Here is a 71,800-nt window from a genome sequence, read left to right as displayed (position 1 = left end):
TGGACGTGCCTGGAAGTGAAAGGAAAGTCCGATGCTGCAAAGAAAAATACTGCATAGGAACCTGGAATGTAAGATCTATGAACCTTGGTGAGCTGGATGTGGGAATACGTGACCCAGCAGGCAGGCAGGGAGGCAGAAAGTGGAACAAACAGGCTTTCCCTCCAGATAATACTTAATCTTTTTTCTTTCTTTCTTTCTTTTCTTTTTTTCTTTCGTTTCCTTACATTTTTTTTAAAATATTGCCATCTTGAAAAATATGTTTAGCGTTTATTGTTGGCCGTTTATTGCAATGGTTTATAATATATTGGTTTGCTATATGTATTTTTAATCGTGTTTTATATGCTCGGAAGCCACCTAGAGTGCTCATTCTGAGCAGATAGGCGGGGTATAAATTAAATAAATAAATAAATAAATAAATAAATAAATAAATAAATAAATAAATAAATAAATAAATAAATAAATAAATAAATAAATAAATATGTAACTGAGCAGGCAGGCAGGCAGGTACAACTTGGTTGGAACTTGGCCCAAGGAGGTGACTGGAATGGGCAGCTGGACTTCTGACTGAGGGGCACATTTGCAGGCTGACAGGCAAGTAGGCAGTTTTTTTTTTCCAGGAGGACTGGAGGGTGGACAGGCAGGCAGGTGCAGGCAGGCAGGCGGTGTGTTAAGGGAGAGACTGTCATTGGAACTCTACCTCTTTGGGGCAGTCTCTCCACAGTAACGGGATCCAAACGTGAGTGGCTTGGTCCAGGTATGTCTCCGACATTGGAAAACATGCACTCAGTCTGGACGCTGGTGGGGGGGATGGAAAGGAGGTCCATGGCCACATTGGACAACTCTGGCCATATGACTAGTTTCCTAGCCCAGTAATGGAGGGGATCTGACTTGTGGGGTTGAGGGGACTCAGCCAGATATTCCTGCACCATAATCTCTGCCAAATCCTCCTCAGCCAGCTGTCTTTCCTCTGAGGCAAGTGCCAAGGTGCCAGAGCTCCAGTAATGTTGGTGAATGGAGTCCTCCCCTGTAGTTCGGGCAAACCACCCTGCCCCTTGTGGCCTGAAGTTCCCAGACCCCCACACAAGCGTTGTCCCCCCAATGCCCTGTGGACCTTAGTAGACAGCTCCATTCTCCACTCCTCGAGGTCTGAGGTGCGTGCTGCCAAGCTCCCCTTGATTCAAGGATCATGCAGGCAAGCCATGCGGTAAGCTCTGTCGCTGTAGACAGGATGGAGTCGCTTCTGCACGCCTGCCTGCAACCTCTTCACCAAAGCCCTGGTCCGTGGAAGGAGGGAGGATCCTGGTGCCATAGCAGTCTCCAGGGACCGATCGAGGGCATGAATCAGGGGGATGACCTGCCCCAGGGTTGCCGTATAACCGCACAAGATTTCTGTTGTTTCCAGGAAGGGCTTGAGCACCTCCACCATCTGGGAGAGGGCCAGCCAATCAGTGGCACTGATGCCCACCTCTCTCCCCCCAGACAGAGTGGGCATGGAGGACATGATGTCCTCCTAAGCTGCCTTCTGCTCCACCAGGTGGGACACCATGGTCTAGGTGGAGTTCCATCTGGTCGGGAGGTCTGTCTGGAGAACACGGGTCTCCTGACCCAATTCCTCCTGCCTCTCACGCAGCCGGTGAGTGGCTTTCAGGCTGCAGGAAAAGTGGCCCACCAGTTGGCGGCATTGCTCCAGGAGTGCTCGCGTCTCCTGGGTGCCTGCATCCCACTCGGCCTTGATGAGGGCATCGCACACCACAAGGTGTAATTTGTGTGCCATGTGTACGATGCTCTCAAAGCCCGCTGCGTTCAATGCCACCATGTTTTGCGCCTCCTCCTCCGGTGCCCACTCCTGCATTGCAGACAGGAAATCATTGGTGATGTTCCTCCCTGTCACCTGAGCTTCCAGGTGCTGTGCCTGCAGCAGAACAGACCTGTGGCCTGGGGGCAAGGCAAGGGCCTCCCCCTGCAGCCCTGTCACCGATGCCCTGCCACTGCTTAAGTCCTCCGGCTGCCACCAGTGTGCTGTGAGCCGTGCTGACCTCCGCTCCACAGGTCCGCTGTGAAGTGCACCTTGTGCCCCTGTAGCCGTGAAAAATAGTCACGGACCACCTCCCTCACAAAGTCATAGAACAAGGACAGCACTCTAGAACTGAGAGTTCTCCATGAGGGGAGGTCATATCAGGGGGCAAAAAATGCATCAACCAGCGGAAGGTTTGGGATTCCATGACGGACAGTGGAAGTCTGAGCAGGGCGATCATCTCGGCGACAAGTGGCCGCCTGCTGGGCCTTGCCCTTCAACCACTGGCTGAGGGTAATGGTGGACCCAATGGGTGTCACTTTGTGGCACGTGGCCTGCCTCATGCTCCTAGACCCAGAAACACCTGTGGCTGCCCTTTTGAAAGGAGGCACCTCCTCCTGCCTAGTAATGGAAGGGAATTGCCTCCCCTGGAGCTGCTCTTTTCCCTCTCCCAGACAGTGCGGATGAAGTGCCTTCCCTGGACAGTAGCCTTGGGTGGTGCCTCTCCAGATGTTGGCAGAGGGTGGTGGAGGACAGATGCCTGGGGTCTGGCCCCCTCTGGACTACCTCAAGGCAGGTATTGCAGCATGCCAGCCATGGGTCATCGCTGAGCACCATGAAATGATCCCACATGGCCCCTCTGCCATGTTTGCCCAAACAAAGACCCACTGCCTGCCCCTGACTGCTGGCCTGGGCAGACCTCTGTGTCCCTGGGGTGCTGCTCATCTGGGAGGAGGGAACAGGTGACTCTGGGGATGGGTGGGGGTGGGCTGTGAAGCCTGCCCTACAGTTACTGGTTCCAAATCAGACTGGGGATCTTCGGGAACCAGTATCTCCTCAGATTCCTCTGGGAAGAGGAGCGTCAGTTCTTTTGGCACCTCTGGAGGCTTTGCTTCCCTGCCTGCCTGCAAGGCCACTGGAGGAGGGATGGTGGCATCACTGGCTATCATAGACGTGGTTGTGCACATGGTGGTCGTGATGATGGTGCTGCAACTTAGCCTGCGTAGCTTCACAGCCTTCTTCCCCTTGGATTGCCCCTGAAGAAATCCCTTCATTTTCTACTGCCTGCCTAACAAAACCAACTAAACAAATAAAGCAATGGAGATTGAGGAAGGGAACTAATAGAGATTGTGCATAAATTTTATTTTTAGAATGATGGTGTAATTCTTTTACTAAAATGTGACCTGCCTGCCTAAACAAAGCCCCCCCCCCCAGTATAATGTAATTAGGAAAATTCCCCCCGACCCACTGTGGCAGAGAAGCCAAAAAAATCCCAAAAGTAAAGCCCTGCCAGCTAAGTCTCAGAGGAACCCCCCCCCAATAAATACTTTTGGAAGGAAAAGGAATGATAGATCCAGCCACCCACAAAATTCCCTGAGAGACACAAGCCTCCCTAAAATGAACTGTTGAAAAATGAATATAAAGGAAAAGAGATTCCACAGTCAGACAATGACAGTTTCCTCACCACCACTGGACCCCACCCCCCAAGCCGCCAGGAAGAAAAAAAGTTTGATTGATTTGATGTTGAAATAAAATCAAGCCCTTCCGAAGAAGTAGCCTAAGATACCCAAAATCCCTCCCCAAATTCCCAGTAAAGTTGACGATGATTGATGAATGATGATGATGAAAAAGAAAAATATAAGTCTGAAAGACTATTTTGTTCCACACGAGCCTGACTGGTTGACCAATGTTTTTGCTTTTACTTCATTTAAAAATGGGAGAAAAGTAGTGTCTAAAATTTTGGAATTATTTTAGCCTTGTGTACTGCCTTTAGTAGGTCTTCCTGGGAAGGACCTTTCTGGACCGGGGTGACTGTCAATCAAACCAGCAGTAACCAATTTTCCTTTCCCTTCCTTTTATAGAGAACCACACTTCTCTGCTTAAGTAACTTTCCCCCTCTCTTTTTAGTCTTCTGCCAGTTATGCAGTTAGTGTAGTTAGAATGCAGTCTTCAGGAGTTTGCGGGAAGTAGGTTGTGGGTCTTTTGAAACCTGTTGCTCTAAGCAAGCAGTAATGCTTGTTCAGTATGCTGTTTTTGATCTGTTCAGAACTATAAGAACATGGGACTTTTTTTTATTATTTCTCTTACCACTATCTCAGAGTGAGTTATTGAGACTATAAGTACCAGTTGATGAGACAATAAGTGGTGATCTACTCTGAGGAGACCTGAAGGTATTTCTGTTCTGTATGTCCCTGCACTCCTGCTGTGCAGCTAGAGGTTTTTAGCCAAAATTCAGAACTCTGCAATATAAATCACGTAGATACATAACAAGCCATAATGTTTGAAGGGTAAAGGCCTAACATGTGCCAAGGTAACATAGATCAATCTCATGGTTTTAATATTGCCATTGGGGTGGCAATTAATAAGAATTTCTTGTTAGCAATTATTGAACTCATTAATGATTTTCTATGACAGTCCTAAATTCTGCCTTAAATGATGCCAGAAGAGATATTCAATAATTTTTTTTTTAAATGAGATATATGAGGGGCTTTTTGTTATGCAAAAAAATGATCTCTGATTTTGAAGAGTGTGAAACATGGGACACGGAAACATTTCAACTAGAATTAAAGCAGTGGTTCTTAACGTGGGCGATAATGCCCCCCAGGGGGCGATTTCATTTTTCAGGGGGGCGGTAGAATGAAAAGGGGCGGCGTGGGGGCGCTGGAGCAGAAGGGGGGCGGTAGGGGGGCGCTGGAGCAAGCCAAACCTGTGAAGATGGCTGCAGCCTTTTTACAGTGTGCATGAATGTATATATTTTCCTCCAATTTTAATTTCGTTTCAGACTTTATGTCTTGAAATTTTTAGTTCCTGCATTTGTTTTTATGCTCTTTTTATATTTCTTTTTGCGTCTTAAAATTCACTTGCAACTAAATCATTAAATGTTACTTTTTGGGGGGCATTTCATTTTCTTGGAACTGAATTTTGTTTTCAGGGGTCATTGAATTTAAGTGTCATAAATAAATAAATAAATAAATAAATAAATAAATAAATAAATAAATAAATAAATAAATAAATAAATAAATAAATAAATAAATAAGATATCATCACCGCGGGGAGGGGGGCGATGATAACTTCCTCAATGGCTCAAGGGGGCGTTTCTTTCAAAAAGGTTAAGAACCACTGAATTAAAGGATGAGTAAACATTTTATGGAACGAATATTGCGAACAGTGAGATACAGGAAAACACGCCATTCATTGAAGGAGACAGTGTATGAGCCTATGACTGCTCCTCTCGATGAAGTGTTTCCTTTCAAGTGGTCGTTATAACAGCTTTTTGACTTAAGAATGTGGGCGTGAATATGCTTGTTTTCTTCGCCGATTCCTTTCTCTTCTTGTGACATGTTTTTACATGTAAGGGACTATTTTGCTTGTTATGAAATCCAAAAATCAAAGAGCAAATTAAAATATTTGAAATAGTAAATGAATGCATCAGTGCTGATAAAAGAGAAAGTGCCTCTGCTGCAGCTCCAGGACCAGGAAACCCAAGCTGACATGCATTGTAAGAGTGCTGTGTGCCTCGGGGCATTTCCCACACAGTCATCAAACATTTATCAGATTAATTTAGCAGCATGCAATACCATTTTCAGTCACTATGTGGCAGACTTTTCTAGCCACCACATTCAAAGCAATAGTTTCTGTTAAAAGCAGGCGTTTTATAAGAGACTAGCTTGCCGCAAAGGTACTTGGAAAGGTTGCAGTGAGAGCAGCTGAAACTGCTGAGCACAGAAAGCAAGATGAGCACCAGACAGAATAGGAAAAGCAGCATCCGGGGCTATGCTCTCCTTCCCCATGTAAGCCTTCCTACATAGTGGGGAGAGTATGATAGTCCACTTGTGGTGTGCCCTCTCTAGACTCAACCAGCTCCTACCATTGTTGTCAGGTGAAGGGCATTTTATATCAGTGCTAGACAGATTTTCCTAGGCTCCTGTCACATACAGCACTGATGGTACCTGTCTGTCATGGGTTTGGAGGGAAAGTTCCATCCTATGGGGAGTGGAAGGCGGGACATCAGGGGGGAGGAGCTGTACTGTATATATTTGGGGGAAGTCCTTCGTAAGGGAGCTGACGTGGAGAAGTGGAGTTGGAGTCTGTGGGTCAGACTGGGTCCAACTGTTCATCAGACAGTACATACCTGATAGGTTCAGGTTTCTATCTAGGTAGCCAGAACTGATAGGTTCAGGGTCTGTGCGTTACCTTAAAGTGTTCTGTGGGAACCAATCTGTTGTATGTGTATGATTGGGACTATCCCAAGTTCCAGTATCCTATTTACCTGATCCTTTTATTTACCCTGTTTGTTGTTTCAATAAACCTTGTTCTCTTGTTTATTAAAATCCATTCCTGGTCTGGGTGACTTGGTAGAGCGAATGGTTGGTGGCAGCATAACTACAGGGTGGGATACTCCAGTAGGTCTGGGGTCGCTACATTTATTGGTGTCCAGCGGGTGGGATCCGACTGGTCCAGTTGCCCAGTGGTCCAGCAAAGCCTTGGCTAGTGTGCCCAGAGCAAGGGGGGGTCTTGTCAGGGAAAATCTGAGGGCGCGTAGGTAATCTTCTAGGCTTACCTCACGGGGAGGTAGGCTAGTGGAAGAACGTGCAAACTCAGATTGGGGGACTAGATTAGGGAGCTCTGAGGCAACCCGTTTTGGCGGGAAAGGGCTGAGGCAAAGCTGCGTGAAGTAACAGTGATCTAGCCTGTCTGCTGAGAGGCCTAGCAGAGGGGGTGAATTCTGTCTGGCAACAGTTGCAAGTTGGTGCTGGAGGGACAGCAGCAGTCTATAGAAGGCTGTTTCTGAGGCAAAAGGAAAAAAGTCGTCGTTTTATTTTGAGGCGTGACTTTTGAAGGCAGCCTGTTCTGGGGGGATTATGCCCTTGACTCGAAGCCAAATGGCAGAAATGGGGGAAGTGAGAGAACCACAGGGAGAATAAGGTTCTGAGGAGGAATTTGGCTCAGTGCAGGATGAGAGCACGGGAGAACTGACCTCAGAACTCAGAAAAATGCTCCTAGCCCAACAGCATGAACTGAGGGTGAGGGAAATGGAGGAAAGGGAAAGGGAGAAACAAAGACAATTTGAAATGAAAAGGGAAGAGAAACAAAGACAATTTGAGTTAGAAAGAATGGCATTTGAGCTGAAGAAGCTGGAAATAATGAGTAGAAATAGGAATAACAATAATAATGAGGGGAACCCAGGGAATGGGGAAGGCAGCTTGTCTAAAACTGACTTGAAGAAATTCCCTGTGTACAACAAGGGAGATTGCCCTGAGGTGTTCTTTTCCCTCGTGGAAAGAGCGTTTGTGGACTTCTCAGTAAGGGAAACTGAGAAGATGACCATTATGCGATCTTTAATCAGTGGCAGCCTGGCAGAAGTCTATGCAGAGATGCCAGTGGAACTGCTGAAAGACTTCGCTGAGTTTAAAAAACTGGTGTTTGCCCGGCATGGGATAAATGCTGAACAGCTGAGGCAAAGATTCAGGTCAATCACAAAAAAACCAGAGCAGACATTTACCCAAGTGGGGGCCCAACTGGTGAGGTTGCTAGAGAAATGGCTGTCTCAGGAGGGGACAGAGACCTACCAGCAGCTCAAAGACCTGATAGCGCTGGAACAATTTTATTCAGTCCTGCATGGGGAACTAAAGTTCCATGTGAGAGAGAGGAAACCGAAAACTGTGACAGAAGCGGCGGAGATCGCAGATTTTATTTCCCAAATAAGGAAGGCCTTAGGTGCTGAGGGGAAAACTGTGGGTAAGCCCAAAGAAACCTATAGCAGGTACTCTCAGGGACCAGGGAAAAACCAGCAAGGGGGAGGGGCCCATGTTGAAGGGAAGCCCTCTGACATGAAACCACCAAGACCTCAGATTTTGGAGGGAAAACCAAAAACAGAGGAGAAAGACTCCAAGTACAGCAGAAAATGTTATTTCTGTCAAGGAAAGGGCCATCTAATCTCAAAGTGTGAGAAATTAAAGCAGCTAAAGGGAAATTTGCCTCATGATTTGAGTGGAACCAAGCCAAAAGCTGGGTTCTGTGTTCAGACACAGCAAAGCTCCTTACCACTGAGGGAGCCTGTTGCCATGGCGACTCACTCTGGACCAGTTACATCTGCTGATCAGGCTGAGGAAAATGGTCCTCTTGTGGAGGTCAAGCGCTGCTTACTAGTTAGGACAGATTCGCAATTGTTTGAGACCGCTGGGGTGGACGTAGGAATACTTGACCATCAGTATAGGGGGCTAAGGGATACTTGTTCCCAGGTGACCCTGTGCCATCCAGACATTATTCCTAGGAAGCATATAATCCCAAATGAGAGCCTGAAGGTGGCAGGGATTGAGGGGCAGGTGATCTCACTGCCAGTAGCTGAGGTACCTGTGAGCTTTCAAGGCTGGAGGGGAGTTTGGCGTCTAGCGATTTCATCGACTCTGCCAGCAGCCGTGCTCGTGGGAAATGACCTGGCTGAACATGTGAAACGGGTGCTAGTGATTACACGCTCACAAGCTACCACGGGGACAGTTCAGGGGGGTACTGAAGAGCCCAAGGCTGAAGCAGATGAGGGTAGTCCCGAAGCTGTGGCAGAAACCTTAACCACAGACAGCAAATTTGGCCAAGAGCAAAAGGCAGATGCCACTCTCCGAAAGTGTTTTGAAAAGGTGACAGACACCCAGCTAACACCTGAAACCCCAGCGAGATTTCACGAGAAAAAGGGAATTTTATATAGAGAGACCCTGAGGAATGTCTCAAAAGGGGGAGATGGGATCAGAAGTCAGCTAGTGGTACCTGAAAAGTATCGCCCCATGATCTTACAAAGGGGGCACTCTGACATGTTTGCTGCGCACTTGGGGGTGAACAAAACACAGCAGAGAATCACACAAAATTTTTACTGGCCTGAAATAGGGAAGCAGATCAAGGAGTTCTGTAAACAATGTGATGTGTGTCAGAGGCAGGGGAATAACCGTGACAGGACCAAAGCGAAGTTGTGCCCTTTGCCTGTGATTGACACCCCGTTCAAATGTATAGGAGTGGATATTGTGGGACCTTTGCCCAAGGCCACAAAGAGGGGGAACCGGTTCATTCTCACCATTGTGGACCATGCCACGAGGTACCCCGAAGCCATTCCCTTGACTAACATCGAAACTAACACAGTGGCAGATGCCTTGGTGGGGTATATGTCCAGGATGGGATTTGCCTCAGAAATAATCACAGATTTGGGCACATCGTTTACATCGAAGCTCATGAAACGGTTATGGCAAATCTGTGGAATTAAACACAAGGAAACCACTGCCTATCACCCCGAAAATAATGGGTTAACGGAGAAGTTCAATGGGACTCTGATGCGCATGATTAGGGCTTACTTGGCAGAGAATCCAAACAATTGGGACCAGAAGCTGCAATCCCTTTTGTTTGCTTATCGATCAGTGCCACAAGCCAGTACCGGGTTCAGTCCGTTTGAACTTTTGTTTGGGAGAAAAGTAAAAGGTCCACTTGATTTAATCAAACAGAATTGGGAGCAGATCACCCAGGGTGTCCCACAAGATGTTGTGACGTATATAGACACTTTAATGAATGACCTGAAGAGAAACCTAGAGCTAGCAGCAGAAAACCTGCAAGCTCAGAAGGTCAGACAGAAAACCTGGTATAACCAGAAAGCCAGGGAGAGGCACTTTAACCCAGGGGAGGAAGTGCTTTGGCTTAGGCCCTGCAAAGAGAACAAACTGCAGCTCAAATGGGCAGGACCATACAGGGTCATTTCCAAGATGTCGGACCTGAACTACAGGAGGAACACCAAGCACGGAGGGTGGTACATGTGAATGCCCTGAAACCCTACTACAGAGGGGAACAGAGGGTTTTATTTGCCATAAAAGCAGCTGAGAGTGAGGAAGCTGAATTGCCCTTCTGGGAGGGTAGAGGGGAAGTGAAATACAACCCAGATGAGGTGAAGATCAGTCCTGCACTCACCCAAGACCAGCAGCAAGAACTAAAAGTGCTGCTCACTAAATATCATAAGGTTTTTTCAAATAAGCCGGGGATAGTGAAGGGAGTGATGCATCAGATCCACACAGGGGATGCACCCCCGCAAGCAGTATCCCCGTACCGAGTGACGGGACCCTATAGGGACAAGGTGCGGAAGGAGCTGGACGAGATGCTTAGGGAGAACATAATCGTCCCCTCTTCTAGTCCTTGGTCCTCTCCGATAGTCCTGGTGGACAAGCCTGATGGGAGCATTAGATTTTGTGTAGATTACCGGAAATTAAACCGCGTAACCACTCCTGATGCCTACCCAATGCCCAGGCTAGACAACCTGATTGAAACCATAGGGGGTTGTCGGTTCATTTCATCGTTGGACCTAGTAAAGGGTTACTAGCAATTAAGGATTGATCCCAGGGATCAGGAATTTTGCAGCCCTTTCGGTCTATATGAGTTTAGAGTCCTTAGTTTTGGTCTCAGAAATGCACCAGCCACATTCCAAAGGCTGATGGACCAGACCTTAGCAGGGCTCAGTGACTTTACTGTGGCCTACATTGACGATATAGGGATCTTCAGCAATACCTGGGAAGATCACCTGAAACACCTGGAGATAGTGCTGCAGAGGTTAAGTGCAGCAGGGCTAACAGTAAAGGCAAGCAAGTGTCAGCTGGGTAGCCCAGAAATAAAATACTTGGGTCACATAGTAGGGGGAGGAGTGATCAAGTCGTTCGTGATTGGCCCAGACCCAACACCAAGAAAAAAGTCAAATCATTTCTTGGGTTGGTGGGCTACTACAGAAAGTTCATCCCGAGGTTTAGCGAGTTGGCGACTCCGCTGACTGATCTGACGCGGAAGAAGACTGATGACCGCATCCCGTGGACCAGCGACAGTGAGGAGGCGTTCCAGAGGTTGAAGGAGGCGCTCATCCATTATCCAGTGCTGCGTGCTCCCGACTGTGACAACCCCAGACCTACTGGGATATGCCACAGTTTCACTAAGCTGCCACCAACCATTCCCTGTAAGGAGTCACACAGACCAGGAATGGATTTTTTAACAAATAAAGGAATAAGGTTTATTTAAATCACACACAGGAAAAATAAAATGATCAAGTGAATAAGATACAGTAACGTGGCTTAGTCGCAATCATACATACACCAGTTTGGTTCACACAGAACACCTTTAAATAAAGCACAGACCCTGAACCTATCAGTTCTGGCTACCCATGCAGACACCTGAACCTATCAGGTTGGTACTGACTGACACACAGTAGTACCCTGTCTGACACACAGACTCCCACACCAGCTTCTATTCTCAGCTCTCCTTCAGCTCTTCCTCAGCTCTCCCTAACTTCTCCACACAAACTCCACATATATATACAGTACAGCCCCTCCTCCTGATGTCCCGCCTTCCACTCCCCATAGGATGGAACTTTCCCTCCAACCCATGACAGACAGGTAACATCAGTACTGTATGTAACACCTCCCCTCTTTATAAGTTGTTTTGTAGGGGGAAAGCTAAAGTGCTTTTCTCCAAAAAACAACCTGGTTAAAACACACAAAACAGTTATACATTAACATACACTACCATACTTACTTATACTTACACTCTAAGTTAAACATTTACCATTTACAATACATCAAGTTACCTTTATTCATACAAACCAATCATGTTTAATAAACAGGTACATTTAACTTTTTGGTCACCAAATATATACATAGTCCATGTTTCTTTCGCCGTCTTCATTCTTCAGGTCTTCTTGACAAGGCGTCAGCAACACAGTTCACTGACCCCCTGACCACCTTCACTTCAAAATCATAGTCTTGCAGGTTTAAAGCCCACCTCATAAGTTTGCTATTGTGGGTTTTCATTGTCTTTAACCATTGCAGTGGTGAATGGTCAGTGCACAGAATAAAATGTCTTCCCCAGATGTGAGGCTTGGCCTTCTGGATCGCGTAGACTATGGCCAGGCACTCCTTTTCCACGGTTGCCAGATGTCTCTCACCTTTCTGGAGTTTCCTACTCAGGTAGGACACTGGATGCTGGTCACCATTTTCATCCTCCTGGCAAAGAACTGCTCCTACCCCGCTGTTAGACGCATCGGTGTAGATGATGAACTCCCGGTCGAAGTCTGGAGCACGCAGCACTGGATAGTTGATGAGGGCCTCCTTCAACCTCTGGAACGCCTCCTCACAGTCGCTGGTCCACGGGATGCGGTCATCAGTCTTCTTCCGCGTCAGATCGGTCAGCGGAGCCGCAATCTCGCTAAACCTCGGGATGAACTTTCTGTAGTAGCCCACCAACCCAAGAAATGATTTGACTTTTTTCTTGGTGTTGGGTCTGGGCCAATCACGAACGACTTCTATCTTGGCCTCTAGGGGTTTGATCACTCCTCCCCCTACTATGTGACCCAAGTATTTTATTTCTGGGCTACCCAGCTGCAGTTTGTTCTCTTTGCAGAGCCTAGGCCAAAGCACTTCCTCCCCTGGATTAAAGTGCCTCTCCCTGCCTTCCTGGTCATCCCAAGCTTTCTTTCTGACCTTTTGAGTTTGCAGGGTCTCTGCTGCTAGCTCTAGGTTTCTCTTTAGGTCATTCCTTAAAGAGTCTATATATGTCACAACCTCTTGTGGGTCATCCTGGGTGATCTGCTCCCAATTTTGTTTGATCAAATCAAGGGGCCCTTTCACCCTTCTCCCAAACAAAAGTTCAAACGGACTGAACCCGGTACTGGCTTGTGGCACTGATCGATAAGCAAACAAAAGGGATTGCAGCTTCTGGTCCCAATTGTTTGGATTCTCGGCCAAGTAAGCCCTAATCATGCGCATTAGAGTCCCATTGAACTTCTCAGTTAACCCATTACTTTCAGGGTGATAGGCAGTGGTTTCCTTGTGCTTAATTCCACAGATTTGCCATAAGCGTTTCATGAGCTTCGATGTGAACGATGCGCCCAAATCTGTGATTATTTCTGAGGCAAATCCCATCCTGGACATATACCCCACCAAGGCATCTGCCACTGTGTTAGTTTCAATGTTAGTCAAGGGTATGGCTTCGGGGTACCTCGTGGCATGGTCCACAATGGTGAGAATGAACCTGTTCCCCCTCTTTGTGGCCTTGGGCAAAGGTCCCACAATATCCACCCCTATGCATTTGAACGGAGTGTCAATCACAGGCAAAGGACACAACTTGGCTTTGGTCCTGTCACGGTTATTCCCCTGCCTCTGACACACATCACATTGTTTACAGAACTCCTTGATCTGCTTCCCTATTTCAGGCCAGTAAAAATTCTGTGTGATTCTCTGCTGGGTTTTGTTCACCCCTAAGTGCGCAGCAAACATGTCAGAGTGCCCCCTTTGTAAGATCATGGGGCGATACTTTTCAGGTACCACTAGCTGACTTCTGATCCCATCTCCCCCTTTTGAGATATTCCTCAGGGTCTCTCTATATAAAATCCCCTTTTTCTCTCGAAATCTCACTGGGGTTTCAGGTGTTAGCTGGGCGTCTGTCACCTGTTCAAAACACTTTTGGAGAGTGGCGTCTGCCTTTTGCTCTTGGCCAAATCGGCTGTCTGTGGTTAAGGTTTCCACCACAGCTTCGGCACTCCCCTCTGCTTCCGTCTCGGGCTCATCAGTACCTCCCTGAACTGTCCCCGTGGTGGCTTGTGAGCGTGTAATCACTAGCACCCGTTTCACATGTTCAGCCAGGTCATTTCCCACGAGCACGGCTGCTGGCAGAGTCGATGAAATCGCTAGCCGCCAAACTCCCCTCCAGCCTTGAAAGTTCACAGGTACCTCAGCTACTGGTAGCGAGATCACCTGGCCCTCAATCCCTGCCACCTTTATGCTCTCATTCGGGATTATATACTCCTTAGGAATAATATCTGGATGGCACAGGGTCACCTGGGAACAAGTATCCCTCAGCCCCCTATACTGATGGTCAAGTATTCCTACGTCCACCCCTGCTGTTTCAAACAACTGTGAATCTGTTCTCACAAGTAAGCAGCGCCTGACCTCCACAAGAGGACCATTTTCCTCAGCCTGATCAGCAGATGTATCTGTTCCAGATTGAGTAGCCATGGCAACAGGCTCCCTCAGTGACAAGGAGCTTTGCTCTTTCTGGACACAGAACACAGCTTTTGGCTTGGTTCCACTCGAATCATGAGGCACAATTCCTTTAAGCTGCTTTAATTTCTCACACTCTGAGATTAGATGGCCCTTTCCCTGACAGAAATAACATTTTCTGCTGTATTTTGAGTCTTTCTCATCTTGTTTTGGTTTTCCCTCCAAAATCTGAGGTCTTGGTTTCATGTCTGAGGGCTTCCCTTCACCATGGGCCCCTCCCCCTTGCTGGTTTCTTCCTGGTCCCTGAGAGTACTTGCTGTAGGTCTCTTTAGGTTTACCCATCGATTTCCCCTCACCCAAGGGCTTTCTTATTTGGGAAATAAAATCTGCGATCTCGGCTGCTTCTGCCACAGATTTCGGTTTCCTTTCCCTCACCTGGAACTTCAGTTCCCCATGCAGGACTGAATAGAACTGTTCCAGTGCTATCAGGTCTTTGAGCTGCTGGTAGGTCTCTGTCCCCTCCTGAGATAGCCATTTCTCTAGCAGCCTCACCAGTTGGGCCCCCACTTGGGTAAAAGTCTGCTCTGGTTTCTTCGTGAGTGACCTGAATCTTTGCCTCAGCTGTTCCGCATTTATCCCATGTCTGGCAAACACCAGTTTTTTAAACTCTGCAAAATCTTTCATCAGTTCCTCTGGCATCTCTGCATAGACTTCTGCCAGGCTGCCACTGATTAAAGATCGCATGATGGTCATCTTCTCAGTTTCCCTTACTGAGAAGTCCACAAACGCTCTTTCCACTAGGGAAAAGAACACCTCAGGGCAATCTCCCTTGTGGTATACAGGGAATTTCTTCAGGTCAGTTTTAGACAATTGGCCTCCCTCAGAATCCCTATTGTTATTATTGTTCTGATTCATCAGTTCCAATTTTCTTAACTCAAACGCCATTTTCTCTCTCTCCAATCTTTCTTCTCTTTCCATTCTCTCTATTTCAAATTGCCTTCTTTCTCTCTCTAATCTTTCCTCCATTTCCCTCACCCTCAGTTCATGCTGTTGGGCTAGGAGCAATTTTCTGAGTTCTGGGTTCTGTTCTCCCGTGCTGTCACCCTGCACTGAGCCAAATTCATCCTCAGAACCTTGGTCTACCTGGGGGTCTTTCGCTTCACCCATTTCTGCCATTTGGCTTCGAGTCAAGGGCATAATCCCCCCCCCAGAACAGGCTGCTTTCAAAAGTCAAGCCTCAAAATAAAGCGACCACTTTTTTTTTCTTTCTTTTGCCTCAGAACCAGCCTTCTATAGATTGCTGCTGTTCTTCAGCACTAACTTGCAACTGTTGCCAGCCGGAGTCTACCCCCCTCTGCTAGGCCTCTCAGCAGACAGGCTAGATCACTTCTACTTCACACAGTTTTGCCTCAGCTTTTTCCCGCCAAAACTGGTTGCCTCAGAGCTCCCTAATCTAGTCCCACCAATCTGAGGTCACACGTTCTTCCACTAGCGTACCTCCCCGTGAGGTAAGCCTAGAGGATTACCTACGCGCTCTCAGATTGTCCCTGACTAGACCCCCCTTGCTCTGGGCACACTTGCCAAGGCTTTGCTGGACCACTGGACAACTGGACCAGTCGTATCCCACACGCTGGACACCAATCAATGTGACAACCCCAGACCTACTGGGATATGCCACAGTTTCACTAAGCTGCCACCAACCATTCCCTGTAAGGAGTCACACAGACCAGGAATGGATTTTTTAACAAATAAAGGAATAAGGTTTATTTAAATCACACACAGGAAAAATAAAATGATCAAGTGAATAAGATACAGTAACGTGGCTTAGTCGCAATCATACATACACCAGTTTGGTTCACACAGAACACCTTTAAATAAAGCACAGACCCTGAACCTATCAGTTCTGGCTACCCATGCAGACACCTGAACCTATCAGGTTGGTACTGACTGACACACAGTAGTACCCTGTCTGACACACAGACTCCCACACCAGCTTCTTCTCTCAGCTCTCCTTCAGCTCTTCCTCAGCTCTCCCTAACTTCTCCACACAAACTCCATATATATATACAGTACAGCCCCTCCTCCTGATGTCCCGCCTTCCACTCCCCATAGGATGGAACTTTCCCTCCAACCCATGACAGACAGGTAACATCAGTGCTGTATGTAACACCGACTTCGACCGGGAGTTCATCATCTACACCGATGCGTCTAACAGCGGGGTAGGAGCAGTTCTTTGCCAGGAGGATGAAAATGGTGACCAGCATCCAGTGTCCTACCTGAGTAGGAAACTCCAGAAAGGTGAGAGACATTTGGCAACCGTGGAAAAGGAGTGCCTGGCCATAGTATACGCGATTCAGAAGGCCAAACCTTACATCTGGGGAAGACATTTTGTTCTGTGCACTGACCACTCACCACTGCAGTGGTTAAAGACAATGAAAACCCATAATAGTAAACTTATGAGGTGGGCTTTAAACCTGCAAGATTTTGATTTTGAAGTGAAGGTGGTCAGAGGGACAATGAACTGTGTTGCTGACGCCTTGTCAAGAAGACCCGACGAGTGAAGACGGCGAAGAAACCATGGACTGTGTATATTGGTGACCAAAAGTTAAATGTACCTGTTTATTGAACAGGTGTGGTTTGTATTAATAAAGGTAACTTAATGTAGTGCAAATATTAATGTATAAATGCATAAGTGATATGTTTGACCTAGAGTGAGTAAGTATGGGTTATGGGATTGTATTATAATGTATAACTGTTTATGTGTTTTGATCCTGGTTGTTTTTTTGGAGAAAAGCACTTTAGCTTTTCCCCCGCAAAACAACTTATAAAGGGGGGAGGTGTCACATACAGCACTGATGGTACCTGTCTGTCATGGGTTTGGAGGGAAAGTTCCATCCTATGGGGAGTGGAAGGCGGGACATCAGGGGGGAGGAGCTGTACTGTATATATTTGGGGGAAGTCCTTCGTAAGGGAGCTGACGTGGAGAAGTGGAGTTGGAGTCTGTGGGTCAGACTGGGTCCAACTGTTCGTCAGACAGTACATACCTGATAGGTTCAGGTTTCTATCTAGGTAGCCAGAACTGATAGGTTCAGGGTCTGTGCGTTACCTTAAAGTGTTCTGTGGGAACCAATCTGTTGTATGTGTATGATTGGGACTATCCCAAGTTCCAGTATCCTATTTACCTGATCCTTTTATTTACCCTGTTTGTTGTTTCAATAAACCTTGTTCTCTTGTTTATTAAAATCCATTCCTGGTCTGGGTGACTTGGTAGAGCGAATGGTTGGTGGCAGCATAACTACAGGGTGGGATACTCCAGTAGGTCTGGGGTTGCTACAGCTCCTTTTATTTTCAGTATTATTTTATTTTTCCAGGATTATAAATTAACATTAAGCTGTTTTTTCCCTCATTGTGATTTGTGCCTTACGCTACATTATACCAGTATTATTTCTTTTGCTGCTGTTGAATTTTAAATTGTTCTGTGACTTGTGATGAACTACAGTGGGGTCTCGACTTACGAACGACCCGACTTGCAAACAATTCGAGTTACGAACCTGCCCTATAGGGAAAGTAAGGACTCGACATGCGAACTTCCCTTGAGTTACGAACAGGGAAAAAAGTCCCCCCTCCCTCCCCTTAGAGGCTTCTGGAGGGGGGAAAAGGGTCAGAAACTTAAAAATAAATACTGTACTGTTAAATAAAGTCACTTACCAGGCCTTGGTAGCCCCAAAACCACAGGAAAAAGAGCAGGAAAGAGCTAAAAGCCGACACCCAGAAAGAGCCTGGCAGCCATTTTGTGGTTTTCCCCGCTCCTCTCCCCGCCTAACAGCTGATCGGCTGGCTCTGAGCAGGCTTCTGGAGGCTTGCTCAGCACCTAAAAAGCCTGCCTGAGTGCCTTTGTGCTGAAAAAATCAGCACAACATGCTTTAAAACATTATTTAAAATTGGCTTCGTTTTTTTAAAAAAAGAGTTCTAAAGTGCTGCCTTTAGTGTTCCCTGCCTTCCCTGAACCTAAGGGGAAAAAAGAAAGAAAATATCCCCCTCTAGTGGCAGAAGGCAGAATAGCAGCTTCCCATTAGTTTCTATGGACAGAAAAGAGCAGATATGGATTAAATGGTTTTCAATGCATTCCTATGGGAAATGCAGATTCGACTTAAGAACTTTTCGACTTGAGAACCACCTTCCAATACGGATTAAGTTCTTAAGTCGAGACCCCACTGTATCTAAAGAACTCTGTGGGAAAGGGGCTTATAAAAACTCTTAATAATTATATAATACCAAATAAAATCTTCAGTCTTCCATGATCTAAGCAAATTTCTAGGCTTCAGGAAATGCCAGCATTTTTAAATTGGGGGGGGAGGGGCACATAGGTTTAGATACATTTCAAGTATATTCACAGAAATGTAAGCAGTTTAAGTTAACATAGGAATCTCAGAATTTCATATACTAGATCTTCTTTTAAGTCAAAATGGGTCAGGCTAGAAGTAATATCATAAAATTGCTTTTTGTTGATCAACATTGGATGTGTCATTGGCATTTTCTTTTTTAAAAACTGGCACAAATTACCTGTTAGCAATATTCCTGCTAGTGGTTTATATTCATCCCTCTATAGTTCCAGGAAGTGAACTTGCCTGCTGCAAACACAACCTTGTGATGATGGATGAGACAAGCTCTCCTGCTGTTGCAGGCAGAAGCAAGGTCCTCATGCTGCCTGGCCCTGGAGAGGAAAGCCGCCTGCCTTGGGCAGGAGGGCCTCCCTATGCTTCCATGCATGCACAACCACTGGAGAAAGAGGAAGCTGATGGTGATAGTGTGGTAAATCACTGTTCTCCCTTCAACTCCTAAGAGTCCTCTTGAGGTTCAAACAGAATGGTGGGAAGAGGTATCCAGAGAAATCACCTGAAATTGTGGCTAAGTCTTTTTCTTTGCGCTCCCCAACCCAAGTCCTAGAAGCTGGGTGAAACAAAATTTTTAAAGCCTATTCCAACAACAGTCACTTCACTGTCTCCTCCTCCTCCTCTGGGGGAAGTGCAGAGCAGCAGCCACTTCCAAAGGAGGGTAACTGGACACCTCCCTCTGTGGAGTTCAGTGACACAATGGAACATGAGATGCTGGCAGGAGGAAGCTACCCATTAGCCACCACAGGGCTCCACCATTTGAAGTGATCAGTGCCAGGGCCAGCACTGGGTGTAATGTAGAACTGTTGTGTGTTTTGAGACTCTAAGCAGACTTTCAGCTTCTGAGTCTTTTACATTGCCTCACTTTTAGAGGATCCTCATTGTTACATACAGCACTGATGGTACCTGTCTGTCATGGGTTTGGAGGGAAAGTTCCATCCTATGGGGAGTGGAAGGCGGGACATCAGGGGGGAGGTGCTGTACTGTATATATATTTGGAGCTTGTGTGGAGAGTGAGGAGTGGGAGTCTGTGTGTCAGACTGGGTACAACTGTGTGTCAGTTAGTACCTACCTGATAGGTTCAGGTTTCTTTATAGGTAGCCAGAACTGATAGGTTCAGGGTCTGTGCTTTACTTTAAAGTGTTCTGGGTGAACCAAACTGTTGTATGTATGATTGAGACTAAGCCACGTTACAGTATCTTATTTACTTGATCTTTTTATTTACCCTGTTTGTTATTTAAATAAACCTTGTTCTTTTGTTTGTTAAAAATCCATTCCTGGTCTGTGTGACTTCTTATAGGGAATGGTTGGTGGCAGCTTAGTTAAAGTGTGGTATACTCCAGTAGGTCTGGGGTTGTCACATTGATTGGTGTCCAGCGTGTGGGATACGACTGGTCCAGTAGTCCAGTGGTCCAGCAAAGCCTTGGCAAGTGTGCCCAGAGCAAGGGGGGTCTAGTCAGGGACAATCTGAGAGCGCGTAGGTAATCTTCTAGGCTTACCTCACGGGGAGGTACGCTAGTGGAAGAACGTGCCAACTCAGATTGGGGACTAGATTAGGGAGCTCTGAGGCAACCCGTTTTGGCGGGAAAGGGCTGAGGCAAAGCTGTGTGAAGTAACAGTGATCTAGCCTGTCTGCTGAGAGGCCTAGCAGAGGGGGTGGATTCTGCCTGGCAACAGTTGCAAGTTAGTGCTGAAGGAACAGCAGCAATCTATAGAAGGCTGTTCCTGAGGCAAAAGGAAAAAAGTCGTCGCTTTATTTTGAGGCTTGACTTTTGAAGGCAGCCTGTTCTGGGGGGGGGGGATTATGCCCTTGACTCGAAGCCAAATGGCAGAAATGGGGGAAGTAAGAGACCCACAGGTAGACCAAGGTTCTGAGGAAGAATTTGGCTCAGTGCAGGATGAGAGCACGGGAGAACAGAACCCAGAACTCAGAAAAATGCTCCTAGCCCAACAGCATGAACTGAGGGTGAGGGAAATGGAGGAAAGATTAGAGAGAGAAAGAATGGCGTTTGAAAGGGAAAAGGAAGAGAAACAGGAAAGGGAAAGGGAGAAACAAAGACAATTTGAAATGGAATTGGAGAGAGAGAAAATGGCGTTTGAGTTAAGAAAATTGGAAATGATGAATCAGAACAATAATAACAATAGAGATTCTGAGGTGGGCCAATTGTCTAAAACTGACCTGAAGAAATTCCCTGTGTACCACAAGGGAGATTGCCCTGAGGTGTTCTTTTCCCTCGTGGAAAGAGCGTTTGTGGACTTCTCAGTAAGGGAAACTGAGAAGATGACTATTATGCGATCTTTGATCAGTGGCAGCCTGGCAGAAGTCTATGCGGAGATGCCAGTGGAACTGTTGAAAGACTTCGCTGAGTTTAAAAAACTGGTGTTTGCCAGACATGGGATAAATGCTGAACAGCTGAGGCAAAGATTCAGGTCACTCACAAAGAAACCAGAGCAGACTTTTACCCAAGTGGGGGCCCAACTGGTGAGGTTGCTAGAGAAATGGCTGTCTCAGGAGGGGACAGAGACCTTCCAGCAGCTCAAAGACCTGATAGCGCTGGAACAGTTTTATTCAGTCCTGCATGGGGAACTGAAGTTCCAGGTGAGGGAGAGGAAACCGAAATCGGTGACAGAGGCGGCAGAGATCGCAGATTTTATTTACCAAATAAGAAAGCCCTTAGGTGCTGAGGGGAAATCTGTAGGTAAACCCAAAGAAACCTACAGCAAGTACTCTCAGGGACCAGGGAAAAACCAGCAAGGGGGAGGGGCCCATGTTGAAGGGAAGCCCTCAGACATGAAACCACCAAGACCTCAGATTTTGGAGGGAAAACCAAAACCAGATGAGAAAGACTCAAAATACAGCAGAAAATGTTATTTCTGTCAAGGAAAGGGCCATCTAATCTCAGAGTGTGAGAAATTAAAGCAGCTAAAGGGAAATTTGCCTCATGATTTGAGTGGAACCAAGCCAAAAGCTGTGTTCTGTGTCCAGAAAGAGCAAAGCTCCTTGCCACTGAGGGAGCCTGTTGCCATGGCTACTCAATCTGGAACAGTTACATCTGCTGATCAGGCTGGGGAAAATGGTCCTCTTGTGGAGGTCAAGCGCTGCTTACTAGTGAGGACAGATTCGCAGTTGTTTGAGACCGCAGGGGTGGACGTAGGAATACTTGACCATCAGTATAGGGGGCTAAGGGATACTTGTTCCCAGGTGACCCTGTGCCATCCAGACATTATTCCTAGGAAGTATATAATCCCAAATGAGAGCTTGAAGGTGGCAGGGATTGAGGGACAGGTGATCTCACTGCCAGTAGCTGAGGTACCTGTGAGCTTTCAAGGCTGGAGGGGAGTTTGGCGGCTAGCGATTTCATCGACTCTGCCAGCAGCCGTGCTCGTGGGAAATGACCTGGCTGAACATGTGAAACGGGTGCTAGTGATTACACGCTCACAAGCCACCACGGGGACAGTTCAGGGGGGTACTGTAGAGCCCGAGGCTGAAGCAGATGAGGGTAGTTCCGAAGCTGTGGTAGAAACCTTAACCACAGACAGCAAATTTGGCCAAGAGCAAAAGGCAGACGCCACTCTCCAAAAGTGTTTTGAACAGGTGACAGACACCCAGCTAACACCTGAAACCACAGCGAGATTTCGTGAGAAAAAGGGAATTTTATATAGAGAGACCCTGATGAATATCTCAAAAGGGGGAGATGGGATCAGAAGTCAGCTAGTGGTACCTGAAAAGTATCGCCCCATGATCTTACAAAGGGGGCACTCTGACATGTTTGCTGCGCACTTAGGGGTGAACAAAACACAGCAGAGAATCACACAAAATTTTTACTGGCCTGAAATAGGGAAGCAGATCAAGGAGTTCTGTAAACAATGTGATGTGTGTCAGAGGCAGGGGAATAACCGTGACAGGACCAAAGCGAAGTTGTGCCCTTTGCCTGTGATTGACACCCCGTTCAAATGTATAGGAGTGGATATTGTGGGACCTTTGCCCAAGGCCACAAAGAGGGGGAACCGGTTCATTCTCACCATTGTGGACCATGCCACGAGGTACCCCGAAGCCATTCCCTTGACTAACATTGAAACTAACACAGTGGCAGATGCCTTGGTGGGGTATATGTCCAGGATGGGATTTGCCTCAGAAATAATCACAGATTTGGGCACATCGTTTACATCAAAGCTCATGAAACGGTTATGGCAAATCTGTGGAATTAAACACAAGGAAACCACTGCCTATCACCCTGAAAGTAATGGGTTAACGGAGAAGTTCAATGGGACTCTGATGCGCATGATTAGGGCTTACTTGGCAGAGAATCCAAACAATTGGGACCAGAAGCTGCAATCCCTTTTGTTTGCTTATCGATCAGTGCCACAAGCCAGTACCGGGTTCAGTCAGTTTGAACTTTTGTTTGGGAGAAGGGTGAAAGGTCCACTAGATTTAATCAAACAAAATTGGGAACAGATCACCCAGGATGACCCACAAGATGTTGTGACATATATAGACTCTTTAAGGAATGACCTAAAGAGAAACCTAGAGCTAGCAGCAGAGAACCTGCAAGCTCAGAAGGTTAGACAGAAAACCTGGTATGATCAGAAAACCAGGGAGAGGCACTTTAACCCAGGGGAGGAAGTGCTTTGGCCTAGGCCCTGCAAAGAGAACAAACTGCAGCTGGGTAGCCCAGAAATAAAATACTTGGGTCACATAGTAGGGGGAGGAGTGATCAAACCCCTAGAGGCCAAGATAGAAGCCGTTCGTGATTGGCCCAGACCCAACACCAAGAAAAAAGTCAAATCATTTCTTGGGTTGGTGGGCTACTACAGAAAGTTCATCCCGAGGTTTCGCGAGATAGCGACTCCGCTGACCGATCTGACGCGGAAGAAGACTGATGACCGCATCCCGTGGACCAGCGACTGTGAGGAGGCGTTCCGGAGGTTGAAGGAGGCGCTCATCAATTATCCAGTGCTGCGTGCTCCAGACTTCGACCGGGAGTTCATCATCTACACCGATGCGTCTAACAGCGGGGTAGGAGCAGTTCTTTGCCAGGAGGATGAAAATGGTGACCAGCATCCAGTGTCCTACCTGAGTAGGAAACTCCAGAAAGGTGAGAGACATTTGGCAACCGTGGAAAAGGAGTGCCTGGCCATAGTATACGCGATTCAGAAGGCCAAACCTTACATCTGGGGAAGACATTTTGTTCTGTGCACTGACCACTCACCACTGCAGTGGTTAAAGACAATGAAAACCCACAATAGTAAACTTATGAGGTGGGCTTTAAACCTGCAAGATTATGACTTTGAAGTGAAGGTGGTCAGAGGGTCAATGAACTGTGTTGCTGACGCCTTGTCAAGAAGACCCGAAGAGTGAAGACGGCGAAGAAACATGGACTATGTATATTTTGGTGACCAAAAGTTAATTGTACCTGTTTATTGATCAGTCTTGGTTTGTATTAATAAAGGTAACTTAATGTATTGTAAATATGAATGTTAAAATGCATAAGTGATATGTTTAACCTAGAGTGTAAGTATGGGATTGTGTTATTGTATAACTGTTAATTGTTTTGATCCTGGTTGTTTTTTTGGAGAAAAGCACTTTAGCTTTTCCCCTGCAAAACAACTTATAAAGAGGGGAGGTGTTACATACAGCACTGATGGTACCTGTCTGTCATGGGTTTGGAGGGAAAGTTCCATCCTATGGGGAGTGGAAGGCGGGACATCAGGGGGGAGGTGCTGTACTGTATATATATTTGGAGCTTGTGTGGAGAGTGAGGAGTGGGAGTCTGTGTGTCAGACTGGGTACAACTGTGTGTCAGTTAGTACCTACCTGATAGGTTCAGGTTTCTTTATAGGTAGCCAGAACTGATAGGTTCAGGGTCTGTGCTTTACTTTAAAGTGTTCTGGGTGAACCAAACTGTTGTATGTATGATTGAGACTAAGCCACGTTACAGTATCTTATTTACTTGATCTTTTTATTTACCCTGTTTGTTATTTAAATAAACCTTGTTCTTTTGTTTGTTAAAAATCCATTCCTGGTCTGTGTGACTTCTTATAGGGAATGGTTGGTGGCAGCTTAGTTAAAGTGTGGTATACTCCAGTAGGTCTGGGGTTGTCACACTCATATCTTAGAATTTGTGAAAAATTTAAAAGATGGGGAAAAACACGACAAATTATTGTGGTGTGTGATAACTGGGCAAAACCCAGGAATTTTGTGCATTTTTTTTTACTAATTCCATCTAGTAGATAATTCATCTACTTTTTTTGAGTAGTGCCTATAGATATAGGCTATTTTACATGTAAAGCAGATTTATCTGTGTGTAACTTAAGTGTAATAATTAGTATTCGGTCAATGCAGGCAGGCAACAAATTGTTGTGTAATAGCTTCTTTGAATATATTCATAGAAATTCTAACAATTCCATTAATTTATTGTTCTACAGCTTTGCTATACAGTAGGACCGCCATATCTGTGGGGGATTGGTTCCAAGCCTCCCCATGGCTGCTGAAAGCCACAGATAATAGTGAATACTATACATAGCATGGTGAAAGAAAGAAAAGTCCAGAAAAAGTAGTTTCACCATGTATTACCAGAACTGGTCACTAGAGGGACCCAGAGACCTTGCTATGTATTTCACCAACAAGAATTTATAGTGGCCTCCACCTCCTTCTAGTGGCCACTTCTGGCAAATGCATCGTGAAAATGTATATTTCTAGGTTTTTTATTTTAATATTTTCTGACCGCAGATAAGTGAAACTGTGGATACTGATCCTACAGATATGGGGATCCTTCAAATTCAGCTCTCCATTAATTCCAGTTTAAGCAGAGTAATTTTTCTCATTAACCCCTGAACTGGAATACATATGCATATGTGCCCAGTGATAAGACACTGGAGAAATGTGAAAGTTTTGCAGTCGTATGTCTGCATTGTGATTCTTTCTGTTTGGAATGAAGAGTGCTGCAAACTAAAGGAGCTAGGGTACAGGATGTTTACACAGGAAACACATATATCACATGAGACAATTTGTCCATCTTGACCACTTTTTCTAATCTGAACAACACTGAGATCTGTGGTTTCAAAGAGAAGAAAGATGGTATCAGCTGAGCTCTTTTGACATTTCAAAACAGAGATGCTAGGGATTGAGCCTGAGTCCTTCTACAATGAAAGGGTGTATTCTGGAAAGGGCAGACAAATTGTTAAGAGTTTTGGAGCACTTTCCAAATTTAAAAAGCCTACAGTTTTTGGATCAGACAGAGAAAAAAAAAAGAGTGACGTATTATAGAATCAGGCATCTTGTAAAGAGAATGGCAATAGAGACCTGTTCCTTTTATAATATTAAAAATATTTGCAGGCAGTAAATTCAGTACTGACAAAATCCAGGTGTTGTTTATCTGTTTGAAGACACCATTGATAGAGAGAACGACTCTGGCTCCGCGTCCTCCTTCTGGTTTTGTCACCATCTTATGGGTCACAACAACCCATGGTTATAGAAAAGGGGAGGCATATCCTGCCGAGGCCCTGACTCATATGGGAGGTCCCCACAGATAGCAAAAGCTCCTTGCATTTCCAGACTTGTTGCTTCCTACATGTCGGACAGAAACACAGGCTAGAGTGTTCCCCTTGTATCTGCGCTGAATGTAAACACATATGTAATCCCTGAATAGGGCTAAAAAAGGAGAATTATTTGAAGGATAGGTAATCATTTTGTGGAGCTTTGTTTCAAAACACACAGTTATGGTCTCTTCTGCTTTTTGTCGTCTACCCTAATATTTGTATTTTATTCTCCGCTGTGCTTCCAATTCGTAGAGCTTTGTTTCTGTTTTTCTCCGAAGTACATTCTCTTGTGTTAAATGTTTGGAAAGTGCCAACGCAATCTAGCAAAATATTTCAGAGACACACAGGAGAAACACTTTTTCAAACAGCGCATTCCAAATCTTTAAGAATGGGGTAGCTTTTTTACAAGTATAGACGACTGACCACCAAAATACAAGGTAGCGTTTTTCTGCCACCAGGGGGTGCTGCAGGAATTCACAATCAGATGTTTCCTTGCAGGAAGCAAGTAGAACTAGCTATCCAATTATGAAATAATATTAATATTAATAATAATCACAATCAAAGGAAAAATTACAACTATCCTGAACTATAAAGAATGTGAACAGGTACAGACAATATTAACTAAGTATCTTCTGTGTTTAAATTAGCTAAACAATTGTGCAAAAGAATAATTTCAGACACAATTATCTGGTTCGCATTCTGATTCTTCTTGCAGGCTTGGGCAGGGAGTCCCATTATTGGCAGGCTGAAGGCGTACATACCGAGTTCTTGTTTTGCTCCCTAAACGCCCACACTTTCCTTTACAAAGGCCCCAAGGAGACCAGAGGGAGATCTCACAGTCCAACGGAGTTTCTGCAATACAGAAACATTGGAGGAAAATGTGTTCAGATGTAGCGTTGCTAATGCAACCAAAATGTACAGATTATTTGTATACAGTAAATTATATTACTTGATGCGAAGTTAACTACTCCAAAGCAACATAATTTTTTTTTTTCAAACAGCAGCCAGCCATTGAAAAGCTTGAGAGAGTAAAAATATCAGAGGTCATAAAGTTTGTAAACATTTGGATCCAACCGCAATGAATTGCTCATTATCTGCGGCAAATAGAAAGGCTTTCATGCTGGAAAAAAAGACACACAATCTGGCACTGGAAAAAACTCCACAGGCTAAAGGTTCCCACAGACTGGGTACAACTACTGAAAGTGCCGTTTCATTTTTTTCCATTCTTTGTTTTAGTATTTTAGCTACTGGTGCCATATAATTGTTGCTTAGCACTTGTTTAACTGTGCACTAGAGATGGGCTCGGACTGAGCCCCGAACCAGAAAAGCTGATGAACCAGGCTGGTTTGTGGTTTGGTTCATGATTCCGTTTGGGGATCCTGTTTTGCCAATGCAAAATGAAACACCAAACTTTTTTTTCCAGTTTGGTATTTCATTTGTTTCAGCAAAAAGGGATGCCCACCTGCCCGGCCCCTTCCCACGGACCCTGCCTGCTCCCGCTCTTGCTGCGTTGCTGCCGCCGCCACCACCACTGCCTCTGCCCCAGGTGCCAAGCTCTAAGGCAGCAACCAGACTCCTTGCAGAGATGCTGGCCATTGACTCTGAGCCTGCTCCTGCACCCCAGCTAATGAGGGTGATCAGCTGGGAGGCAGGTGCATGCTGAGAGGCAACAAGGAGCCCGGTCACTGCCTTGAAGCATGGCGCCCAGGGAGGCAATGGTGGTGGCACCACCGGAGCAGGTAGCCCCTCTTCTCACTGGGACCGAACAGAAAACTGAATCACAAATGGTCCCATTTGCCAGTTGGTTTCTAGTATGTCATAGTTCATGGCTAACCATGGGCCATGAACCACCACAAACCACCATTTTCCAGGTCTGCGCCCATCTCTACTGCACACCATCTTGAAAACACTTTTTTAAAAAAGGAAGATATAGGTCTTTAATGTAAAGAAAATAAAACTTCAGATGGTCCAACCCAAAGAAGGGATGCAAAGATTATTTTAGCCTTGTACAGATACCTGTGGGAAATCTACTCTTTCTGATTATTGGGGCTCCAGGTCATATGTGGCTTGAAAATATCAAAAGTCTGTGCCAGTGGGTTTCTTCAGGTGCTAGCAAGATGTATTCCATTTGGATAGTTCCAAATAGCAATTAGTTCAATTTAGCTGAGATTTCCGAGGGGTGGTTTCATATGCAATCCTGCAGTAGTCTAATCCACACATGGCTCATGAGTGCCAGACAACCTCTGTCCAGGTTGGAGGACCAGCTGTAGCTGCTGGGTGGTGTTTCATTTTAGATATGATATGGTTGTCCAACAACAAGGTCAGATTGTAACAGGAGCTCCAAATTGCAAGCCCAGTCCTTTAAACCAGCCATTCTCTGTTTTTTTTGTCATGGCCATAAACACAACATGAAAGAAACATAGGCTGAATCAGGCTATAAGTTGCATAGCAAATCTTATCAGATGGTGTGTGAAAAATTGTTCCTAGTCTGTGGCCTCCTTTAAATTTGGCAGCACCCCCCAGGGGACCACATGCCCACTATTGACAATGACTGCCTTGAACAGATAGTCATAGATCAATCAGACAAGATTGCTCTCAGTTGGCCAGGCCTTAGTCTTCATAAGACTCACTGCCATGTCATATTTCTTACTGATCAGTAAAACAGTCTAAATTTTGTCAGGGATGGGATTTTCAGACAGAATTTGTTGATAAAGCTGTTTGCTTCTATCATGTGTGTGTGTGTGTTGTTGTTGTTGTTGTTGTTGTTGTTGTTGTTGTTTAGGTTAACTCATGTCTGACTCTTCATGATCTCATAGACCACAGCACACCAGGGACTCCTGTCATCCACTGCCTCCCAGAGTTTGGTCAAATTCATGTTCTTGGCTTCAATGACACTGTCCAACCATCTCGTCCTCTGTTGTCCCCTTCTCCTCTTGCCCTCACACTTTCCAACATCAAGGTCTTTTCCAGGGAGTCTTCTCTTCTCATGAGATGGCCAAAGTATTGGAGCCTCAGCTTCAGGATCTGTCCTTCCAGTGAGCACTCGGGGTTGATTTCCTTCAGAACGGATAGGTTTAATCTCCTTGCAGTCCAGGGGACTCTCAAGAGTCTCCTCCAGCATGACAATTCAAAAGCATCAATTCTTCGGTGGTCAGCCATTTTCATGGTCCAGCTCTCACTTCCATACATCGCTACTGGAAAAAACATATAGATTTCTCAGGAGATAGATAAGGTGGTCAGGCACTCTCGTTTCTTTAAGAACTTGCCATAGTTTGTTGTGGTCCACACCATCAAAGGCTTTTGCATAGTCAATGAAGCAGAAGAAGATGTTTTCTGGAATTCTCTGGCTTTCTCCATAATCCAGCGCATGTTAGCAATTTGGTCCTCTTGTCTCTCCTTGCTATTCTTTGGAAGCCAGCACTCAGTTTTCTGTAACTTTTCCTATCTCCCTTGCATTTTGTTTCCTTTCTCTTCTCTGCTATTTCTAAGGCCTCGTTGGACAGCCTCTTTGCTTTCTTGCATTTCCTTTTCTTTGAGATGGCTTTTGTTGCTGCTTCCTGTACAATGTTACAAGCCTCCATCCATAGTTCTTCAGGCACTCTGTCCACCAAATCCAGTTCCTTAAATCTGTTCTTCACTTCCACTGTGTATTCATAAGGGATTTGGTTTAGATTATACCTGACGAGCTCAGCAGTTTTTCCTACTTTCTTCTGTTTAAGCTTGAATTTTGCTATAAGAAGCTGATGATCAGAACCACAATCAGCTCCAGGTCTTGTTTTTGCTGACTGTATAGAGCTTCTTCATCCTTGGCTGCAGAGAATATAATCAATCTGATTTTGATATTGCCCATCTGGTTATGTCCATGTGTAGAGTCGCCTCTTCTGTAGTTGGAAAAGTGTGTTTGTGATGACCAGCTTGTTCTCTTGACAAAACTCTATTAGCCTTTATCCTGCTTCGTTTTGAGCTCCAAGGCCAAACTTCCCTGTTGTTCCTTTTATTTCTTCACTCCCTGTGTTAGCAATCCAATCCCCTAAAATGAGAAGAACATCTTTCTTTGGTGTCAGTTCTAGAAGGTGTTGTAAGTCTTCACAGAATTGGTCAATTTCAGCCTCTTCAGCATTGCTGGTCGGTGCATAAACTTGGATGACTGTGATGTTGAAAGGCCTGCCGTGGATTCATATTGAAATCATTCTATCATTTTTTGAGATTGTATCCCAGTACAGCTTTTTCCACTTTTGTTGACTATGAGGGCTAGTCCATTTCTTCTATGGGATTCTTGCCCACAATAGTAGATAAGGTAATCATCTGAACTGAATTCGCCCATTCCCATCCATTTTAGTTCACTGACGCCCAGGATGTTGATGTTTATTCTTGCTATCTCCTGTTTGACCACATCCAGCTTACCAAGGTTCATAGATCTTACATTCCAGGTTCCTATGCAGTATTTTTCTTTGTAGCATCAGACTTTCCTTCCACATCCAGGCGTGTCCATAGCTGAGCGTCCTTTCGGCTTTGGCCCAACTACTGTACTTCATTAGCACTGGAGCTATTTGTACTTGTCCTCTGCTATTTCTCAGTAGCATGTTGGATGCCTTTTGACCTGAGGGGCTCATCTTCCAGCGTCATATCTTTTAGCATTTTGTTTCTGTCCATTGAGTTTTTTTGGCAAAGATACTGGAATGGCTTGCCAGTTCCTGCTCTAGGTTGATCGCATTTAGTTAGAACTCTCCACTATTACCTGTCCGTCTTGGGTGTCCCTGCACAGCATAGCCCATAGCTTCTCTAAATTACTCAAGCCCCTTTGCCATGACGAGGCAGCAATCTATGAAGGAGGATATGTGTGTTATGTGCCATCTATTCAGAAATGACTCATAGCAGCCCAAGTAGGGCTCTTAAGGCAAGTGAGATATATAAGGAGTGGTTTTACCAGTTCCTCTCTCCCAAAGAATTTTCCATGGCTGACTGGGGATTCAAACCCAAGGCTTCTGAATGCTATTCCATTACTCTGTCTACTACACCACACTCCCACCATACAGAGGTTATAATAAAAGAAAACCCACTCATCCATGCAGGTGATGAAGGGATGGCATTTGTGTCTCTTACCATCCTATAATTATCTGCTTATAATTATAATTATTTTGACATCTCTGTGTATGCTTGATCCAAGTGGATAATTTCCCAAGGTTAGTGTTCCAAGATTATACCCCATGGTTAGCCACCTCTCCGCTGTAATTCCCTCCTCCGCGGCCCAAAATGGTGAGAGGCATAGTTTGCCTCTTAAAATTCTTTTGAGGTATTGGACAAGCAAGGATGGCCGCTGGAAAGGCCTTGTGTGAAGATTCCAAAGATAAGGGGTGTACATTTTTTTCCAACACCCTAATGTGGAGTGTAATATTATTATTATTTTTAGTCGACTTACATCACTCTTTAAAAGGCCTTTGTCTCTTGGCAACAGAGCAGTTGGGAGGGGACTGGCCTGGCCTCCCTTGGAGGAGGGCTCCACAGCCTGGGAGCAGCTATTGATGAGATGCTCCCTTCTACCCTGACAGAGATCCTGGTGGGATCAAGAGAAGTGCCTGGGCAGGCTCATTTAAGAGAATATCTTTCTTGGATGTTAGCGGTGTAGAAAAGCAAGGGAATTCTAAAGGATCAACTAATACTTGGTTTAAAAGGGGATTTCCTGGAAATCTTTAAATATTTTGTTTTATTCACCACTAGGGGGCTTGGAAGCACATGTTCAGACACTTATATATCCTGTCATTGCCCTGACCATCCATTTCTGGCAAACATATCTATCTCTGCTACTAGAGCAATTCAACACACTTATTGTGAATGTCTTGGTGTGCTTTGGGTGTTCAACTGCTAGTCCCAACTAGAGCAGATCCACTGAATTAAAGGGAATTTAGTAAGTCAGTACCCATGTAACTTCCACTGATTTAATGAGATTACTCGGTTTGGGACTAACAGTTGGATTTAGGTCACTGATTACAAATTAACATAGGATGCAGTTAGACTGACAATAAGAACTGTTTTGGAATCAGGTTTTGCATAATTAAAATTGATGTGAAAAATCCCAGCTCCATGATGCATGGTGAAGCCTGTTTTTTGGGGGGCTGCAAAGTGAGGTGTTGTTGTTTTTAATAGGCTGGCAGGGGCTTTTTTTGTTTAACACATTTGTGAAACTGACTCTTTATGAATCCCTCTGGGCAATGTGAACACCCCCGTCATATCAAATACTGCCTTTGTGGGCAGTAGCAGGTTTTGGAAAGCAGGGACACTGCTGTCCAGCCATCCAAAGTAATGTCACTGTCACTACATCATTTTAATTGCGAGAAAGAGAGAGAAATGCATGCATTCCAAAGGATGCCTGGAAACTGTACTGAAAACAAATAGGAAAGAGAAGGTTGCAATCATTGGTGATGCACCAGGGCCAGCAACAATGGAAACCCCGTGGTCTGCAAACATGCCGGTTAATGACATGATCTGAAATCTCAGGTGTAGTTTCCTGAAGCAGTTTTAAGCCCCTACGTGTATTTTATATCAAAGTAATACTTTTTAAAGAGAGTGCACATGGTGATAAAAAATGCACACGCGACTGAAAATCAATTTAAAACACATTGGAGCTGAAATCGATACAAATCAGTAGTGCCCTCATTCACCAAAAAGCATGAAATTGTAAGTGTTGGCACCAGTTTTTGTTTCCACACCAAATTACAGAATTAAAGAGTTGAGAGACTGAAAGTCTAAGGAGAAGGAGGGATGGCATGTTGCGTGGATGCATGGAGTATGCTTATTCCTCACAGGTGTGCCTACATCTTCCTTGGCACCGTTTAATTTATGTTTTTTTCTATATGAAATTACATGTATAAATACCCTAATTTTCATGCAGATATCTTATATGGAGGCAGTAAACTCAACGGGCAAATTGCTGTTTTGTTGAGACTGATTGCATCATCATCATCTCTCTCTCTCTCTCTCTCTCTCTCTCTCTCTGCTAATGCTACACACTTCCTGGCAATGTCCTGGCATGCCCATTTGGCATTCGAAGGACCAACCATGTGGAGATGTGCTTGGAAGGGGGACATTTTTCATGGCAGTTCTCACACTTGGAAGTGTTCCTCATCTGGAACCAGCACTCACTCAGATGACTTGCTGACTTGAATTGATGGGGGGGGCTGAGCCTTTTAGTTTCCTGAAAAAGCAAAACTATGGAAACTGCATGGGCATTTCATTCAAATGGTAAGGAACATGCAAGCATGGCCATGTGCAGTGAAAAATGAATGCAAAAAGGGGAACCTCTGGCAAGGTTTACCAGCTACTTGATTGTCCCCCACCCCTATCACTTCAGTCATAAGTCATTCCCTCTGCAGAGGCGGATCTTTGCTGCCATTTGCCACTTCTTTTCCAAATTGCCTACTTAAGGGCTTTCATTTCACACATATCCTCATTGTTAGTAACAAGAGAATAGTTCTTCCCCCCTAGTGTAAAACACACTGACCTGAGACAGAATCATCTATTTCGTTACCTATTGCTGTCCCATTGCTTTGAGGAACAGGAAAGCCGAGTTTGCTTCTTTTAAGTTTTATCATGGTTATTCGAGCAATAGGTGGTAAATTTTTAAGCTTTGGATAATAAAATGAGTTTGCTGGGTGACTTGGAGAAGAGGAAGTGATCTGTGGATTAAAACACACACACACAATTAGTACATCATAAATGGGAACTGCAGTAAAATATTGCAATATAGATAGGATGCTTTTAGTAAGATGTACCACTGCGTCCCATTTCCCCTTTCCCTCCTCATTTATTTTGCCTCCTATTTTGGCAGTCATTTGGTTGTCCCTGAGCTGTCTTGGGATTCTGAGCCCTTAGAGCATCAGTGGGAAAGAAGACTGGCTTCAGTACAGGACTCAACTCCCAGGGCCAGCCTGGCTCCTCTCTCTCTCTCTGAGAAGCTATTCCTCCTGCATCCCACCTAACACCCCACCCCACCCCACCCCGAATCATCCAGCCCTTTCTGATTCTCTCTGCAGATCAGAAGGGCAAGCACTGGGCAAAGGAACTCAACTGCATACTCCAGCTGGGTCCCCAAAGTTGAAGGAGAAATGAAGTAGATTCAGCAGTGCCCTTGAGGGGGGGGGGGGCTTGGCAGCTTGAGACCATGACTGAGTCCTAAGCAGACATCCTTCCCTCTTCTCCTTTCCCAGTCAGAGAGGGACTTAGCAAGAGGTTACACACATCAAGTGAAACAGCTGGGTAGGCTAAACGTAGCCTGTGGGCCACATGGAGTTAACCCTGCCTTTAGGTGCAGGTTCATATGCAAGCAGGATTTCCTTTCTATACTTTACTCCTAAACTCCATGAGGCTTTGTAGGTTAATACCAGGACTTCCCATCAATCCTGAGTTTCCCAATACATGGCAGAGGAGAAGGAGAAACATTTTCTGTTCACATACACGTGTGCGCTCCTCTTCTATCTCCTGTCTGCCTTGCTTTTCACACCTGAGAGAAAATTTGTGGTATATCTGGGAGTGGGTGTGGTGGAATGGGGCCAATGCACTCAATCTTGTAGACAGAGGAAATGAATATCATACTAAGATATTTCAAGACCACTGGGTTTACAAATAAGGTATTAAATAACCGGTCTTGTAGAACAGCATCTATTTGTAAACATAAAGATGGAACAGGCAGTCTTGTGGGAGATGGTAAAGTGTATTATACCAGATTTTTAAAATCTGAATTAAATTAAATAGATAAGTAAAGTAAATTACTATCTAACAATGTACTGAAATCACTATAAAAGGAGAACTACACTGGACAGCGCCTTTTTTTACTGTGAAGGCTAGTGGGTTTCAGCCAGTTTTGTGAAAAAGGTTGAGATGGGCAAATCCTGATAGCATTAAAGACAGAAACACTTTGTTACAGATAACCCATAATGAGAGTTGAAAGCACACTACTGTTGGAGGTAGGTGATTTAGGCAGACTTTGGGGGTTTCAAAATCAGCCTTCAAAGAGTCTACTCAAGTGATGAAGAAAATCACCAAACAAGCCCAATTAATTTGTGTACTCCCTGAGGTTAGAGTTTTTGCTCTGACACACAGATACTTTTATAACTCACTTTTATAAGTGGTCTGCAAGCTCCTTGAAAACAATGGAGTAATAAGTAGAAGCTAACATGGATTTGTTAAGAACAAATCCTGCCAGGCTAATCCTATTTCATTTTTTGAGCAGGTTACCTCCTTGTTGACAGTGGGAATGCTGTAAATGTAACTTCAACAAAGCTTTGACAATGTGTCTCATGATATCCTGATTAGGAAGCTAATTAGGGGTGGGCTGGATTTAGCAGCTATAAAATGGATATACAGTTGGTTACAGAATTGCACTCAGAGAGTGCTGATCAATGGTTCCTTCTCAAACTGGGAAAAGGTAACAAGCAGTGTTCCACAAGGCTCAGTCCTGGACTTGGTGCTCTTCAATATTGTTATGAATGACTTGGATGAGAGGCTGCAGGGAATGCTTATCAGATCTGTGGATGACACAAAATTGGGTGGAATAGCTAACACACTGGAAGACAGAAATAAATTTCAAAAATATCTTGATAAGCTTGAGCACTGGATTGAAAACCACAGAATGAAATTTAACAAGGATAAAAGCAGAGTTCTAGAGCTAGGAAAAAGAAACCAAATGCACAATTACAGGATGGGGGATACTTGACTCAGTAACACTGCTTGTGGGAAGGATCTTGGAACTATTGTAGACCGCAAGCAGAATATGAGCCAGGAGCTACAAAAAAGAAAAATGCTTTTTTAGGCTGCATTAACAGAAGTATAATCTCCACAGCTTGTGAAATACTAGTTCCCCTCTATTCAGCATTGGTTAGCCTTCATTTTGAGTACTCTGTCCAGTTCTGGACACCATGCTTTAAGAGGAAAGCCAACAAACTGGAACAAGTTTGGAGGAAGGCAACGGATGATCAAAAGATTGGAAACCAAGCTCTGTGTGGAAAGAGTGAAAGAATGGGACATATTTGAGAAAATAAGACTGGGGGGGGGGATGATAGCACTCTTCAAATATTCGGAAAGTTGTCATACAGAGGAGAGACAAGATCTGTTCTCAATTATTCCAGAGTGCAGGAACACACTAATGGGCTCAGTTACCGGAAGCCTAATTTTAGTTGAATATCAGGAAAAACGTTGTAACTATTAGAGCAGTTCAACAATGGAACCAATTACCTCAGAATGTGGTGAGCACTCCAACACTGGAGGCATTCAAGAGAGTTAGACAGCCATATATTAGATATACTTCAGCTTTAATTCTTGTACTGAGCAGAGGGTTGAACTTGATGGCCTTATAGGCACCTTCCAACTCGATTATTCTCCAGTTCTGTTTCCTTTTCTGAAAACATTGGCTAGGTCTACTTTTCCTGTGGTAAAGAGATCTTTCCTCTAGAATGTATCTTTAACAGCATTATAGAAGAGTCATGGCCTCAAATGTCAGAAGAGGAAAATAGATGTACTGGAGGAGGAGAAATAATTGATATGAATGGTATAGCCTGCTTCTTCCAAAGGAACATTAAAAAGCTATGCAGTACAATACAGACCTACTCAGATATAGGACTGATTCAGTTCAGTGAAGCTTCCTTGCTTGGGACTATAGCCTTAGGCAGCAAGACGTGGAGAAATTTATGAGTGGGATAGAAGGAAAACGTAACCACTAGATTAGAAGAAAGAGGCACCAATGCCCTGACACTGTCAGATTTAAGGTTCTGGTCAGAGCAAGAACTAGATCCTGTGAGCTCTATACAGACATGAGTGTAACTATGGGTGGCTAGCATAAAACCCAAACAAATATAGACTTCATCTAACAGTCACACATAGGGACAACATGTCTCAACATGGGGATATTGTTTGTTATATATGTTGGAAGCTGCCATCTATTGACTAGATGGGCAGGGTACAAATACAATAAATAAAATAAAATAAATAAATAAATACCCACACAGAATTCAGTGTGTGTAATAGATCTTTCAGGAAAAAAACATATTTTCACTAATAACATTAAAAATCAGAAATATACACATGCATAGTTGTGATGCCCAAAGCATGGGCATCGTGCAATCTGTAGGGAAAGACTTGAAGTGAGTAGGTTTGATCACAATCTTGCCACTTTCTGTAGACTCAGGACATCTCTGGCTGGATGTCTTTTTTGTTTGGGATGGAATCTGGTATATTAACATGCACCAGCAGCAGAAAAGGTGGAAATGGGAAGATAGAAAAAAGAAGCATTCCTGTACATGAATGAGAACCCTCTTGAATCCACTGTAAAAGAAGAGTCATTTGGAGGAAAAACAGGCTTTCTATTTTGTTAAAAGTTAAGGTCTCAATACAGATCATTTTCCAGAACATGAACCAATACAGTCAAAAGTTTCCAGCAAATGTGATTTCTGTGTTAACTTTCTTTTCAGCAGAATTTATAAATATTTCATTAAGCAACTGTTTTTCTTCAGTCTCTACACTTTTTTTCCTTTATGGAAAATTCTCAGTAATTTCAAAAGCTGTGTAACAGAGCACAGTTCAGGTGAAATATTTTATAACTGCACCATTACACACAATATGTTGACTCAGTATATCAGTCTGCTGGGGAAATGGGCCACGGAATACGAACTGCTTTTATTCTTTTCAATTACTTTCAGGGACTTGGAACCCACCCACCTTTCCCTTTTTTTCTGGGGGGGGGGGAACCTTGTTTTTAAAAAGGGACTCAGGACTTGGTACCAAAGCCCTGAACTTGAATTCTAACTCTGACTCTGGTCTATAGTTAAAACTCACTACAGTTTTTTTGCCTTTGGACCAGAGAGTAAGCTGGCAACAATCAAAACAGGGAGCAAAAGATTCTATCCTTCCCTTTGTGGCTGTTGCTAGAAGAGAAGGTGTAATGGACACTCATTCTAAACACAGGGAAGGGTGGGTTGTTAGCTCACTAATGTATAAAACTTTTAATCACATTTAGGTTCATAGTAGAAAATAATTGTAACTTTTTTTTCCAACAAGGTTGGATGTTCAAGTGCTTTGTGAACGGTAAACTTACCTCTTTGACAGTATCTTGTGGGATGGTGGCAAAGTTGGGCGAGGAAAACGTGAAACCACTGTCAGTTCCGGCATCGTACGGAAAAAGTTCCAATGATATCTTCTGTTTCCAGTGATCTTTTTCACACAAATTTAAACTATCAATGCCTACGAACCAGTCAGGGCTGGGCACAATTCGTACAGCCATGGATACCTAATTAAGAAAAAAATATATCAAAAAATTGAAAATATTAAGCATAGTTCTCCCATATTAGATTATTCTACCATTCATCTTAATCTTAAAAGATGACACTGTTAAGGTGCTACATTCAATACGCCAGCAAGTTTGGAAAACTCAACAGTGGCCAGAGGATTGGAAAAGATCAATCTACTTCCCAATCCCAAAGAAGGGCAGTGCCAAAGAATGCTCCAGCTATCATACAATTGCACTCATTTCACACGCTAGCAAGGTTATGCTCAAAATCCTACAAGGTAGGCTTCAACAGTATGTGGACTGAGAATTCCCAGAAGTACAAGCTGGATTCTGACGAGGCAGAGGAACTAGAGACCAAGTGGCTAACATGTGCTGGATTATGGAGAAAGCCAGAGAGTTCCAGAAAAAAAAACCTACTTCTGCTTCATTGACTATGCAAAACCCTTTGACTGTGTGGACCACAGCAAACTATGGCAAGTCCTTAAAGAAATGAGAGTGCCTGACCACCTTATCTATCTCCTGAGAAACCTATACGTGGGACAGGAAGCAACAATTAGAACTGGATATGGAACAACTGACTGGTTAAAAATTGGGAAAGGAGTACGACAAGGCTGTATCTTGTCTCCCGGCTTACTTAACTTATATGCAGAATACATCATGCGAAAGAGGAGACTGCAAAAAATGGACTGAAGTTCAACATCAAAAAAATGAAGATCATGACCACAGGTCCCATCACCTCCTGGCAAATAGAAGGAGAAGATATGGAGGCCGTGACAGATTTTACTTTCCTAGGTTCCATGATCACTGCAGATGGTGACAGCAGCCACGAAATTAAAAGACGCCTGCTTCTTGGGAGGAAAGCAATGATAAACCTTGCCAGCATCTTAAAAAGCAGAGACATCACCTTGCCAACAAAGGTCCGCATAATCAACGCTATGGTTTTTCCTGTAGTGATGTATGGAAGTGAGAGCTAGATCATAAAGAAAGCTGACCACTGAAGAATTGATGCTCTTGAGAGTCCCCTGGACTGCAAGGAGAACAAACCTATCAATTCTAAAGGAAATCAACCCTGAGTGCTCACTGGAAGGACAGATCCTGAAGCTGAGGCTCCAGTACTTTGGCCATCTCATGAGAAGAGAAGACTCCCTGGAAAAGACCTTGATATTACGAAAGTGTGAAGGCAAGAGGAGAAGGAGATGACAGAGGATGAGATGGTTGGACAGTGTCACCGAAGCAACCAACATGAATCTCCGGGAGGCAGTGGAAGACAGGAAGTCCTGACGTGCTCTAATCCATGGGGTCACGAAGAGTCGGACACGACTAAACGACTAAACAACAACACCATTCATCTTGGTTTACTGTTATTATATAAACAAATATAACAGTAAGCTGGGAATATTATAGCATTTCCTCAGAAAATAACATAGACTATTTTTATAATAAAATATGTATCTACCACTTTTTTTTAAAAAAATCCAGATACATCTTTCCTAAAAAGTTAAACGTAGTTAACAATAATAAGAATATATTTTGAAAGCAACATTATACTTGTACTGTAACTATATCATACTTGGTTGGCCCGATAGCTCAGTGGTTTCGAGGCTGGGAGTTTGATTCCCCACTGTGCCTCCTGGGTGGCTTTGGGCATGCTGCATAGTCCCAAGATGCCCCCAGAAGAAGGGGACAGTAAACTACTCCTGTGTATGCTGTATCTAGAAAGCCCTAAAAATGGTTGCCATAATTCAGAACTGACTTGATGGCACATATATTATACTTCTAGACTATCAGGCTTTGATGGTATTCACATAAGAAACAGGAAAACTCTTACAGCCCTTAACTGCTCTAACAGCCAGATCAAGTTTGGGTAACTCTGGAGAGTATGGCAGCCATTTTCACCCTCCCTTGGATCTTAGTAGGCTGTAACCCCAATCACATGGTGACAAAAAATAAATCAATGTAAAAATGGGCAAATATGGATGACAGGAACAGTTGGCTATTTAAAGGGTATTTCAGGACTCCTCATACCCGTATGAGACCCAAAGTAGTGTTCATAAATATGAATCAACACTTATATCAATTAAAGAACATCCTGATTTTTAAAAAGAAAAAAAAAACCATTTTTTTCCACTGATGTTTGTAGGCAGGAGGCATCTCTTTCCTACTGCAATCAAACACAGGAAGAAATGCTCTGCTGAGACAGGTCTGCTGTAACATATATACGCTCCGTTTATAATTCAAGCATTTTTGTTTCTTTAAGACTGCTTATTTTTTCTAGTTACATATTTATTAAAAAATTAATTCCTTGAATAAAATTTTTATTATATAGGATGGGCTAATTTTAAAAAAAAAAACTGATGGTGTTAATTCTTTTATAATTGCAGATGCAACTGTAGGATTAAAGGGCTTTGGAGCAAAGCCTGACTTACCAGAGAGTATCTTGAATGCACTTCAAAGTCAGTGGAGGCTTGTCCTGTGCCAGTGGAAACTGCAGGAGTGGAGAATATTCCATGCACACTTTGGATTTTTTCTCCAGCTGCTTCTACTTCCTTCATTAATGCCCATGGTTCACCTCTTTCAGCAAACTCGCGCATACCATTACTGGCATACTCATTTGTTTTCCACATGTTGTAATCAGAATTATGGGCCACGCCTGTCAGAGGGAAGAGATTGCAATAGAGGAAAGTCTGATTTCAATTTGCCTTAGAACTTCATATATACCATTTCAGCCTATCCACTTTTTTTGAAGCGGGATAATATGTATATATATATATTTTAAAAAATGTAAGGTATGTTGTTTACTTCAGCTGCAGTAAATTAATAGCAGTTACAGAATCTGGGGGCAGGAAGGCGGGGACAGCTCCAGATGTTGTATGCAGCCGTGATACTGCATGTTTTGCCTTTCAGTTGCATGGATTTAAGGGTGACTTAATTAGAGCCATGAAGGAAAGAGGATGTTGCTTATACAGAATTAACTTGCCAGCACTTCTGTGCTACACGACCTTCACTTACCTAGAAGCGATGACCATTGCGCTGGAGGCCTGTACAGTGGGTACTGCTTGGGGAAAGCTGCTTGGCTCCATTTCCCTGTGAAAACAACGCTGTACGTCGCCAGCTCTTCTGCTGTGCAGACTGAATCGTCATCAAGAGGCACGCAAGTGACACAGCTCAGAAGAGTTAAAAGTAGTGTTGAAATCAGTTTGTCTGAGCAAGAGGCAAGTACCAGGTTTTCCATTTCCTTATTTATGGGGAAGGACAAAACTCGGTTAGTTTCTGCATATTACACAAGTAAATGCTTAAGGTAAAGTTCTGAGGAAAGAAAAAGAACTTTGCCAGAAACCCTTGTTGCCTTTCAGAACATGCTTATACAACTTTTAAGATAAGCTCCCGTATCCAGTGTAACTCAAAACTGTAGCAGTACTTCATGCAAATACTTCTGATCAGAACAGAAAACATGATTGTAGCTGTGCGATTTTGCAGAGCCATTTCTGATATTGTTATTAAATCATATTTGAATGAAATTTTGGCTTCATTGCCTCAGCAAATGTTTGTACAAAGCATGGATAGTATATTTATGCTCTAACATGAGTCCTCTGTGTTATCTTTCCCTCAGATATGGTTTATCTTGAATCTGAGTTAAAAATTACTTCATGGCATAACACGGAATGTCAGTTTTAGTGCATTAGGAATGTTGCTCATTTGCTTGCCATATTTCATATTCTTGTAATTAGGCAAATAACTTTTTATAAGCATCAAGACAGCACAAAAGGCAAAAGATTAGCAGCTATTACATTGTTGTTTTTAATGGTAATTTATTTTTAAAGGGTTTATACTTGGGTGCAATTAAAAACAGCAGTTCTAATGGCTGTGGAGTAAATTAGCAATACTTACAAATATTTTCCCACTTAGTGGTGTCTCCTCTTGAGCCTGGTAAGGCAAGAGTGCTTGCTTTTGCCTCCAGCTGAGCAGTTCTGCCAGAGGAGTGAGCAGAAGTCCTGCTATTTATGCCTGAAGAAGGTCCCTTTGGTCCAAGCTTCACTGCAACCTTTAGACTCTCTAGCTCTTGCTGAATGTTTCTTGTGCTTGTTTGAAATGCTTTTACTGTTTATGAGAATTAGTTGCATGCCAGTTGTGTTGTTTGGGTTTTTGGGTTTTGTTTTTCAAAGAAAAAAACTATTACAACTGGGATGCTGCCTAGACAAAGCATGATTTTTGAGAACTTACATTATTGCCACCACTTCAAGGTTTCTGGTGACTGGACATTTCTCTGTTCTTGCTTTTATGCCCCTAAGCTAAGGATGAACCGCTTCCAACACAAAACCTTTTCTCGTGGAAGATTTTTATATGAGAAGCATATTTTTGCAAGTTTATTGTCTGACAGATGGCTGTTCCAAGTATTTACTGAAAGCACTCCCCTCTAAAGCACCCATATGCACATGTTTGAGCTAGGAAATGAAAACTGAAGATCCCAACAAAAATATGGCTTTCAAAATATCCTACACATGTGGTTTCAAGAAAACAATATCATGTATACATTTTAATTACTAAATATTCTCTGACAGAGCCGTATGAGATAGACTGTTTGGCTTGAAAAGTGACCTTAGAGCACCTCTCTGAGGTTTTGTTGCTCTCATTAACATTTTAGGTTTGGATTAAAGTTGTTTTAGATTTTGGTTTGGATTCAGATATCAACTGGGTGACACTCCCAGGGTGGGAGTAATGGTGAGGGATTTCTTAGACATTGGCTTCATGAAGTCAAGCCTCTCATCACTACTGGAACTCAACTTTATTAGGGTGGGAGGGGAGAGCACGTACAAGGTTTGGCTGAGTACCGGTGCACCCGGCTCCACCAGTTTGCAGGGAGGCTGAGTTAGCTCCACTAAGCCCCCTTCTAAGTCCACTCCAAGCCCTAGTTCCCATCACTGGGCCAGGGCCATCCACAGCCCATGGCTGAGGTCTAGTTTTCCACACTGACCAAGCTAACCAACACCCTTTAAGGAGGGCCCGGAGTGTTCAGCAGTTACAGGCTCCCCTTTCTCCTGAGTCCTTCATAACTTCAGTGGTTCCTTCTGGCTTTTCTTCCCCCAGTGCTTTCTCTGGTTTGAGGTGGGGCTTGGGTGACCAGTGGGTCTCCTTGGCCCCCAGGAGTCTGGGGTTGGTAGTGGACTAAGGAGTTGCATAGCTCCTCCACAACCTCATCCCCTCGCAGCCTGCTTCTTTATCCATGACCTGGTCTAGGGCTTCTCAACCATCAGCTGGCAAGCCTCACCAAGAGTGAAAAATATGGGATCCTCTCTGTTTGTCCCTGATGAGGACAACAAATCTCCTTCCTTTCCTCCTCCTCCTTTAATCTGGAATCAAACCAACTCGGCCCAGCCTCCAACCCCTCACCGAGGTGTGGCTTATCCACCTCACCTCTTTCTTCTCCACCTGGGACCTTGCTTTCCCTCACATTACCCCCCAAATGCCCTCCTGCCAGGGTCTCCATCAGGTCCACTGGGGGTGCAGGGTGAGGGCAGACCAAAGAAGGCTGGAACATCAGCAGAATATGTTACAGTACTCATAAATATGGAATAATCATCTTCATATTGACTGTATACTACATATATAATTCATAAAGGCTCTCCCTCTGATTTAAACAGGATGTGCACTAGAATCAGTCCTTGCTGATAGTCTCATCTCATAAAGACGAATTCTTTCCCACCCATCTGTCCTTTGGGGTTGAGGGAAATTGAGGAAAAATAAGGAGTGAAAGGCCAAGAGTACTAAACATATGGGAGATCAAGATCATTAGCCGAAATATTTTGCAGTTGTATAAATCTTGTTCCCCCAAACATTCTTTATTTATTAGCAATGCATTTTGGCATAACACTTTAGATCCTAAGTGTAAAACAAACTTTAGATGAAAAAAAAACTGTTAATATTGTAAAATTTAGGTCACTGCTTGATGTTTTGGTCATCCAGAAAGCAATGTGCCCTTCGGTGAACTCTGATAGAACTGGGAAGAGATCATTTCAAAGCCAGCTGCAGGTTGGGGTGGGGTGGGTCTGGGAGAAGTGTCCTCTCTGCCCTTGACTCCGGTAGGCTGGCCAGTCCAGTGGCATTGAGTGGCCCTGGCTGGACTCAAAGGGGTTGCCAGTTTCAATTCCCCCACAGTGTGGATGAATGTGATGTTTTTGCCATTAAACAATGAGAAATTTAAACCTTTCCTGCAATAAATTTTCTAGAGAAGCACAACATCTTGGAACTAGATAAGTTTTAGACAATATTTGGTTTCAGTTGTGAAATAACTATTATTCCTGTTTGGATGGTTCACATTTAAGACAACATATCATATATCTGACATATCATGTGTGTGTGTTAGAATTGTAGGTGCTATACGTATGTATGCTGTGATCTATTTACTGCAGTCCTGTTGAGGAATTACTCTCGTGTAACTCGATGTCGTACTTCTTGTCTGAAGGCGGAAGTGCTATTCATTAAGCACTTCTGCACACATATGGCACGATTCCTTCCTTCCTTCCTTCCTTCCTTCCTTCCTTCCTTCCTTCCTTCCTTCCTTCCTTCCTTCCTTCCTTCCTTCCTTCCTTCCTTCCAAAAGTGGGTCAGGGTGTTACATGTGATTGTGTTTTATGTGGCCTGGGCCTGCTCAGTCCTAGGCCAACAAATAAGATTCTGGCCAGTGTGTTACTTCTGGAAGGATAGTATCTTACTTCATGTGAAGATAGCTTCGGTTAACAGTGCTAGGTACTGCTGCCAATGACAGGGCTTAAGAGATTCATGAGACAATTTGAGGGCAAGAGATATAAGGAGGGTAGGGCTTAAGCCCTTGTTATACAAACTGACAAAGGATCAAAATGGTGCTAAAACCAGAACTATCTCTGATTTTTACTTCTCACATTGTCACTGTAATAATATGAACCGTGAGCAAGACAACCTTTGGCTTCCCAAGTGTTTCGAGCATTAACTCCTTAAGTCATTGACCAGTAGCCATGCTGGCTGGGGCTTCAGGGAAGCCAAGTCCAAAACATCTTCAGGGCCAAATGTTGATAACCATCACTGGTCTACCCTGGCCAGAGGCCTTCCCTAGAGACCTTTCCCTGCCCTCATCTAAGATCCTTTAAAGCTAGGATTGGCAGCTAGCCAGATAACCATTGGCTTGTCTGGCTTGAGATATTTGCTTCCTTCATGCCCCGTTCCCAAGCAGGATAGGGAAATCCTCTCTCTCTCTCTCTCTCTCTCTCTCTCTCTCTGGTGTAGTTTTGCTATGCATAGCGGTTAGTCTCAAAAATTCTTTTTAACTTTATTAATTTGCATGCTCTTCTTTGATATTTCTGCATTTGTTTTCTGGTAGTGCATAGGAAACAGCTTGAGAAAGGGGCCTCTCGTCTGTTTTCTACTCCAGGCTATAGGCTGTCAGGGCTGCGCTCTGCACAAGAACTGTTTAAGGATGCAGTCCAAAGTATCTGTGACTTTCATATATGTCCCCTATGATTTGAAACTCAGAAGATAAAATACCTCTCTTTTTTTCACCTGTGTGCAATCTAATTTTGTGCATCATTTCTTGGATGCTTATTGGAAAAGTGCTTCAGATAAGCACAGAGCCGTGTCTTCTTCTTATAGTCCAATCCCTAGTAGAAAGATCCCATTTAACATAAACAAGAATTGAATGTGTTGTCTATGTAGCTACATGAGATTAATGCATTGCGATGGGATTAGCCATCTCTTTCCAGCTGATGAGTCCCCAGCCAATAGCAAGTATGCCCAAATGCACGACTTTATCGTTTCTGCTATTGGATTTCATTCTTTCTTTTATTCCAGTCTATGAGATCATCAGTTTAGTCTGCATTCCCCTCCCAGTCATCCTCCTGTAAACAATATTTCCCTTTCCCCTCCCCCCGTCATCCCACATAGTAGCTTTGTTAGATCAGAATCAGAACCAAAAGCCCTGCCATGAATGGTGTTCATAAAACACAGGGTCTTTCACGGTTCCCTCTTCCAACAACAGGCCCTCATCCCCTCCAGCTTGCCTCTTCACCCAATCTCCTGAAAAGGACAAAAGCTGATCCCACAGCTATAAATACTCAACTATCCAACAAAATGCACCAGAGCACAGACAGAGTTTTGACTCCTGTCCTCTGAAGATGGCGGCCACAGAGACTGGCGAAACATTAGGAAGAACAACCTTCAGAACACGGCCAAACCCACAACAACTAATGTCTGTTTATTCAAACATGAAGTTGTTTCAACTTCTTTTGGCAAATCAGGTTGGTTTTCTTCTGTACTTAGTCAATAGGCATAGCTTTGTTTGTATAGTTCACATGTCTGATTTTTCAGGCACTAGATTTATGTGTCTAGAGGGGCAATGCAAAAGGAGGAATTATGCAGTTGAGCCTCACCACTATAAATTTGCAGGTTATAGTACTAATATCCCAGGGCAGAGTTTTAATCACTTTTTCTCTTCCCATACCTTATTGATTGTACCTTTATGCCTGATGAAGAATTCCAGGGAACTCCAAAACTTGTGCTAATTTTCTATCACTTCTGGAACATTTTAGTGGTCTTAACAGAAGGTGTTATTCAAATCTGCTTTTCCTTTTAAATGAAGTATATATTAATATAGATCTGTTACCATTCAGCTGTCCTACTTTTTATTTTGCAGAGCTGAAAACTAGGTCATTATTTTATATGCTGCTAATCCTGTACAGAAACCAACAACTTTAAAATCGATTACCCTGTTTCCCCGAAAATAAGACCTAACCTGAAAATAAGCCCTAGCATGATTTTTCAGGATGCCTGTAATATAAACCCTACACCAAAAATAAGCCCCAGTTAAGTGAAACCCCGCCCTCCACCCTTGTGCAGCAACCAGAAGAATATTTGAATAAACGTAGGTGTACATGAAAAAAAAAACCCATCCCCTGAAAATAAGCCCTAATGCGTTTTTTGGAGCAAAAATTAATATAAGACCCTGTCTTATTTTCAGGGAAACACGGCAATACCCTACTTGGTAGTTTCTTTTGTTTGACTGCCATTCATATAAGCATATTTAGACACAGAAAATTCTCACTTCTCCCAATCCTGTTACCAATTCTACACGTGTCTACCCAGAAGTAGCTCCCTTTCAGTTCAGTGTGACTTACTCTGAGGTAGGTCAGCACAAGACTGCAGCCTTGTATTGACCTATCTCAGAATTAATTCGAAAATATATGTGCTGTACAACAACGTGATAGTGTTTTCTCCCTCGTCTTCTCTTAGTTGCTGTTGTTCCATGCCATCAAGTCACCTCAACTGATGGAGACTCTATAAATAAGAATCCTCCAAAATGTCCTGTTCAACAGCCACGCTCGGCTCTTGCAAACTCAAGCCTGTGGCTTCCTTTAGGGAGTCAATTCACCTTGTATTTGGTCTTCCTCTTTTCCTGATGCTTTCAACCTTTCCCACCATTATTATATTTTCCAGATAATCTTGCCTTCTCATGTTGTGCCCAAAGCAGGATGGCCTCAGTTTAATAATTTCTGCCTCCAGATATAGGTAAGGCTTGATTTGATCAAGGACCCTCTTCTTTGTCTTTCTGGCAATCCAGGGTATCCACAAAGCTCTTATCCAGCCCCATATTTCAAAGAAATCTATTTTTTTTCCTGTAAGGATATCCACTCAGTGGGACTGACACTGATTGTCTGCCTGTTCCTAATCTTCCTTCTACTGCAAATGAAAATTTTAGTCTTCAAGTAATTGATTTTTAAAAGTTCATTACCACAGTATGAAGCAAGAGCCCTCCAAAAACACCTTAAACTTGTGCTTATTAAATTGTGGCATCAGCATAAAGGAGGTTTGAAGGTGGTCCACTTGCCAAATCTGAAGCATGAAAAATAGGATTGAATAAGCATTTGACTATTGAATTTGTATGGAAGTTAAACAACGTAGGGTTAAAGCACAGCTCTGTTTAACGGCATGAAAGGTGAGGGCTCAATAAGTAGCCAGCGTGGTTGCAGTTACTCTGCATCCATTCATTTTCATATGAACATCAAATATTTATTTATTTATTTATTTATTTATTTATTTATTTATTTATTTATTTATTTATTTATTTATTTATTTATATCCCGCCTATCTGGTCGGTTAAGACCACTCTAGGCAGCTAACAGCATAAAATAGTATAAAAATTTTTAAATAGAAGAAACCTTAGGAGAGGGAGGAAACAATAGGAAAGGGAGAGGAGAGGGCATCAGGAATTGTCTGGAGGGAAGGCCCGCCGAAACATCCATGTTTTTAGTTGATTTTTAAAGATACCCAGCAAGGGTGCCACTCAGATCTCAGGAGGTAGGTTGTTCCAGAGGCGAGGAGCCACCGCCGAGAAGGCCCAATTTCTTGTCTTTACCTTCCGGGCCTCCCTTGGCGTTAGGCTCCTCAGCCTCACCTCCTGGCTCGCACGAGTGACACGGGTAGATCTTGGTGGGAGTAGGCGTTCCACCAAGTATCGAGGCCCTAAACCGTTTAGGGCTTTGTACGTAAGCATCAGCACTTTGAAACTATGCGGAACCAGATGGGCAGCCAATGCAATGCAGCCAGAGTAGGTGAGATATGTTGGTATTTTTTCACTCCACTAAGTAGTCTGGCTGCCGCATTCTGCACCACCTGTAGTTTCCACAGCAGCCTCAAAGGTAGCCCCAAGTAGAGCGCATTGCAGTGGTGTAATCTTGAGATTACGAGCGCATGCACCAAGGTAGTGAGCGCCCCAGCATCAAGGTAGGACCGCAGCTGGGCTATCCGCCTAAGGTGAAAAAAGGCAGAGCGGACCACTGACGCCACCTGAGATTCCATAGTGAGCGCCCGGTCCAGATGGATCCCAAAGCTGCGGACCCCATCCTTGGTGGGCAGAGTCACCCCCCCCAAAAGAGAGGGTGTTTCCGAAATCCCCAACTGTGGAGGCACCCACCCTCAGTACCTCCATCTTGTCCGGGTTCAGCCTCATCCCGTTCTCCTGCATCCATTGCAGTACAGTCCCCAGGCAGCGCTGAAGGGACAGAACGGCATCTCCTGCAGTTGGTGAAAAGGAGATGTAGAGCTGAGTGTCATCAGCATACTGATGACACAAGGCTCCACACCCCTTGATGACCCCACCCAGCGGCCTCATGTAGATGTTGAACAGCATTGGGGAGACAATCGACCCCTGTGGAACCCCACAATTGAGACTCCATGGGGCTGAAATACTCTCCCCAAGCTGCACTCTCTGGGGGCAGTCCTCCAAGAAGGAATGGAGCCAGGCCAGTGCCAGGCCGCCGATTCCCAGCTCAGAGAGCCTCCCCAGGGGGATACCGTGGTCAATGGTATAAAAGGCCGCTGAGATGTCGAGGAGGACCAGCAGAGACACTTTGCCCCTGTCAGCCTCCCTCAACAGGTCATCACACAGGGCGACCAATGCCGTTTCTGTGCCATGGCGCGGCCTGAAGCCTGACTGAAACGGATCCAGGGCCTCTGTTTCGTCCAAGTGCGCCTGGAGCTGGTCGGCCACCACCCTCTCAACCACTTTGCTTAAGAAAAAAACATTGGCGACAGGCCTATAGTTGCCAATTTCGTCCGCCGCCAAATTAGGTTTCTTTCTGATGGGTCTAATGAGTGTCTCCTTGAGGGCAGATGGAGACAGTGGCCCATTCCGTTATTATAGGCCTGGCTGCTTTGATTAGCCAGGCCAGGCAAGGGTCAAGGGAGGAGGTGGTGGCACGACAGTGATCAAGCGCCTTGGCCACAGAATCAGGCGTGACAGGTTGAAAGGAATCGAAAGTCACCGGGCAAGATGGAGCACTGGACATCTCTGCTCGACTCACTGTATTCAAAAAAGGAGAGAGGTCCCGGCAGATGGCCTCCACGTTCGATTTTAAAAATGCTGCAAACTGGTCTGATGAAAAACTAGAGGGAGGCCCATCACTCAGACCAGTTCTGGATAGGTCGCACACTATACGGAATAATTCTGCCTACTGGTTGGATGCTTCGCTTATCTGGTTAGCGAAGTATGCTCGACTGGCAACCTTCACCTTAGCCAGGTAAAGGTTAGTACCGACCTTGACAGCTATCCAATTATAATCCGTCGGGTCCTTTCTCCATTTGCGCTCTAGCCGTCTCCTGACCCACTTCAACGCCTGGAGATCCTGGTTAAACCAGTCTGCCGGGCGGTCTCTGCGCTGGAGAGGGCGTTTAGGAGCAATCGTGTCTACAGCCCTAGCCGCGGCGGCAAACCAGCCGTCAACCAGAGCCTCGTCAGGAGCACCAGCCAGGTCAGCCGTAACACCTCTCGTGGCATCCTGGAATCCAACTGGATCCAGTAGCCTTCGAGGACGGACCATGACAATAGGTCCCTGCTCCCTGCGAGGGGGGAGAGCCATTTTGAGGGTACATTTTATTAGGTGGTGATCCGACAATGACAAGGGTACCGACTCGAGGTCAGTCACCATCTGACCACTCTCGCTCCCACTGGTGGAAAAAACCAGATCAAGTGTGTGGCCACCCACGTGGGTGGGGCCGTTGACATGTTAGGACATGTTCAAGAAGGCCATGGTCTCCAAGAACTCAAGAGCTGGCCTGGAAGACTCTGCCCCTGCACGCACGTTGAAGTCCCCCAAGACCAATAGCTTCGGGGATCCCAACAGTGCCGCGGAGACAAAGTCCACCAGCTCCGGTAGGGAAATGGCTGGGTCGCGGGGAGACGGTAACCCAGCAAGATCCCAATACCAACCCTGGCCCCAACCGACACATGGAGGGCCTCAAGACCCGGCTTTACTACTGAGGAGCGCCTAGTAACCTCCAAGATGGATTTGTAGACAATGGCTACTCCCTGTGTTGGTCCACAGTTGACCTTCCTGTTCTAAATCCCACCTGCTCATTTTTAAGGATATTTTCTTGATCTAATGAATCTAGTAATTTCTTAAGCAGATGAGTTGCGTAAAGTTTGTTGACAATACTTGGCAAACTGATTGGATGGTAACTGACAGAATGAGTTCTATTTCTTTTGTAATAAACTGCCATAATATTGAGTAAAAGAGCTGGTTTAGTAAAGCAGACAGAGTTTCAGAGTAGGCCTTGAGAGACCTGGGTTCACATCCTTACTCAGCTATAGGAAGTCACTGGAGAATGGCAAGGGTAAGCTACTTCTTCAAGATTTCACATTCCTTGAGGACATTGTTAGCATCAGCGTAAGTCGGAAACACTGCACATAACAACTGCTGTGGAGAAATCCCAGGATTCTGGGATGTGTGCTTAGTGATTTCCAAGATGGATACAGGTGGCTATTCTGGCAAAATATCCAAGCTTTTCCATGGGACATGTGGGCACTCCTGGCTGATTGCATAGATGCTTTGAAAATATGATCCCCACAAATTCACAGGAATACAGGTGTCGACTTGTATTGGCAAAGTGTGGAAATTTATTGGCTTTAAAAAAAAACCCTCTAGCTATGCAGTGGATAAAAGTTTAGGAACCTACAGAGCAGAATTAGCTTCAAGTCTCCCGTAGCAGGCCACCCCCTATTGGCTAGTTCTCATTTGGAAATTACTGTCTCAATAATTCACTCAGAGATACTGTTAAGAGAAAAAAATGTAAATGCTCATTTGCTTACAGTTCCTCCTAGATTAAAACAAATAACATTCTGTAGAGAAATAATAACTGATTATGTAAACAGAACTTAACTGCTTAACTAGCTTCATGATTAATTGACTGAACTGAATACTTCTGACTCTCTGACAGACTACATGCTCTGTCTTCAAACTGTCTGACTAAAAAGAATGGGAAAAGAAGGCTTGAGTAGAGTGTGTGGCTAGTTTCGAAATTCTGGGGCACAGCGGAAAGAATTGGTTGCTGCTGGATTGATTAATGTTCACCCCAGCCTAGAATGGCCCTCCCAGCCAAATCCTCTTAAAGGAAACATTTGATGGTGCAATAATTCCAACAAATTAGGCTGATTGATTGTGAGGTTTTCTGGTGATGTCAGAAGGAGACTAAATCATGTAGCTTTGATGCTGTGATTGAACATTGCCAAATCAGTATCTTTTTTCTCTTAAAAGATACAGATTTGGCAATTTATATTTTCTTTTCAACTTAAATTAATCTATGGCAATCGTTGTCAATTTCTATTCCCCATATAAATGGTATTTCTCAACCATTTTTTAAACTACAAAATATTCCTTGTCAAACCAAAGTTTAGAGATGCAAATAGGAATATGAAGGCTAGTTTTGTAGATGTTATGGACAGGATCAAATCTCAATAATGTTTAATACTACATTGAATGTGTCTACTATTGTGATTGACAACTAAAATAGATATAGGACTCTTCAGTAGAGGAGTTCTTTCAGCAGCCCATTTAAACATACTACTTACTACAGGAAGTTCTTTCAATAGAGGCCAATGATGACTAATTCATGTACATATTGGTCATTAAGTTTTATGTTTAAAAGCATGAACATCAGATATGTTTGCTTTCAACTCCCACCATAATAAATCTCTACTTCAGTAATGGGTTTTCATCAGAGATGACTGCAGGGCACTTTTATCTAATTTATTGTTGTTGTTTAGTTGTTTAGTCATGTCCGACTCTTCGTGACCCCATGGACCAGAGCACACCAGGCCCACCTGTCTTTCACTGCCTCCCGGAGTTGGGTCAAATTCATGTTGGTAGCTTCAATGACACTGTCCAACCATCTCATCCTCTGTCGTCCCCTTCTCCTCTTGCCTTCACACTTTCCCAACATCAGGGTCTTTTCCGGGGAGTCTTTTCTTCTCATGAGATGGCCAAAGTACTGGAGCCTCAGACTCAGGATCTGTCCTTCAAGTGAGCACTTAGGGTTGATTTCCTTTAGAATGGATAGGTTTGTTCTCTTTGCAGTCCAGGGGACTCTCAAGAGTCTCCTCCAGCACCACAATTCAAAAGCATCAATTCTTCAGCGGTAAGCTTTCTTTATGGTCCAGCTCTCACTTCCATACATCACTACAGGAAAAAAGAAAGGTTACTTACCTGTAACTCTGGTTCTTCGAGTGGTCCTCTGTGAATTCACACTAATGGGTTAAATCTGCACTTGTGCAGAGGCCTCGGAATATTCTAGAGCTTAAAGTAACACTTTTGGCTCCGCCCCCCAGGATCTCATGGTCCGCCTGTCCTAACAGATACCTCAGTTCCCCAAATTCCGCTGCTGCTCTAAGGTGAGACAGCCGTGACGGAAAGAGGGGAGGACGGGCGGGACGTGTGAATTCACAGAGGACCACTCGAAGAACCAGAGTTACAGGTAAGTAACCTTTCTTTCTTCTTCGTGGCCTCTGTGAATGCACACTAATGGGTGATTAGCAAGCTTGCCTCTGATAAGAGGAGGGACGTCACGGCAAAACAGCAGACAGGACCGCGCGTCCAAAAATGACATCCTCCTTGGCCCGCAGATTCAGGCAATAGTGAAAGATGAAGGCTGACGGAGTGGGCCAAATGTCAGCTGTGCAGGTGTCTGACAGCGGGACACCCTTGAGGAAAAGCTGTAGAAGTAGCCAAAGTTCCGGTAAAGTGAGCGTTCAACGGGCGCAGGTGATTAGACTTGCGGGGGAAAAAACAGTCCTGCAAACATAGAACGATAATGCTCTGCGAACATCTAGCAGGTGAAGAGACCTCTCTACATCTGTAGGGAGTTAGGAAAGAAAGTGGGCAGACTGATATGAAACTCAGTAGAAACTTTAGGTATGAAGGAGACATCTGGGAACAGTATAACTTTGTCCAGGTGGCAAAGTAGGAAGGGAGGATCCACCTGAAGTGCTACTGGAAGTAACTGCAACTAAGAAATAACCTTGAAAGTCAACAAATGTCCAGCAATTGTGGTCAGTGGCTCAAATGATGAATGCGAGAGGCACTCAGGACAGTGTGAACAGTCCACTGTGGTATAGACTGGCCCCGTGGAGGGTAAAGGTTTGCCGTACCACGGGAAAACCTCTTCATTTAGGGTAGCGAGTAGTAATTTTGGTAAATGCCAGCCAATTGCAGAAATAGAATTGATTCGTAGAGGGCTTCCTGGAGTGTGATAATATGGAGTATTGAGGAGGAATTCTCCATGCCATGAGGTGAAGAGCTTGTAGACATGGACGGTACGTTTTCCCTTGATTCTGGGTCAGAAGATGAGGAATAGACGGGGGTCTCAGGGAGCCTGACGACATTGTCAGCAGTGTTGTGAACCACAGCCGTATGAGTCAGTATGGAGCTATGAGGATCACGGTGGCATTGTCATGTCATATCTTCACTATTATGCACAGTAGGAGAGGTATTGGAGGGAACATGTACATGAAGCAGCCCTTCCAGGGCACCATGGGAGTTTACCCCTAGTCCAGGCCGTGAAAGATAGATGGCACACTAGCTGTTCACCTCAATGGCAGGGAGGAACCAAAAAAAAATCTCTTGCAGATTCTGATGAATGTGCAATGGTCCAGAGATCACTCGCGTATTTGGTATGTTCGCCTGCTCAGATGGTCTGCCCATGTGAAGTCCTGGGCGGAGATGTGCACAGCAGACAGAAAGATGTGGAATTCTAGACACTACTCCCAAAACTGAACAGTCAGGTACAGTAGAGGAAGAGAATGGGTGCCTCCCTGTTTGTTGATGTAGTACATTGCTGTCGCATTATCCGTAGTAACTTGGACAGCCATGCCTAGGTTGAGAGTTAGGAGCGCCTGAAATGCTTTGAAGATGGCCAGCAATTCCAGATTTTTTTAAAAAGAGAAAGTTTTACTTCACTGACCAGGTGTCGTAGATATGAAGACTGGTACAGTGGGGTCCCCATCCGACCAGACTGGAGTCTGTCGTGATTCTCGAGGTAGGTAGGAGTGGAGCAAACAGTCTTTCCAGGGCCAAGTCTTCTGGGTTGATTACCAGCAGGGTTGGTGTGCAAGCTCATGAGTAATCTGGAGGCATACGTAGGGCGCATTTTTCATGGGGTTAAACAGGGCAGATGCCAGGCCTGTAGGGACTGCCTCTTGAGCCTCGCTGGCTTTATGACAGATGTGGTGGAAATCATGAGTCCCCGAAGATTTTGGGCCTGATGGGCTGTGATCCAAGACAACGGAGGGGAGCGACATATCAGGGAACAAATTTAGACCATGCCATTCTGGGAAAGGAAAAGCTCTTGCCAGCCAAGATTCCAATATGGCCCCTATGTGAATACTCGAGGCGCCGTCGAGAGCTGAATGGCAAGGCGCTGAACTCTAAAATGGGCCTTCCTAGAGAGAATGGAGGTATACGCAATGATCACTTCTGATGGATATGTGGGAGCAGGCGTCACTCAAGTCTATCAAACTAAACCAATCTCCTTGTCGAATTAGTGGAAGGATATGTTCCAAGGTCACCATGCAAAAACGGCGCTGGCTGATGAAGAAAAATCAGGTCCTTTAGGTCTAAAATGGGGCGTAGTGATCTGCCCCCACCTGGAGTGGCAGGAGATATGTCTGATTTTCCAAAAAGGATCTTTACCTTGTCTCATAGAGTGGTAGAAGAGTGAGTGTAAATCACCCGCTGAGCCGGTGTATCCCAAAACTCTATGGTGTACCCATAGGGGACAATGGAAAGAGCCCAGGCATCCGAGGTGATGTGGGTCCATGCAGAAAGAAGGGAGCAAGCATACTGAACATGTGACACAGAATCGAGCGGTGGTAAGCGGGAGGGAGTCACAGTGTCTGTTGGATTTTTTTGTCAACTTCCTATAGGAATGGTGGGGATGGTTGAGTTGGTTGGATTTTTTTGTCAACTTCCTATAGGAATGGTGGGGATGGTTGCGTTGATTGGATTGTGGTACTGAGCTAACTGTTGAGGGAGATATCTTCGTTGAGAAGTATAAGGTCTGTATACACTATAAGAGTACTGATGCATCAATGAGATCTATAAGGCTGAACGTTGTACGACCATGCTGTTTTCCTCATTCTTTGAAGGCCATCTAGGGATCGAATAACCTAGAGCCATCAAAGAGCAAGTCCCCTATTCCAAATCTGACATAATCAGAAATGTTGGCTGACCTTAGCCAATCGTGTCTTTGCAAGGTTACCCCAGTCATGAGTTGTTTGGAGGTGGCCTCGATAATGTGATGCGCTATCACACTCTCTTGCTGAGTGAGGGACATGGCGTCTTAATGGAGAGCAAGCCCTTTCAGATTAAATGCTGCTGGGGCTGCCTGAAGAGAGGGTAGTGCACAGTTAGAGAGGTTGATATGGTAGGCGCCCATAGCTGCCATGTAGATGAGCTTTCTAACCTCCTCGCTGCTCGGTGTGGTAGTAGATCTCGAGCGTGATCTGGCTTGTGTGGCGTCCACATCCACATAAGGAGGAGGATGCCTAGTTAAAAATCTGTATTGGTACCATAGGTCTTGTACAGATTTTCTACAAGCCTGGACATTTTAGGGACAGAGAAGGGCTTTTCCCAGGTCTACTGAAGCAAGCAGAATAAAGATGGGATAAGGGACAAGCACAGGGAAGGCACTGATTCCTCATCAATATCTGCATAAACCTTATCAGACTCTGTTTGAAGTTGATGTACTGTTAAATCAAGAGCCTTATCGATTCTCTGTATCATGTTAGAACATGAATGAAATTCGGAAATGAGGGATGGAGGAAAGCCATCACAAATATCAGAGTCTGGCAGGGTCAGGTTAGGAGTCAGGTTAGGTGCCATGGAGTCGGAAGATTCAGAGTCAGAGTCATGGGAAGTAGAAGAAAGTGGAGCATCAGAAGTGAAAAAGGACTTCTGGTTTCTTTTTCAGTATCCTTCCTCATATCATCAGTATTCAGTATCTTCCTTAAGAATACTTCCTCAGTACCAGGCGTTTCTTATGGGCATATATTGTTTTAGTCTTCCGCTTGGTACCGTGGCATGGTACCAGCATGTTTTAACCTCCTGGTACCAGCAAGTTTTAGCCTTCCGCTTGGTACCAAGGCATGGTACCAGCATGTTTTGACCTCCTGGTACCAGCAAGTTTTAGCCTTCCGCTTGGTACCAAGGCATGGTACCAGCATGTTTTGACCTCCTGGTACCAGCCTGTTTTAACCTTCCGCTTGGTACCAAGGCATGGTGCCAGAATGTTTTAATCCCCTGGTACCAGCATGTTTTAGCCTTCTGCTTGGTACCAAGGCATGGTACCAGCATGTTTTAACCTCCTGGTACCAGCCTGTTTTAACTTTCCGCTTGGTACTAAGGCATGGTACCAGCATGTTTTAATCCCCTGGTACCAGCATGTTTTAGCCTTCCGCTTGGTACCAAGGCATGGTACCAGCATGTTTTGACCTCCTGGTACCAGCATGTTTTAGCCTTCTGCTTGGTACCAAGGCATGGTACCAGCATGTTTTAACCTCCTGTACCAGGGAGGCTTCATGGTACCATCTCTTCTTATGTCTTTTGGTATCCGGAGATGATCTCTTTCTTCGGTACCGGAGCCCGCGGGAGTATCGGGACCTGGGACGTCCATCGATGTTCGGGCATCTCCAGTAACGGAGGTTCCCTCGGTACCGATCGGTGCCTCTTCCTCCTGATATCAGGGAAGGACGGTACCGACGATGTCGAACTCTCATTGGAGGATTCCGATGAGGACGAGGAGGACTCAGAGGATGAAGTTTCCGCAGCAAGGCTGTATAGCAGACACGGATAATACAGCTTTTGCATTTGCTGCCTCCAACGTCTCAAATAGCTCTTAGAGAGCTTGAGCGGTTGCAAGTCCTCTTTAGGCGCATGCTCTTTAGCTTCATTGGGGCGAAGATGTCGAGCCCCGTGGGGTGAGACCTTCGGTCCCGAGTGGCTCGGAGACCGGGAATCTCTAAAGATGGCGCCAAATGCTTCGCTTTCACCTTCTTGTTTTTCGGAGAGGATGTTGCAGGGATAATTCCGGAGTAGGAGGAAGCGGGACCGACAACGGCGGTGAAGATGGAGGCGAAGAGCCCTAGGAAAGAAACTCAACAGGAGACTGAGGAGTGAGGACAGGCAAGGACGGGGAAGCCTGTGGTGGCAGGCTAGGAATAGCCGAAGAATGAGGGGTTGGTGGTTATAAAACTAAGGGTTTGGCCTTAGTTTTAGAGGCTTTACTCTTTTCCCTAGGTTATATATGAGGTAAAGGGTTGGGTTCTGCAGACGCAGAGGCCGCTTCGATGCATACACAAAGATTTTTGTGCGACTCTCCAAGGCAATGCAGCTTTTAAAAGTAACCCTGGGAGATGAATAAGCCTTGGAGGCCTGGGAACAGTCCAAGGGGGGGGAAGGGGGGGAAGGGAGGGGGAAAGAGGGAAAACCCTCACAAAGGGCCAAAATGCACACCTCCCCTCCTAAATAATAAAGTCTTTGTACTTTCCTTAATGAAGAATCGAACAGGAGCCAAATATTTTCCAAGAATTTCCAATAATTTCACGGAGCTCTAGCCAGGAGACCTAACTGCAGCAGCGGAAAAAAATGGAACTGAGGTATCTGTTAGGACGGGCGGACCATGAGGTCCTGGGGGCGGAGCCAAAAGTGTTACTTTAAGCTCTAGAATATTCCGAGGCCTCTGCACAAGTGCAGATTTAACCCATTAGTGTGCATTCACAGAGGCCACGAAGAAGAACCAAAACTTTGACTATGCAGACCTTTGTTGGCAAGGTGATGTCTCTGCTTTTTAAGATGCTGTCGACGTTTGTCATCACTTTCCTCCCAAGAAGCAGGTGTCTTTTAATTTCGTGGCTGCTGTCACTGTGCAATGATCAGGGAGCCCAAGAAAGTAAAATCTCCCACTGCCTCAATATCTTCCCCTTCTATTTGCCAGGAGGTGATGGGACCAGTGGCCATGATCTTAGTTTTTTTGATGTTGAGTTTCAGACCGTTCTTTGCACTCTCCTCTTTCACCTTCATTATAAGGTTCTTTAATTCCTCCTCACTTTCTGCCATCAGAGTGGTATCATCTGCATATCGGAGGTTGTTGATATTTCTTCCGGCAATCTTAATTCCGGCTTGGGATTCCTCCAGTCCGGCCTTTCAGATGATGTACACTGCATATAAGTTAAATAAGCAGGGGGACAATATACAGCCTTGTCGTACTCCTTTCCCAATTTTGAACCAATCTGTTGTTCCATATCCAGTTCTAAGTGTTGCTTCCTGTCCCACATATAGGTTTTACCTAATAGAGGCACCCAAGCTATGCCTTCCTGGACATGGTGTTTGCCCTCCCTTTCAAGGAGAATTTAGTGCAGCTTTCTATTAGTGAGCATCAAAGAGAACAGGCAAGTGGTCTTGTCTCTGCATAGGCCACTGGCCAAAAGCTGGTAACCTCCTGGTGGCAGTGACTAAAGATCTCCATTCCCACCATCCAAACCTTTCTCAGACACACTGTTTGGTAGTTTAGAAGAAACATACCCCTATGGACTGAACCCCCTCCACCTTACATGGCTAATGGCTAGAAGACTCAGAGAACGATAGCCCAAAAATAACTTCTGCAAGATTCTTTGTAGCAGCTCCTCTGAACTAATTTGAAAGAGCTGAACATAACTGTGTCTTTGTCCTTGTTCTCCTTCTTCTCAAGACCTGGGAAGAAAGAGGAGAACTCGGCAAGCTGGCCAGGTTTTCACTGCTGGTGCTTCTTTTGCTCAGGAGGGATAGGTTCACATGGCCTGCTGTCATAAGGGTTATGGGGATGGCTAGAGAACTCCCAGATTTTAGAAGACATCCCTGAGAAACAAAGGAGATGAAGGGGCAACTCCTGAGTTGCAGACAAAGCCTTTACACAGCATCAAGGTACCGAAAGGGTCAGCAGGCAAAGGTCAAAGTGTAAAGATAAGGAGCACAAATGGTATTTTTCGGAAGATTTATTATGATCTGAACAGTTTGGAAAAAGTGCGTCAGAATATCATAAGAGAGCAGAACTGAGTCCTTATTCTATACATACCCAAGCTATCTCTCAGAATAAGCTCAAGCAACACAAAGTAGTGCTCATAAACATATGGATGTGAAATCAAAAGTAGTTCCATTACACAAATCTGAATCCTGAAGTCTTAGTCCTAGTAGCAACTAGGCAGCTATGTGCGATAATCTAATTTATAAAAAAATCCAACTCTCCATTTTATGAATGTGAAATATTGTTCTTCCGTATCCACAATTCAAAACACCAAGATATTGTCCTGATATTGCTACACAATATGTCTGCATTGCCAGCAGGAAAAAAGATACCAAACTGTACATAGCAAAGAGCAGCCTGAATGTTGACAACATCAATGGCAGCAGCCAAGATAATCTACAGCAGGGGTCCCCAACCTTTTTCACCCTGCGGACCAGCTGGGGAAGGTGGGGCACCCCGCACTTGTGCACATGTGCAAATGAGTGTACACACGTGTGCAAACAGTGTTGTGGCACTTGTGTGGACGTGCTCTTGCTCATGCGCATGCACAAACAGTGGTGTGGTGCTCGAACGGGTGTGCTGGAGCATGCGCACATGCACAAATCAGCTGTGTAGGGGTGAATGCATGCATGGGGGGCGGGAGATCTGTCTCCGCAGCCCGGTTCAGCTCAGTCCATGGACTGTCACTGGGCCGTGGACCAGGGGTTGGGGACCTCTGGTCTACAGGATAGTACCTTCTTGTGCTCAATACTGTTTACAAAGTGACACAAAGCAAGGATAAATTGTAGAAGCGGACTCCTTTTTACACCAGTAACCACTTCTTACTAGAGATGGGAGTCAAGTCAAGCCTGAGCTCTTGTTAGAGCAAAAATGAGTCAACTGAGGTTATCCTACCATGCACATATGATGAAAAAAAAAACACAAACTGACCAGAAAGGATAATACTGCTGGGGAAAATGGGGGGAGGGAGGGTGGAAAACAGGAAGACCGAACATGAGACAGATTGATTCAGTAAAGGAAGGCACAGCTGTTAGCTTGCAAGACATGAGCTGAACTTACTGGAAAATAAAATATTGCATCTGTATGTGGCTGCTTTGTTTTACTGCATTTTGCTGTTGATTTTAATAGAATCAATTGACCTTGCATAAATGTGGGCTTAGTAATATCCCACTAATTCCATTTGTCTGCTCTAGGTGGGTATGACAGTTAGATTTAGGCCTTTTATGGCTTTAAAAAATCTCTCAGCACTGCAGACATTCTTCATTCAACATTATTGTGGTCATTCGCACTTCATGCAGATCATTTACACAATATATATGTTATACACGCCTGCCACATGTGTGCACACACATTACGCACACATTTCACACACACACACACACACACACACACACACACACACACACAGAGAGAGAGAGAGAGAGAGAGAGAGGGAGAGAGAGAGAGAGAGAGAGAGAGAGAGAGAGAGAGAGAGAGAGAGAGAGTTAACTTCAGGAGGGTTAAAATGCAGACTTGAACTCAAAAACATGCCTGTAGCTTTGTTTTCCCTTCTAAATGGGCACGTCCCCCAATGCTAACACCTCAGTGTCACAGGAGGGAGAGCAGAGAAACAAAGAGCGGAAATTTCCCCGTGGAATACTGTTGTGCAGCTGCCAGCCATTATGTTTACTTTCTGCAAACACTTGAAATCCACAACAAACGAACTGTACACCCAGTTGCCAGTTGAGAGTGCTGCAAGAAGTATAATTAACATTAATATACAGTATGTGCAATTAATTAACACTGTAGTAACAGACTCCATGGAGCAATCAAGTTTTTAAAAGTCATATCTCTACAGTAGAACCAGTAATCATTTACACTGAATTTAGACTACAGTCCTGCTACGTTTACATATACATCCCGTTCAAACATGAATGTGTGCATACATGAGACAAGAATGAAGATGGCATGGCCAGGGGTCTTAATCAGTGCCAATGTTATGGATATAGTCAGAGAACCTAGCAGCTCCAAATTATTTGTCAGAAACATGTTTCAGATTTCATTCAGACCTTGCTTTCTCATAGGTCACTATTCGAGCCCCATTTAGGTGTTTTGTGTGTAGGAATCAAGGGGTAGTTGGGACGGCAGCATGAGTGTAAGCTCTGCCCTTCACGCCCCCAAGGCCACCTTGAAGACCTTCATGTTGGCAGCATGAAGTCCTATGGAGGTGCCCTAAGCATAGTCCTTATCAGGACTGCTGCTAATGGTAACCATGTACTGAACACATGAATGTCTAGGGAATTGTGGGTGGGGTTAGATCACCCGTATCACGTCCACACTTCTAAGGAAATAAGAATGATTACATTGTACAAGATAAGTACTCTTGAAATAGGAAAGGTGATAGAAGTGTCTAGGTCCAAATAGGCTGGAGATACCAGGACCCATGGCTGTCCCTTTCATTTATAGAGAAAAAAGGTGAGAGGTCCCCTCCTCAGAAAGAGGTGGGCAAAGAAAGGTAGGAAGATCAACAACCCTAAGAATACCAGTCTAAGGTAGAAGGAAAGCCAGCACACTTCGGAGCGGAGAAGTACACTTGAGGAAAAACCCAAGGAGACCCTTTCTCTACCCTTCTGGCTGCAAGGACAGGCACCTTCTTGTGTGCAAGCTGAGCTGCACCCAGTCACTTCTAACAAATCTGCAAATAAAAATGAGTCATGCCCACTAAATGGCAGCTGGTCCCCACTGGAATTGGTACAGAAGAATGCAAGCGGCAGAGGGAGAGATGCCCCCCCCACCTAATTCTCAAGATTAATCTTCTCCCCTGCTGATGCTGCTTCCCCTCTAGTTGCCTCATTGTGTCTTTCCCTCCCATGCACATGCACAGAGTAACTCCATGTACTCACGTACTCATATTTATATTCCCCTTTGCCTCTAGTGAGCTCCAGATAGCATATGCGGCTTCCAAGCAGCCCAGCTGTGCTCCTTCCCACCCGGACTGCCCCTTGTGCTGCTCTCCCCTCCAGTCTACTCATTAAAAAGGGCTAGATTAGTCAGCAGTAAGTTTGAAGCTGTGCTGCCTCCTACCCGTGATCTCCCCCCCCCCCTCCTTCATGTGCTGTGATAGCCATAGTAGTGGCTGCCTCTCTTGCAGTGGGATAAGAAGAATGTAAATTGCCTGGCTGTAGAAGTAGGTTGGTTAGCTGTGGCAGGCAGGCAGGAAACATAAAAATGATTGGCTCCAGTGTGGCCATTTTCCTTTGCCTGTATGTTGCAATAAAGAAAGTAATTGAACTACATTTCATGGGGAAGCTAACGTAATGATGTTTAGAGCTGCAGACAATCAAGAAAGAACACAAAAATGAAAAGTAAAAAAAAGAAAGACAGCCTCTTTCATGTTCTGAGTCTTTCATTAGAACGTGGAGGTCCTGTTCCTAGTGAGCACAAGCAACAGGAATTCTTCACAAAACCTTCCTGGTTTTCAGTCTACATAGAAAACATACCTGTGCTGTTCTTCCTTTGGAACACAACAGAAATACATATCCAAAGATGTAAGTGAAAGGCACCCCTCTCCTGAAAGCTGAGGTGTTAGGGGTGTCTGCAAGTTTGCAGAGTGTTGCCTCCATAGTATTAATAGACCCACCCCCAGTGTACCTGTTCTAATTTTGATTCTGTCCTTTTTCCTGGTCAAGAAAAAGGTGGTGGGTGGTGGTTTCCTAACACTTCTGTATTTCTGGCTCTGTTGGGAAATAATCACCTTCTGCCACTCAAGCATTTACATAAAAATGTGGGTCATTACCTATTGCCAATTCCACTCTTGTCCATTATGGCTTGTCAAAGATACTCATTGTGAAAAAGAAAAAAAATCCACTTTAACAGTGAATGCAAATCCACTATAAGAGGAGGGCATGGTGCCTGCCAGTCTGATGGAGGCCTGATCCATTCATTCCCTGCTGAAATATTTTCAGACCTTTCTGATTAGATGCCTGTTTCCAGTAGGAGGAAAGTAGAAAGATGTTGTTGGAGGATATGGATTATTTTGTAAAACCATTTCATTCAACAGTCAGAGCAGAAATTAATTTAATTGCCCTGGTTGAGTTGACTGGAATTGGGAAGAAGGGTAGGAGGAGAGTGTAACGTTCTTCCTTCTCTCTCATCAGCATTTCACCCAACTGCTCACCACGTTCCTCTAGACGTTTTGTGACAGTGGGAAGCTGGAGTCACTCCACTGGTCTTATTGCCACTTGAGGGGATCAGTGGCAGACGGTGGAATGGAGGGACAACTCTTCATTGTAGTAAGCCATCTGGGTTCTATTCTAAGGAGAAAGGTGGGTCGAAATAGTTTAAATAAATAAATTTAAACAAATATGTAGCCCAGTGTTGTGCTTGCGCTAATGGGGTGGCATATAAATCATAGATATTTCATTTTCACCAAGTCCTCAAGTAGTGATGTGAGCCTCAGTTGTGTATTTTTAAAAAAAATTTTGGCTGTTATGGCTTTCATGTATTTTATACAATAGATTTTTCTTCTTTTGGAGAAGGTGGAAGGCAGATGAAGATCTGCCCATAGATTTTTAGGTGATTTGTAGTAGATCTTGTAGTTTTTATTTTTTTTAAAAAAAAAACAGTTTAAGAAGTTTAACTATTTACTATTTCAGGTGTCATAGGCAGAGAACCTGGTCCAAATGTTTAAGAAACAAACTTGGCACAAGTTTTTGATATCAGCTACTGGAGCAATCAAGACAGAAAATGAAGACATTCTTTCACATTACAATCAATAACATTCATAAATCCTAACAGAAACATTTGTAGATGCCACAGATGAATCAGTCTAAAGGATGAAATAATTTATCTGAATGGAATAAGATGCTAATCAAACATAGTCTAAATATAATTTGTTGCTTTATTTTAATATAAAGCAGATTTTTGCCATAAAAGGAAGATAAATCAAGATTTTCTCATTAAAAAGCCACATGGTGGCTGCCACAGCTGGATTTCTAACTTTCTTTCAGTTCCCAATAAAGAGGAGTCAGAGCTAGCATGATCAGCCTCCCAGCAAAATTTATTTACTTACTTGCTTACACATATTGAGAAATAGCAGGCATTGTAAGATTTTTCCTAACACTGTTGGTTTGTGTTTTTGAACTAATGTGCACAATGCAAGTCTCCAAGTTTGATTTAGGTGACATCATCTGCATATCATCTAAGAATACAGACAGGATGGTTTTTCATGGGTAAAATGTTCCAAAATGTGTATTTGACCTCAGGGAAGGATAACCACAGTCTGGAACTTTTTGAGGAAATAATCTACTAGGAATTTATAATATAATGCTGCAATGCAGTGGATAAGGTGTCAGAATAAGGACTCGGCAGACTTGGATTCATCTCCCCGCTGGGCCATGGAAACACCTGGGGATGGGGTGGCAGCAAGAGCATATTAATCCTTTGACATTTCACATGCTTTACAAGTCCTATTAGAGTCACCATAAATTGCAAGTAACTCGGTGACTCATAACTCCAAACAGCACAATGGTTGAAGCCAATATACTGTCAGACATATATAAGAAGAAGAGTGCTTTTGTTCAGAGAATCTGGAGATTCCAGGACACAGAGACAGATTGTGATGGGATGCAGATGCAGAGAGGTTGCTTGCTGATGAAAACATCCTAACCCTTAAACAAGTACAATCCTTAAAAAGCAGCAGATTCTGTAACTAACAGCAAAGAAACCTGCATTTTGTAATATCTTCTGAGTAGGGGTCCGAATCAGAAACAGGAACATTTATTTTTCTGTCTTGTCTTTCTTTGCTCAGTTTTTAAAATGCTGCAGTCAGTTTTCTTTTTCTTTATAATAAACGTTGGCCAGAATCCTATTCTAACAACAGAGCATGACGGCTTTGCAGGAAACGTACTCCACCATTTTTAAGCCATCTGCAGCCTGAGGTTATACAACCCTTGTGGCAAAGGGGGTGGGGGTTATGCTTGTGCAAAGGAGTAATGAATGTTGAGCACACAAAAATGAATAATATGATTCCAGCTGCCTGATTTTTTTTTATTTTCAGGATAAACACAACATGTAGGGGGGAGTTTATGTTTTGTTTGGGGGGGTTGGCTACTAGTACCTAAATATGCCTTTTTGACAGACTCCTGATTAAAGTCAGAGAAGCTGGATTTCAGGCTCAAAGACAGCTTTCTAAGAGAAATAATCCCAAGGGACTGAAGACTCAACAATCACAGAAAGAACCCAGATGAGGACAAACATCTTCTGGACATTCCTCATGAGCTGCAGAAAGTGAGAGGATGCTGATATATGTTTCTATATGTGTTTCAACACTAAGGAATTGGATGAAACTGAAAGAGCAGTTTGCTCAGTGATAATCTGGGGTTTCAGCATGTCTAGAATTCAGGCAAAATGGTACATGCAGTCACTTTAGCACAGACACAGTTCAGAAGGGGATCCTATGTGAACATCACTGGAACAAAGGAAATACTCAAAATAATTTTTTTTGTTTGTTTGTAGGTTATTTTAATAGCCCTTAACTGAGAAACGTTCCCCTTGCATTCAAATATTGTCATTGTATGTGCAGAAGTCAGCTACCCATTTCCAAATCTCAGAATTGGTTGCACTTGAAGTGGACGCCCATGAATTGCAAGGGTGTGCTAGATTAGGGCTGTTGTTCTCTGCACCAATCCATATCATGCACTCTTCCCAAATTGATTGCCTTCCTGTTGGACATGGGAAAAGGGACAGCACAAATCCAAGAAGACCTGCAAAGGAGCACTGACAGATACTGATGGATGGATGGATGGATGGATGGATGGATGGATGGATGGATGGATGGATGGATGGATGGATGGATGGATGGATGGATGGATGGACGGACATGCTGCCTCATTAACACAAGCACTACTCTGTTAAGACCACCTACGTAGGTATCTTTTTCTTGTCTGTCTGCTTTGTACATTTGGTGTAGGTTGATATTCTTGGAGATGTCTTCACTTCCTCCCTTCCTCTCTCTCAGCTCTCTCCAAAAAATGTAGCAAGGATTGCATGGCATGCTTACTACCCTTTCTATTTTAGGCAAAGTTCCTACAACAAAACCCATTTCCTTGTTTCAAAGGCATTGTTTGCACCTTCATTTCACCTCATCTGCAGCATCCCTTCTTTTTCCTCTTTGGTGCTTCCTATTCCTGGCCATAGCAGTAATGGATCACTTCAACCTAGGATAAAGATATAGCAAATTGAGAGTGGATTTTCATTCTTGAAGAACAGCAAAAGGTTCTCCCCCATCAGCAGCATGAGCAAAAACCCTTGTATTTTCAACTAGTTGGGAGAAAACTTTTGAATTTTTTCATTGGCTCCTGAAAGATTGAATGAAGTGAAGATTTACATCCATAAACTAGCATACGGAGCTATTGTACTCTGCTCTCCCCCCCCCCAGCACTGTTTCTCTTACCATTCCCACTCCAAACTACTATTTAGAACACACTGTGGACCTATCTGGAGAGCATGAGTAACCAGAAACCATTCTTTGCTGTGCAAGGTGTACTCTCTTCGCATACAATAGTACTCCCTTATCTGTGGGACAAGTATCCACTGATTCACTTATCCAAGGTCTGAAAATATTAAAAAATATCAAAAGAAATATTCCCCAATATGTATATTTTTTATGATGAAGCTACCAGAACTGGCCACTAGATGGAGCCAGAGACCATGCTCTATATACCATATTTTTCTGTGTATAAGATACCCCCATGTATTGGATGCCCCCTACTTTTATAATTCAAAATTAAGAACTCTAAGTGGGGCTTAGCAAGGGTGGGGGAAAGGGATCAAAGTGCTGCAGGATAGCTTTAATCCCTGCTTTCCCCTCCACTTGTTTTTGTTCTCGTCTCAGCTTACTTCCATGTATAAGACGACCCTCAATTTGTAATCTAAAGATTTTAGACAAAAGTATAGTCTTATACATGGAAAATACAATATACTGTTCACTATTAAAATAGTGTTTTTCAGAATGGGGGGCTTGGAAGGGGTCCTACTGTATTGATATTTCAGAGCCATGTAGCATGATGGAAATAATTATTCTGTGACCCAGAATTATGCATGCAACATACAGAGCCTCAGCTAGAAATTGTATGGCACCATAGAAGATCCATAGTTTAAGAGAAATAAATAAAAGAGATTTCTAGGTGCAGGTGAGCAAAGTCAATGCCTAAATTTAGCAAACGTAGTCAAGACTAAATGTTGGGAAACTTTCCAGAGCTTTAGGACCACAAGTTTGAAGCGGGTACTCCCACCACCACAAACACACAAATTCCTATGAAATACACTATTAGCCGTAAATGAAATTCATATGCCTTCTTCTTAGACATCACAATAAACCGGGGACATAGAATGCTTCCTGCAAACTGGATATAAGGCAAATTATAACAATAGCACATCATTAGAAGAAGGAATTCTGGAAGTTTTGAAAGACCTCTGATTACCACAGCACAAGCTTTTTTCACCTCCTGTAGCTTGCAAATTAGTTTCCTTTGTTTTGCAACTGATGATTGGGAGATAAACACAGGCTTTCTTTCTAAGTATGATTGGTCAGGCATGATGCTCTGCTGAATCCCTCCATCCCCTTAGTGTCTATGGAGTACTGTTTTTGGCTTGTAATGGTGTGCTTTGGGTTTCATTTCTCAAACAATCTGTCCAGGATCCCTGAAAAATATATTTCACTTTCATTTTTTTTCCTCAAGCAAGCAGCGACCTAGCCTTTTGCTTTTTGATCTGTAGGAGTAAGTGGGACTCGGAACATTAGGAATTACTATTGCAGATATAAAAAGGTAAAGGTTCCCCTTGACATTTTCAGTCCAGTTGTGTTTCACTTGAGGGGGCGGTACTCATCCCATTTTCAAGCTGTAGAGCCAGTGCTTGTCCGAAGACAGTTTCTGTTGTCACGTTAACCTTCCCACCGAGGTGGTGCCTACTTATCTACTCACATTTGCATGCTTTCAAACTGCTAGGTTGGTGAGGAGCTGGGACAAAGCGATGGGAGCTCACTCCATCACGAGGATTCGATCCTACAACTGCTGGTCTTCTGACCCTGCAGCACACAAAGGCTTCTGCAGTTTAGCCTGCAGCGCCACCATGTCCCTATTGCAGATATAGGAACCATCAAATTTGGTATATTCGCAACTACTGTACCTGAATATCGCATTATTCAGTGAATTCCAAATATGTATGAATCTGAATTCACATTCTTACAGTACACACTGAATTACTGCTGTATCAAATTATAGCTGAGTCTGTAGTTTTGCCTTATGTACAGTATGTTGGTATGTTCTTTTCTGCACATTTTACTGAGTTTCCCAAAGTGACTTAAACCATAGCCCTGGAAGCTGGAAAACATGCAAGAAGACATGGAAAACTTATATGTCCCCAGAATATTGTAACAGAGCTCAACTAATGCCCTCTAATATGTTTATCCCCTTTTCAGGTGACAAAATTTAAGACTGATTTCTTGGTGTTCTGCCAGTGTGTATGACAAATAGCTTTGTGTACAATGGAACTTCCCTGTGAATAACCTTTTCTGACATAATAAATTTACAGCTGTTATGACATATTAAGTGTTAGAAAGCAACCATTTCTCCCTGAAGGAAAGAATAAACATCACCATCACCATCTGTATGGCACTCTTTATGAACACACAGATACACAATCCAGATCATGTTATTTCAATCATTAAGGCTTTATTTTATGGATGTGATTGTAAAATATGTTCTTTGTAGCACTATAAATGGCAGAAGAGCAGATGGCAAGAACACTATTCAGACTAACTCCTCATTTAAGATTAAAATATGCTATAGAGCCAATTCATTAGAAAAGCTTCATTAAAAGCCTTTATGGGTTTTGGATGTGACTGAAGGGTATTCAACTTGTAGGCTAAGTTCACAGTCTTTAGAGAGTCTTTAAAAGAGGTGAGTGTTTCAAAACTAACAAGGGAATGCTCACAGAAGACATTCTGTGCCATCCCCAGTATAAACAAAATAATATCTATATCCCAAATGACACATGAAATGCAGGGAAACTTTGGAAAGCACAGTATGTCCCATGGCACAGTGTTTTTGAGACAACACACTTTGAAAGAATTGTCACATTTAGTGTGCTAGAACTTTCTTTTGAAATCTTCTGGGCATACTCCAGTATTTCCACCTGAGCAGCATGAAATGTTTTCATAGAATCATAGAACAATGGACTTGGAAGAGGCCTATAAAGGCCATCAAGTCCAATCTCTTACTCAATGCAAGAATCCAAGACAAAGTATATTTGACAGATAGTTGACTAACTTTCCATACTTTTGCTAATGCAGCCTAAAATAGCATTTACTCCACCCAATTTGGGTCATCTGCGAATCTGATAAGCATTCCCTATACACTCTCATCAGGCCCAGAATTGAATCTTGTGGTATTCCACTGGTTACATTATCCCAGATTGAGAAGGAGACATTCATAAACACCTTCTGATTACAATTCAGTAACCAACTGTGTATCCACCTGATAGTTGTTTCATCCAGCCTACACCTAGTCAGCATGTTAATCAGAATATCATGGGATACTTTGTCAAAAGCTTACTGAAGTCAGTATTTATTATGTCTACAGCATTCCCACCATGTATTAGGGCAGTTACACTGCAGATGGTGACAGCAGCCACAAAATTATAAGACGCCTGCTTCTTGGGAGGAAAGCAATGACAAACCTAGACAGCATCTTAAAAAGCAAAGACATCACTTTGCCGACAAAGGTCCGCATAGTCAAAGCTATAGTTTTTCCAGTAGCAATGTATGGAAATGAGAGCTGGACCATAAAGAAGGCTGACCACTGAAGAATTGATGCTTTTGAATTGTAGTGCTGGAGGAGACTCTTGACAATCCATTGGAGTACAAGGAGATCAAACCTATCCATTCTGAAGGAAATCAACCCCGAGTGCTCACTGGAAGGACAGATCCTGAAGCTGAGGCTCCAATATTTTGGCCATCACATGAGAAGAGAAGACTCTCTGGAAAAGACCTTGGTGTTGAGAAAGAGTGAAGGCAAGAGGAGAAGAGCAGAGGGCGAGATGGTTGGACAGCGTCATCGAAGCTACCGTGAATTTGACCACATTCCAGGAGGCAGTGGAAGACAGGAGGGCCTGGCGTGTCTGGTCCATGGGATCACGAAGAGTCGGACATGACTAAACAGCAACAAAAATATATACAGTATTTCTAGTAGTCCCCCCCCACACACCTTACTACTAGAAATATATATATAAACAGAGACACACTGTCTTTATTCTGTCAATTTAGACTCCCTTAATTTTTGCAGTGATACATTTCTGATAGGAGATGAATCAAGAAAACATTGGAATTGCATGCAACAATAATACTGTAATTACAAAAGTTCTTTCTAGAAAGACTGTGTTCTTCAGGAAAGATTGAAGAAAAAGGCTCACCAGATTTTACAAGCTATGACACAGTCTGTGAAGAATGTCAGCAATGGTGCAAGACAGACTGATTTATGGAAGCTGGTGGAATCAAGGATTAAAACTTCCTCTGGATAGTGTAAGAAAACCTGATCATTAATCCAGATGGAAAGGGAGATTGTGGTAATGTCCATTTCAAAAAAAAAGTAATGTATTTCATAACATACTGCAATCTAGAGATGACAAAGGAAAAGACAGTCTTCTGGTGGCAAGCAAATTGAGTTTATTACTTATATTCAGAGGT

The 71,800-nt window shown here is 44.1% G+C and overlaps 1 protein-coding gene and 2 long non-coding RNA genes across 4 annotated transcripts in view; 1 reads left to right on the top strand and 2 right to left on the bottom strand.

Annotated features, from left to right (window-relative positions):
- The window catches only part of LOC144588233 (uncharacterized), an 11,055-nt gene extending 9,836 nt beyond the window's left edge, over window positions 1-1,219 (bottom strand). Inside the window, exon 1 of the long non-coding RNA XR_013543680.1 lies at window positions 1-1,219. This exon is cut by the window's left edge and continues 3,872 nt beyond it. This is a non-coding gene — a long non-coding RNA (uncharacterized LOC144588233).
- A 25,089-nt stretch (window positions 1,220-26,308) lies between these two features.
- On the bottom strand, window positions 26,309-68,942 carry SPON2 (spondin 2). Of its 2 annotated transcripts, none has more exons than XM_020797066.3 (6): window positions 62,962-68,942; window positions 41,236-41,461; window positions 40,653-40,876; window positions 38,035-38,226; window positions 33,451-33,625; window positions 26,309-26,804 (listed from the first exon to the last, which is right to left on the bottom strand). In XM_020797066.3, exons 2-6 carry the CDS (start codon window positions 41,456-41,458, stop codon window positions 26,626-26,628), a joined length of 993 nt encoding a protein of 330 aa, XP_020652725.2. In that variant the 5' UTR covers window positions 41,459-41,461; window positions 62,962-68,942; the 3' UTR covers window positions 26,309-26,625. The 2 variants fall into 2 exon arrangements, with proteins under 2 accessions (XP_020652725.2, XP_020652724.2); XM_020797065.3 differs by lacking the exon at window positions 62,962-68,942 and adding an exon at window positions 42,115-42,241.
- On the top strand, window positions 54,324-56,870 carry LOC144588232 (uncharacterized). Its single transcript, XR_013543679.1, has 2 exons — window positions 54,324-55,474; window positions 56,113-56,870. It is a non-coding gene; the product is annotated as an uncharacterized LOC144588232 (long non-coding RNA).
- Window positions 68,943-71,800: the final 2,858 nt, after the last annotated feature.

The sequence above is a fragment of the Pogona vitticeps genome, chromosome 3, assembly GCF_051106095.1.
Source record: "Pogona vitticeps strain Pit_001003342236 chromosome 3, PviZW2.1, whole genome shotgun sequence".
Classification (NCBI taxonomy): Eukaryota; Metazoa; Chordata; class Lepidosauria; order Squamata; family Agamidae; genus Pogona; species Pogona vitticeps.
This window is presented reverse-complemented; position numbering and strand designations above follow the sequence as displayed.

Bases quoted from the DNA above. Each gene is read 5' to 3' on its own strand.
- SPON2 (XM_020797066.3), bottom strand. From the start codon at position 41,458: ATGGAAAACCTGGTACTTGCCTCTTGCTCAGACAAACTGATTTCAACA. The intron at 40,877-41,235 runs GTAAGTGAAGGT...TCCCTCTGACAG, and splicing joins GCAATGGTCATCGCTTCTAG to GCGTGGCCCATAATTCTGAT. The intron at 26,805-33,450 runs GTCAGTGTGTTT...TCTGTATTGCAG, and splicing joins AATAGATGATTCTGTCTCAG to AAACTCCGTTGGACTGTGAG.